This window comes from Manacus candei, unplaced genomic scaffold (genome assembly GCF_025592945.1).
Source record: "Manacus candei isolate 608988 ecotype Guabito, Panama unplaced genomic scaffold, ASM2559294v1 h1tg000060l, whole genome shotgun sequence".
NCBI classification, from domain to species: domain Eukaryota; kingdom Metazoa; phylum Chordata; class Aves; order Passeriformes; family Pipridae; genus Manacus; species Manacus candei.
Genome location: NW_026138108.1, coordinates 2,119,933 through 2,192,021, shown reverse-complemented (window position 1 = coordinate 2,192,021; position 72,089 = coordinate 2,119,933). Strand labels below are relative to the sequence as shown.

The 72,089-nt window shown below is 42.7% G+C and overlaps 1 protein-coding gene and 1 long non-coding RNA gene across 4 annotated transcripts; both read right to left on the bottom strand.

Annotated features, from left to right (window-relative positions):
- Nucleotides 1-21,066: 21,066 nt before the first annotated feature.
- On the bottom strand, nucleotides 21,067-44,441 carry CHKA (choline kinase alpha). 2 transcript variants are annotated; one of them, XM_051804175.1, is made up of 12 exons: nucleotides 44,151-44,441; nucleotides 39,393-39,504; nucleotides 32,507-32,560; nucleotides 29,033-29,146; nucleotides 28,271-28,404; nucleotides 27,978-28,082; nucleotides 27,547-27,605; nucleotides 25,291-25,378; nucleotides 24,261-24,369; nucleotides 23,674-23,780; nucleotides 23,257-23,338; nucleotides 21,067-22,458 (listed from the first exon to the last, which is right to left on the bottom strand). In XM_051804175.1, the coding sequence occupies exons 2-12, from the start codon at nucleotides 39,486-39,488 to the stop codon at nucleotides 22,399-22,401; spliced, it is 1,008 nt and encodes a 335-aa protein (XP_051660135.1). In that variant the 5' UTR covers nucleotides 39,489-39,504; nucleotides 44,151-44,441; the 3' UTR covers nucleotides 21,067-22,398. The 2 variants fall into 2 exon arrangements, with proteins under 2 accessions (XP_051660135.1, XP_051660134.1); XM_051804174.1 differs by lacking the exon at nucleotides 44,151-44,441 and adding an exon at nucleotides 43,206-43,610.
- Nucleotides 44,442-49,415: 4,974 nt separating this feature from the next.
- On the bottom strand, nucleotides 49,416-69,467 carry LOC127478470 (uncharacterized). Of its 2 annotated transcripts, XR_007907235.1 has the most exons (4): nucleotides 68,860-69,467; nucleotides 64,816-64,899; nucleotides 49,809-49,873; nucleotides 49,416-49,623 (listed from the first exon to the last, which is right to left on the bottom strand). It is a non-coding gene; the product is annotated as an uncharacterized LOC127478470 (long non-coding RNA). The 2 variants fall into 2 exon arrangements; XR_007907234.1 differs by having other exon boundaries at nucleotides 49,416-49,873.
- Nucleotides 69,468-72,089: the final 2,622 nt, after the last annotated feature.

The window sequence follows — 72,089 nt, the reverse complement described above, 5'->3', positions numbered from 1 at the left end:
GTAAGAAGAGTTTTGATCTACTTTACCCATTCCCCTCCTCACAGCTGAGCACGGACATCTTGCATTTCTCCTCCTGGGGTACAGCGCCACAGCCCTCTCCTTCCTCACGTCTCCCACTTGTCTGACACACCACAAACATTGGCCCGTCAAGTGCACTCCCTGGTTGGCAAGGACTCACAAATTGACAGCTTGATGAATGTGTGAGGTAAATCTTGCATCTCTCAGCTAGAGCCAGCTGCATCCACCACGAGGCGAAATGCGGCCCCCAGCAGGAGGAAGAAAGTGGGCTGGGTCAGATGAATGCACAGATGATAAGCCTTTCCAAGCTAGAGGGCAAATTGGAGGCACATGGGATGCAGAACCATGTAGCTGGGGGGATGGAAACTTTAACTGGCCAATATTCTGTCAAAGCCTATCTGGTTTGCAATTAGAGGCAGGTATGCAGTGGGAGAGGTGAATTGTTGGCAGTACCTCAAGCCCTTGAAGGTGTTCCAGCAGACCCTCAGAAAGTCCCAAGACAGGCTGTGCTGCCATCAGGCTGGCACATTGCAGCCCATAATATCCTCAGAGGGAAATAAGGTACCAGCACAGCTGTCATTTGCACAGGTACCCTACAAGCAACTCATGCAAATCCTCCAGTGCTGCTCACTGTTTCCTACCTCCCTGGTAATTATCACATCCTAAGAACCACAGTGTGCCATCGGGACAGTGAATAGACTCCGTGTACCCTGCACTGCCAGCACTTCCCACCCCAATGTCTTTATGCCCCAGGTATTGCTTTTGCCTTGTTCCACACTTCACTTCCACGCTTAGTTCAGACCCTAATCACGCTTTGCAGATGGTTAAAGCAACTCTGTTTCTGAATACAGAAGTACTCTGCAGGCCCTATTGTAGTTGTCTGGGAAACGCTGCCTGCCTCCGTGACTTGTAGGTGCAGCTTAGCTAATTGAGCTCCTGGTAGCTGGGTTACATGTGTCAGCTCATCTCTCCTATGCAGTAACCATAAACCAAGCCGTGAGGCTGCACTTGGAGATAATTAGAATACAAAGCACCAAAGAGTTTTCTCCATGGTACTTCCCACAAAAAGGGAAAATAAGACTCTTTCATTTCTCTCTGACTGCAGTGGGGAGCTGCTGCTTTCTTCTCCCAGGGGATCTCTTCCCAGCTCTGTGCCACAGGATGCAAAGCAAATATAGATTAGACATGCTACGTGGCATGCAGCCATGTCTGCTAACTACAGCAGGATCAAAGATAGCTATAATCCCAACAATGTGGCTTAGATTCAGCTAATGAATTCTCTGGGGAAGACATCTGGCCAGATTTGGATGACTTCATAAAGAGCAGATAGAGCTTCCAAGGCTGGAGAGACCAAATGGTACTGATTCGAGGCTTCTCAGGGAAATTCATCCAAGCCCAGGTGGGATAAGGAGTGAAAACCAGGTGAGGGAGAAAGGAAAGCACTGGAGGATGGCTCCTGTCTTGCTAAGCAGGGTGGTAACTTGTTTTTCTAGTACAGCAAACCAAGGTTTTACCACATCAGTGGCAGTGTGGCATGTGTATGATGATCTGCTTTTATACCATTTCTGAAGGCTTTTGTTTAAGTGCCCAATGTTGAGTTAGGCACGTGGGAGGAACTTTAAAGGGGATTCTCTTGGTTTTCCAGGGAAATACAATGATGTTCCCAGCATTCAGGTGCAGGTTCTTAAAAGTAACTTCTCTCGGGTGAATGACAACGAGTTAGTGAGTTTGAAAATGAGTGTGTCCACTGCCTATCAGTGATGGTTAACAATGTTTGGAGATTTTTCTAGGCTGAGCCAGTCAGTGCATGGGTCTCCTGTCCCTCCCTTGCTCACTCATGCTCTTAAGAGGGAGCAGGCAAGACTGCTCTGCCTTCATGATGTTATCACAGGAGGATTTCAGGGTCTATTGGTAACGTCAGGGTGTCTTTGAGTCACAAATTCTCTCCCCATCCTAATGAGAGCCCACTCTGCACCAGCAGAAATGTGCTATTCCCCTCACTGATGAGATGGTTCCCTCACTTGATTACTATTTCCCTTCCCCAAGACAGACATCCAATACTTTAGCCTCTCTGCGGTTGCGTGAGCTGAGAGCACACCCCTGGATCGCAGATAAAATGAAATGAAATAAAATAAAATAAGTTATCTCTTCCCACTTGCTTCTTACTCCTCTTCTTTCCTCAGCTGTGCAAGGTCACAAGCTGTGACCATGTCTCATCCCACCTCTTTTGTCCAGAGGCATCACGCCCAAGAGCATCTGAATACAGCTTGCCAGACTGCTCCAAGATGCATTTTTATTGTAAGCAGGTCACAAGGCTGTCTCAGAAAGTCTAAACCATATGGTATTCACACCAGGTGGTCAATTCCAGAACCTGCATGATGGCAATGTTAACACTGGACTCTTGGCAGGTCCCACTAACAAGGTCTTGCTGATGACAACAATGTCCCTGCAGCAAGAGAGCCTGAGCAAAAGCACAAGATCCACTGTCTTCCTACCCATGCCTCAGGTGCTGGGAGAAGAAACACTTCCCATTGAACTGGGATCTTTTCCAGCTGGACTAACCCAGGACATACCTGTGCACAAGCTAAAGCAAATGTGTCAGACCATGCAACAGCAATTTCTTCCTGCACTGCACTAATTTTTGTTTACCCTATCTAAACATTCTGCTTTTCAGAGACACGATCCTCAGGAGTTTTTAAACTCTGGCCTCTCTAAAGGCTTTCACAAGCTATCAGGTAAAAATCCCACTCCAAGACCCTCATAATCATATCCGAATGTCATCGTTTTCAGAAACCCCACAGAAACAAGCAATGGACTGAGTGACAGTCTGGTAGAAAAAAAAAAAAGACCCCCAAACCTGTGGCATGAATATATACAAAGAGCGAGACTCTCCATCTGAAAGGAATGGAGGGAGAAGCAAAGTAGAATAGAATAACCTAGAACAGAATAGAACAAAACATAACACAATATATTCTACATAAAATATGGCACTTCTGCTTATATCTATGTAATATAAAATGCTGCTCTTTCACTTAAACAGAAGCTCTTCCCATGTGTGCACCAGGGAGACACATCCCCTCATCCCTATTTTTGTGGCAGGACTAGACAGTCACAGAGACACACAGCGAGGAAGTGAGGACCAAAGTACTGACACATCAGGTCAGCAGCTGGCCCCACTGCAGTGCTTTTACGGGTACTGCAGCCCACCCACAGCACCTGTGCAAGCAGTTCCCATCCTACATTGCCCCCCAGCCTCCCAGAGGGTACTAGAAGTAGCCTGGGTAAGTTCTGGATGGCAAATACAGATTTTGACCTTTTACACATAGGGCTGCTGGGATGCTCCAGCTGTTCAGGCTGAAAAAAAAAAAAAAAAAAAAACGCAGCAGAGACATACCACAGTGTGTGTGACAGTGACCTTGGGTTTTGTTTCCTTGTGTGTTAAGGAGATCTGCAGACCTTGTGAAGTATGAAGCTGAGGGAAGTGAAAACACTGGCAGAGCATTTCCTGGGGAAACTGTTGCAAAAGCTCTCCTCTCACCTGATCAAAAGTTTGACTTCTACTTGCTTCTCTTTTGTCTGTCTCCTAAATTTTCACTGAAAAAGAAACAATCTCAAACCCTTCCTGTCCTTTCTCCTTCCCCTATGACTGACGAGATCAAGTTTCTTCTCCGCCTCCAGCCTGTGTCTCTCTGGATGTGGTTTCCAGTAAAATTAATTCCTCAAGTTCCTGGTGACCTTCCTGCAGCTGGCCCGGGCTCACTGGGGAGGAGGAAGCCCAGGCAGTGAGCTCTACAAAGGGGAAAGAGCCAGCTCAGCAACAGGAGAGAGGAGACAGTACCAAAATACCATCAGCAGCTGCTAAGTACAAACTGGTTATTAGAAGGTTGCAGCTGCTCCTCTCTAATTAAGAGAAGAGCCACTGCCAGAAAGAAAAATGTGGCAACAGGGAGATTAAAGTCTGAAAGAGCCCATCCTGCATGGCCAGGGGCGAGGGAAAGTGCGTGCTTGCTTTCCATGCTGCAGCTCAGCTGTTGGACTCTCAAGTGAGGCTAGGCTCTTTCCCCTCTTTCTTCCCACAGCCTGAACCATGACTAGATGCCCGTGCTATGCCAGGGAGCCAACCTGCCAGGGGTGCTGGCTGTACCACACAAGCCCTCACAAACTCCACTGGCTCTACTGCAAAGGCACCAGGTCTAAACACACCTTCTTCTCTTGCTACCATTGTAGGAACAGGAGGGAATGTCAGCACTACCAGACTATAAAAGACCCATACCTCTCTTCTTCTCTTTTTCAGTAGCCATAAAGAAGGGTGCCTCGGCCAGAGAAGAAATGTGTAATGGCTTCTGGAGATGTCTCCTTCTCTTACCCCTCCGAGGAACAGAATAGGACCACTCTCAGGGCCCTTTGCAACACAAATAAGACCAAGCTTGCCAGTTACCATCAGCAGCCAGAAGGGTCAGAAAGCCCAGAACCCTTAGAACTCTTTAGCTTTCAGATGGATGCCCTATTAATTTATTGGACATTTTATTTTTGGACTCTGCATTACTGATATGGGGGGACGGGGAGATTTAATTTCCCTATAATCTGTTTCCCAGTGCTCTGTAGTCTCCTGTCCCTTGCCACAGGCATTCCCTGCGGAAATGTGCTTGGATTCACAATGCTGCAACAGGATGCAGCATGGAAACTGCGTCCTGAGGTAAATGCATGGCACTGAGGTTAATGAGCTGAGGGATATCATACAGTGCAGAGAGAGCAGAGGTACCTCTAATGGAGATAACATGGTGAGCAGAAGCAGCCTAAAGCTACTGTTGGCCTCTTTTCCCTAAATTCTTGTTACTCACGTTTGGCTGCTTCTGACTTACCCCATTTAGAGCTAGTTTGGGTCTAGCTGCAGAAGTAACTCTGCAGATGTACCTGAGAATATCCAGGTTTTTAAATTTATACCATGCCTTGGCATCAGATAGCTGTGAGACATCTTCTAGATTGGGATGGATTTGAAATGTGTGCTGAAGGGACAGCAGAGAATACATCACTGGTGAAACCCACAGCAGATAGGTCATTGTCCAACCAACTATTCCCTGCAAATGATCTGCAGATGCCATGGGCCAGCAGTAAGAAAGCACATGAAGCTGAATTCTTTGTACTTTAAATCCCTTTACACATTACACCATTGTGCCCAGGAGCTCAGCTGGAGGCAGAGGGAAATGGATCATCCAGAAATCTGGAGTTGCACTAATAGCAGGATAAAGACAAACTGGTGCTCTAGAGCTGGTACAAACTCACAGGTCTCAAGGTGTTAGCTAAAGGTGTAACCAGCCAGGGACAGATGGCTTTCCCAGGACCACATAATCCTTTACTGATCTCTGGCGTGTTCTGCTCCTCCTAGGAGCAGCAAGCCATTGCTGCACCTAAAGGCATCTGTGGACTAGTAGGTCTGAATCTGAATGCTGATTCCCATGTGTTGCTACAGATCTCATGTTCCTTGACAAGCCTTCAGTTGCATGTTATTTCAAAGCCCCTTTGATTTGGCCACTAACTTTTCCAGGGGTAGCAAGCAGAGATCTGGGGAGCTTACACCAGTGTGGGAAATGGCCACATGCTGGAGAAACAGCTGTTGGAAGGGGGACACAAAGAGGGGACTGAAGCCATGTGTGAGCACCTGCAGTGACAACCCCAGACTGCCACGAGACAAGTGCGGGCAGCTGGTGGAGGACATGCCCTTGTACAAGGGGATTCCAGCACTCCTGCACCTCCAGCCATCCCTGGCAGGGAGCAAACCTTGCATGGAGGAAGGGCAGGACTCAGCAAGGTCAGAGGGGTCATGGCCTCCATGCAGCCTGTTGAAGCTGGTCTGAGAAAGGGGACAGGGCGAGGTAATGTTGCTTTGATGTTCCAGTAGGCAGATGTCCAAGAGCAGTAGGGTGGAAGCAGGGGTGGAAGCGTAGCAGAAGAGATTTTTCAGGTGATACCACTGAAAGAAAGCATATGAATTTTACTTCTTCATGTGGGCCACCTTTGCTATCATAAGAGCCCAGTCCTGACTCCCCCAAAAGCTCATGTCTGTACATGGAAACATGTGAAAAGAAGCCCTAACGACAGGTAACTCCTCTTGAATGAGATTCAGCTGTGGTCCATATGGATGCACAATTAGAAGATAGAAAAGCACTAAAAGGTTAATTGGTTTGTCTAAGCTCAAAGAAGAAATGTAGCTGGGAGTTTGAATTTGTATTGAGATCCTCTCCAGCATCTCAGAAAGCAATCAACATTTTTTTCCTAGTAGACTCCCAGGCCTGACTTACTAGGACTTCCAAATTTGTTACAGAAAGAGTGAAAGCAGAGGCTTTGGGGCTATTGGAGAGAAACTATCTTAGGGTGAGTGCTACTGTGCTTGCATGAGGCAGGTTGGTAATGGGAAAATATCACCCATCTCTGCTCTGAGATACCAGCCAGAGGCTTTCATTAGCGGTACAGCCATCCCCAAACTGAACACATGCACCTCTCCCCACACTGCAGGCACAAAGATCATGTCTCATCTCTGACTTCTGTGCAGAGGAAACTTCTTGTGATGTGTGGGAAGTGACATCTCTCTCCAGGGAAGGGTGCTGCTCCCAGCACCCAGGAGGGTTGCTGCTGCACCAGCAGGGCAAGAACCCAGCAGCACTAAGGTGACCATGGCTGTGGCACTCTGCTCCCTGTCCAAACATAGGGAACACCAGTGTGAGACACATCAGATGTCTGCCTAATCTCACATCATCCTGCTGCAGGAACCCACGATGGGTCTTCAAGGAGGCATGGAGCTGGATCTGCCTCCCCACCCTTCTTCTCCCCTCTCCAGCTGGATCTAATGGCTCAAATGTTTTCTGCACCCTGAAGCAGGGAGTTTAATCTACCAGCTGACATTTCTACTGTCATTAATTCTAATGAATCTAGATACTCTTGCTGTCCATATCTATTTAGTCTTTCTCTGAATCTTGATGTATTTTTGCCTTTGGGAATTTCTGAGCCAGGTTTATTGCATGTGGTAGGGGAAAATAAATGAAAGAAAAATAGATTTTCACAGCTTAAAATTTCCTTTCACCTGTTTCACTGTCCTGATGTGATAAGACAGACCAATTTATCATTTCCTATACTCCCAGTCTGCCTCGGGACTGATTTCCTAGGCTCTCAAATTGGCAAATTCCCTCATAAAAACCATCCTCTGATTTGCCTGCGGGCAGGTATGGGTTGGAACTCCAGTTTTCCTTTGGTTGACAGTTTTTCTTAGTAGCACTGCTTAAAAATTATACCACTCTGCCCCAGTCACAAGACATAAAAGGTCTCACCTGCCATAAAATCTGTTAAATGCATGGCTGGGTTTTGCAAAAATAAAAAAGCGATTAAGATCACAAAGGCTTATGTTGGTGTGGGAAGCAAGTGAAAGGAGGCCAGTAGAAAAGGGGAGGGAGGAAGAGGTGCTCTGTTGAAGTGGGTACTCCTACAGCCATCCCCGTCTTTGCACAGTTCCTCTCATGTTTGCTTATCATATGGAATGTCTTGGGTTGCACCACGGGTCTGGATCCCTGGTCCTGAGACAGCAGAAAGGAGGAAGTTTGGAGGAGGAAGACGGGAGAAATGCTACGGTGCACTGCAGACTGGTGGCAATGTGCAAGTTGGGATGAGGTGTCCAGCAGAGCCCAAAATTCAGCTGTCTGAGGTGAAAAGCCCAGGCAGGGAGATGGGAGCATGTGACAACTCAAGGGTGCTTGCAGGGTGTGGACACTATAGTGCTAGGTGATGGAAGCTCTCCAGGCAAACAGAATTGCAGAGCTGCAAGGACATAACAGAAAGGAATCCCTGTTTTTGTCATCCTCAGTCCTTCCCTCCCTGCAGAGGCCATGCACAGCTTGGTTGTCTTTGGGGTCTCCTTTCTTTTATTCATGACCACCTTCAGCCCTTCCAGGCTTCAATCTCCAAAGCTGTCCGAACACAGAAGCAGCAGCATTCCTTGATGCCTGTCAATTTGACTGGCACAGCACCTGAGGCAGAGGCTTTCTCTTGCCTCTTTGGGGATGTGCCACTTACCTGTGTCTTCTACAGCAGACAATTTTCCTCTCCCAAACCCATATATTGAATTTCAGTTGAAGTTGATCAGGTCCAATGGAGTGCTGCCCTCATGGGAGCACACATGGACAGCAGGTCTGACTCCAGATGCAGCCAAGTGATGCTGAGTTGAGGGTGAAAAAGGTGGCTTATAAATAAATACATTACATTTCTACAGAAATATGTATTATTATGTATCTGTAAAAAAAATTATATAAATAGGTACAGAAATAAAGACAGGTGGGCAAGTAGCTTTGCAAATACTGCAATAAAAATATCACTGGAACAAAGTGCTATCAAATCTTCATTTCTTTCTCATGCAGATTTTCCCACCTCAAGGCAAATATGTGGAGAAGTCAGATTCTGGCTTACAGGTGAACACACTGCTCAGGAGACTGTTATTCCACCCTCGATATAATGAGTCAGTGTGTTTGTGCAGTTAAACTATTAAGATAATTTTACTCCTCAAAGTCTCAGAGCTTCTATAATTAGTCTCTGGCAACTTTAGGTTTGGAGCTATTAACACAAATTGGAGGTTCATTCCTTTAAAATTGCCTGTCTTGGTTGTTGGCTGTGTTTGTCTAGTTTGGGGGTGCCTGGGATTGAATCCAAGGGAGGAGACTTCTGTCTGAGGTCTCTGCCCCCCCAAATCATCTCAAACTGAGACACCATGGCAGAACACAGTGCAAGTGGACTGGAAGCAACACATCCAGTTCAGACACACCTGGACACCAAAGTTCTCAGGTCACTTTTGTTCTACACTCATGTTAGATCTCCCTAGACTATGGCAGATCTGACATTCATATCTGGAGATAAATTTTGGGGTCCAACCAACTCAGCATTAAGTTTCAAGTCCCCTAAACTACAGTTTCCAATGCTGTTCTGCCATTCAGCTGGTGGGAAGAACTCTGAAGGTAGTCAAGCTGTGCCATTGAACACTTTGAGAGCTCTGACATCCAGGATTTGGTCCCAGCCAGGAGTATCTGCAACCAAGCTTAGCTGGTAGAAGTAAAAAGGAAGATGATCATGGATTTGCCCCATTGAACCGCACCTTCCTTCAGTTGCTGGCCAGGAAAATCATTTTAGAGGAGCTGGCAGCCGGCCTGGGCACATGTGTGCAGGATTGAGCAGCCTTTGATCAGCTCAGCTTGTTAATCTGCCCACATGTACCATGTGTCTCCTCCCCAGGAGCTCCCAGCTGCTTCGGTGCCTGGCAAACCTCCCAGGTCCACCCTTCCCTCCCTCCTCCTGTCTAAGCACCTGCTTTCTGTGGCAAGGGAGGGAGCAGACACCTGCCTCTCCTCTTCCCTGCCAACCCAATCATTCTGCAGTACAAGTCCTGCTCTGCAGACATGTCTCCTCAGTTAAAAGCAAGAGAAAAGGGAGCTGCCAGGAGCGTGCACTGTGCATCAAGCCCCAGCATCTTCCCTGTCATTTCCATGCTACTGGGCCTTTGGCAGCCCTCCCACCAAGACCCTAAAGTAATTATGCACTGTGCTCCTCATGCCCTACATGGGCCCTTTGGGTAAACAAAAGCCACCCAAAATCTCCCTGAATGTGGGTCCTCCCTCCCCTGTGTGCAGCAGCTGGCTGGTAGCAGTGTTCCCTGCCTGTGCCCCCCACCTGGCCCTCCTTGGGTCCCCTCCTCCTGGCCTGTGCAACTATGTCCTTGGGGACAGTGGCAGCTGCTGGGGCAGGGAGTGAGGATCTTTCAAAGTGCCAATTTGTGATGGGCTGTCATGGGAAGGAGCCAAAAATGCTGAGACTCATCCTGCTTGCCTGCCTCTGGACCCCCAGCTACCCTCCCTGGCAGGGTTGGGCATCTTCAGGAGCAGTTCAAACCTCCTGAGGGCTGAGCCAGACCTGTATAGTGCTTCTTCCTTGATGTTGACTTGAAAAATCCAGTCTAGGGTGATTCTAATCCTCGTGGACAAGTATCATTGTAAAGATGCTCTGGTACAGCCACGTTTGCTGGTGAGGTGTAACAGTCCACCCACCAGTCCCTATCCTTGCCTCCCATCCCTGCTGTTGGTAAAGCATGTGATTGTTCCTAATCTGACATGGCCAAAGCAGTTCTGATAAGAACAATCCCTCGTCAGGAATGTTCCTGATGCCTTTGGACAGAAGCTGCTGTCCCTACCAATCCTCCCCAGCAGCACCAATGGAGCCCCACTCCTTCTGAAATCCCAAGGATCTTACCCAAACCTTACCTTCAACACACAGGGCCTGATGCTGGGCAACAGCATCCCACCCAAACTGGAGTCCTGGAACAAGACTAAACCATCACATTCAATGGCAGGTCAAAAGCAGGGAGTCAGGAAGCACCCCTGGCTGTGCCTGCCCACACCCAGCTGTGTATCCCCAAACACCACTCACACACTCTGCATGGGGATATGATCCCCCTGGGAGATCTTCTGCATATTTTAGGATTTTTTTCTGCTTGCAAGGACAGAAGAAGTGTGTGTTTGGGACGGCTCCATGGCTGCTTTCTCATCTGATGGCACACCATTGCCATACGGTACTCATCCAGTTCCATCAGGTGGTGGCAGTCACGGCTCCCATTCTGTCAAGCAAAGCAGGGGGTTGTACCAACAGCCATCAATCAAAAATTGTGCTTCCTTCCCCCTGTATTTACCCCACGTAAACAAAATGCAAATATGTGTTTAAAAAAACAAACTGCACAGAGCTGGCAGGGGACTAGGTGTCATCTCTGTGTCACTGTGTCAGCTCTCACAGGGCCCACGGCAGCATCACCAAGACAACAGCCATTCAAAGGAGGAGCAGTCTGTTCCCCTGGAAAACACAACAGCATCAGCCTGACCTGTGAGCCTCCAAGGTCTGCTTGCATCTAGATAACCATCTGCTTCCCACACACCACTTATCTCCTTTTCCAAGGCTCTCATCACTGAAGCTAAGAGGCTTCATGACTGATTTAACTTTTCCAACAAACTAGCTGGGAGGTGAATATTATTTCATCCAAGAGATAAGGGCATTGACCGAACTCACATAGAAAGCCTGTTATAAAAGAAGGAAGAGAATTTAAACCTACAGAGCCCTGGTATTGCTCATTAATCACAGACAGAGGCTTTACTCCACATGGGAGTGCAGCTGAACTCCCTACAAGACAAGTTTCTCACCAAGGAGCTTGTTAGGAGACCATCTTATCTAACCACCCTGTGGTTGTAGCAGAAATGAGAAGATGAAAGTTGTTACCTGGTAGTAGCATAGTGTTTGCAATCCTGGGTTAAAAAGAGGGTTTTTTTAAAAAAAAACCAAACAGGAGCTTGGGAGAGTGAAGGGGGGATAAAACACAATTGCATCCTTTGGAGAAAGAGAAGTCTGAGTTCCTTATGCCTTTAGAATTTGGTGCAGGGACCAAAGGCAATGTATTTGGTCCACCTTGCTTTGTTTGTAGCCCTGTCTCCCTGCACCTGCATACCTGGCAGTGCAGAAGCTGATGAGAACTGAGGCTCAACTTTTCCCTGCTGAGAATCTGCTGGTGCCTCACAAGCATCCCTCAGTGAGCTGAGCCTGGTTTTCTGTCCCGACAAATACCGGGATCTCACACTGGCTCCCAGCAGCTTCCTTTTCCAGCTGATACTGGGGAAGCCCAGCACCCTGACTGCTGCCACCCCTCTAGACACCTCTGTGTGGCACTTTCTGGCTGCAGGGATCACGGTGGAGGTCAGACAACAAATGCAACATATCCTCTGGCCAGAGGGGAGGAATTCCTGAACCAAATGCACACACCCTTCAGCCTCTCACTTGAGCAATGTCTCCCTGTAGTCACGAATGGGATAACAACGTGGCAGGAAAAACTACACTAGAAACAAGATACATGTGTGAGGTCTGAGGCAGGGAGAGGAAGAAGCAGTATAAGCAAAAGGAGGAAATGTTGTTGCAAGCCAAGTGAGACTGCAGGGAGAGGTCTCCTTCGTGTACCAAGGATCTGGCCAAGGACAGACTTCACTTTGTTCTTTGAAGAGAGAGAAAGACACTGGTTCACTCAGCCCATGGCCCAAAGAACTTCAGGAATGAATCCTTCCCATTGCCCTCTCCTGAAGCCAGCCCCGGTCTACTGGAAGGTTTGCCATCCAAAGACAGCTGGGCAAGAGTGAGAGAAAAAAAATAAATCTTTTTGATGCTCCAGCAGTTGAAGACCCAATCTTAAAGGCACCCAATTTCCCTGAAGCCTCACTACAGCCTTGAAAACTCAAGCCTTGCCAGGGTGGCGTGTTTGGGCATCTGACTGCAATTTGAATTTCTCTCACTCAAAAGAAGCCTGCAAATGTTTCTTGGAGCCTTATATTTGAAGGCAGCAATCTAACACTTTTTGTTTTTCCTTTAGTTAAGCAAGACTAGCAGTTGGAAATGCTCACATTTCAGTGAACATTAAGAAGTATTGATAACAAAAGACCTGGAATGAATTCAGCTGATACAGACTGCAGTATGCCCTGTCTGTATACAGGGTTTAGAAACAGAAATTTTTAGAAATAACTGCTGCTGGGGCCCCAGATTGTTGCCCAATTCAGGTAATAGTTTCTCTTTGTTTATTTAAGATTAGGCCCTGTCATCCCAGTCTCCAGCTTGTTTAATATGGAAATGGTACCTTTTTGCCATTTTTTTTTAAGGCTTTCTGCATGGGGACTCAAGGGTGTTTGGGGCTGATGTTTTGGAGATGTCTCTCTCACCATCCTGGTCTTTTCCATAGCCCTGTGCTGTACTGAGCCATTTTCCTGTTTGTGAGAATTTGAGAAAGTGTCCTCAGCACACAGTCTGCAAATTTGCTGTTCTCACTCACTGGAAGTGAAACTGTTCCTCCTCTAAGAGAAGTAGAGATTTATGTTTTCAGGTCAAAACCACACTCAACCTGTGCCTTCTGGGGAATGTCCTTGACATCTGGTTTTAAATGTGTTAATGAACAAACCAATGCCTCCAAGCACTAAATATGTCATTTCCCTGCAGTTTAGAGAGCAGGGGTTTAGATGGAGGTATTGTTAAAGGCCATCGAGACGCATCACAGCTCCAGAGTGTCAGGGAGAGCAGTGAGCAGGGACCACTGACAGCTCATAGTGTATTGCTTCCATCTCCTGAAGATGTTCCCTCTGCCAGCTACTGCTCTGAAGCAAGGACAGACTGAACTCTGACTATATATCCCATGAGGACTTTAGCTGGGTCTCTTTACAACCTAAAAAGAGGTTTCTCACCTGGATTCCTCTTATGATCCCATTTTACTCAAAAGCGTCCAGAAATTGATGAGCAGTTCTCAAGTCCCGTTGGTTTTCAGATCTGCCCTCACCACGATTTTACATGCAAGAGGGAAGGTTCAGGTCAGCCCCAAAATGAGCAACTGGGCTTACAAAAACTCAGCAAGTTTTTAATCATGATATCCCCAATCTATTTTTTTTTTATTATTATTTTCTTTTTTTCTTCAGTTTGTTTGTTTGTTTGTTTTTGGTTTTGTTATGGGTTCAAACATTTAGATGGCCTTGTGCAAGTGCCGGACAGCTACGCTGTATTAAACATATGAAACCAAAATGTGACCTTGGAAGGCAGAGCTTGCTTTGATTTTCTTAAGGCTGAGGACAGGTGAACCAGTGAGAGCTGGAAGCACAGAAGTCATGCTGATGGTTTGCCTTGCAAGGACACTGCTCCAGGGGCTGATCATCTCCCATTGTCAGCCCAGCATCTTTATCAGTGGCCTCACAAACACTGACTCCAGTCAGTCATGCTCACTCCACAAACAAAATATTTGCTTTCAAAGACTGAAGCCAAAATCAGTTGCTGAGAAGGTCATCCAGGCCTGGAAAGAGAGGGGGTTTTTTTATGTCTCTGTATGTGTGTACACAGGATACATCAAGTCAGCTCTACAAAACAAACTGGTGCCATCAGCTGAAAGTTCCCAGGGTTTCCAGCAGTAGAAGGGGAAAATGGGCATCCAAAAAAAAAAAAAAAAGCAAAATCTGCAGCAAAGCCCATGGGATCTGAATGGAGAACAGATAGGGGTTACTGGGCCAAAAATATTCTCTGTCTTCTATTATCTATTTGCAGAGCTCGTGCAGTCCTTTCCCTACAACATTAATGCAACATCCAAATAATTTTCTTCTAGAAAGAAGAGGTAAGGATGAACAGCATTTCAGTAACTTGTCAGTGCCTGCAATCTTCATGGAAACCCTGATGTAATAAAAATATGGATACACTGGGGACAAGGACAGTGATCAAGCATATAGTCTTCTGCTTTGTATTGGTGGGAAGTAAAGATTAAACAAAGAAATCCGTAATTTAGCTAGGGCTTGAGGAGAAAGCACTATTAAAATAACTTTTCCCTTTCTAAGTGACATCCTTGCCTTCTGCGATGGGATTAGAAATCCTAGACAAAGGGCAGCTGGCCTTTACATGAACTGCCTACTCCTGTGGCTCAGGCCCTCATTCTTCAGGAAAAACCACTGAATTCACTCCCTGTGACCTGAAAGCAACTGTGAAGTGTAGGCAGAGCTTAAGCCCAAAGCTTCCCCTGAGGAATGATTAGTCAGGATAGGCAGTTATGTTGCAATTTCTGGGACAAAAGTGTGTAAATAAGCTATTGACCCACTGAACTCCAGCTCCAACAAGAGAATATACCAAGTAGGAACTTTGAGCTTCACTAGATCCTGAGTCCTGCTCTCTTAGGTCACATTCTGGTGGGCACCAGTTACAGCTAGTAAAATAGCTTTTTTAGGCATCATCATCCACTGCTGCTTCAACTGGAAGCACATCAAGATCCACAGGATTATCTTCAGATTGACACAGTGGAGATAGGCTTTTAGAGGCCATGATTCCTACACCTCCTGCCCAATACCTTTGCAACTTTACACGTGTCTTGAGCCAAACATATCAACACAATACACTTCTCAGAGGTCAGCAGGCTTGCTTGTACTCACAGAGCACTCCGTTTTGCCAGAGACTATACAGCGATGCAACACTAGCAACTTTCCAAAACAAAGGTTGTTCAACAGATGCATGATGCTGGGTTAACACTGTTCTACCACTCAAGTAATTCACCATGCACAAGTACACTGGACCTAAGGTTACTCCTAGAGCAAAATATTCAGTGAGAACAGAAAGTAATTACCTTATAGATTTGGTCAAATCCCTGCCAGGATTTCTGGCATATTTCACTGTTCAGACATGACTTAGATTCAACATGAGGAGTCCAAGACTTGACAGAAGAAGAATGTAAGGTCCTCAAGGTAAGGTGAACCTGCTTGTTATGCCAAAGGCAGGGGTGAGCTGGAGATTGGGAAGCCCCTTCCCTGGAAGATCCATGCTGCCACGTTGCCACCTGGCTCTGGTGCTGAGCATCAACCCATTGTGGCCCAGAGGGGCCATGGCAGAGCAAGGCTCTGAAGATGCACAGTCAGAACCAGCGACTTGCACAACAGGGGCATTTGCACAACTGCTATTTATAGTGTCTCTGCTTTTGTCTTTCTCTGCCATCGCTTCCTCTTTTTGTGTCTACTTTCTTGGGAAGTGAGAACACGAATTGTGACGAACTGTGGTTTCACATATAACACAGCTGAAACATGCAGCCAGGGAAACTGCTGCTCAGGTATAATTTAATAGTTCTTATTTTGTCTTCTTTCGGTTAAATTGAACAGTAGAAAGGATCATAACCATGACATTCACCTGCTCCTTATAAAACATCGTTACCAGTCAGTTACTCAGTACTTTGGCAGGTGTACAAATATTTATTTATGTAATATTTTATAAAAGCCTGCATAATTATAATTAAACCTCGCAAAAATATATAAAAAGTTAATCAAGTATATATATAAAAAATATCAGTTGGGACAGGTCATAAAGAAAAATAAATTAAGATATTAGGAAAAACATCCATTTTACTCTAGGTTGTTCACACTTTCAGACTGGAATGAGAAGACCTCAAAGAGAATTTCAAAAACCTGAAGTCTGAACCTTGAGCCTTCATCCAAAATGTAATTTAATGTAAATGAATAGTTTGATTAATTTTATTCCTAAAGAGAAGCCAGTATTTTTCCAAACAACTCTACTGAGAGATTTGAGAAATAACTATTTGTCTTTACAGCTGTAGCCTTCTAATTAGACTTTCATTCTAAGGTGAATTTTTAAGCCCTTCAGACTTGAGACATTACACACAATCCTCTATAATCTCTTCCTGAGGAAATTATTGTATTATTTAATATTCCTTGTGTTGGGTAATTACAGCAGTCTTCCTTCCTCCTTTCCATTCATTGTTCTCTTTATTTACTTTTTCAATAGGTTCATTCTCAGCTGACTTCCAGTGTATCATGCTTCAGTGAGGTACAGCAAGAGCATGGCCTTAGTGGGATTATTCAGGATGGAAGATTTGGGATTTTAACACAGAAACTGCTATACCCTTTCATTCAGTACACAGAGTCAAGACAAATACAGCATAGCAGCTGCCTCACAGGCTGTAGGAGGAACTGCAGTGACAGGGAGAAAAAAACACATGCAGAGGAAACTGAGAGTTTCCAGATGGCAAACACCAGAGCAGAGGTCAACAAATGTTTGAGATGATTGCAGGCAGTGATTTTTCTCTGCCCAGCAAGAGGCTATGTCCTCCTAGGTGGGGAGAGCTGTTTCAAGGCAGGACACAGGCAACTGGTAGCATTTCAACTCTGTTCAAGGCTGTGCCTTTTGACTGCTGTATTTCCGACTTGGTGGAAGCTGGGAGCTTCTCCTCGATGCCCTCACAGAGCTCTTTAGAGCAGATGCCAGCTCTGACTTTATGGGACCTTGAAAGTTGTGGGCTTTGAAAATTAGGAAGGATGGCTGATTGCCGAGTTGTATTTTATTTCCAAAAGAAGGGAACAGTGAATAAAAGTAACATTCCTTAGGACTGGCAGCAGAGGCAGCATTTGTAAGGCTTTCTGAGAAGATATTTAGTTCAATATACTGGAGTGGAATTCAAGTGCTGCACGCTGTTCCTGGCTCTGCCAGAGTTGCCTATGACCTGTAACAAATCCAATCTCCTCAGCTTGCTCTCCTGCCTTTTCTAGCACCATTCCTCAGACAAGCGCTTCGGTGCTACACCTGTTCATGTCTCAACCCGGCTCCTGGTCAGGATGCTTTCTCCTAAGGCAGGGCTCATTCATGAAAGGCAGACTAGACTGCAGTCAGACTTTATTGGCTAATCCCTATTTAAAGAGACTGGTAAGTACAAATCATATCATATTTGCACATTATAATACAATAAAATAGCACTTAATCCTGAGGCAATAGAAGATCTGCATACTTTGAAAATGAAATCCATAAAAAGTGAATCTTGCATTCAGAAAACACAAGTAGCCTATTTGCTAGTGATCAGCTTCGTTGCCTGGGTACCAAGTACAGAAGCTCCTTTTTGCTTCCTGGCAGGAGCCTGTGAGTGTATGCTGTATTTTATTTCAGTCCAGAGCCATTACGGCCATCTATTCATCTCCAGTGAAATGTTCCATTTGCTGCTTCATGCAGACCCAGGCTGGCATCAGAGACAATCCTGCCTGACTGTTGAGGGAACTCACCCAAGGCTGCCTCAAGAATCTCTCAAGGAAGGATTTGAATTCTTAAAAGCCTTATTGTCTTCCTAAGGCACAGCAAACAGTGTTTCCTCTACCTACCTGCTTTTCTGTAAGGCACTGAAAGAATGCAGGGCTGTGCTGCCCGGCAGCTGCAGGCGCCTCCCTGCACTGGCTGTCAGTGCGCTAGGATAGTTGAACTGTGGTGGAGAAACAGCAGCAGGTTCTCTTGACTGCTGGACTTGTGATTTTACTAACCCTGGAAAGCTTGATGACTTGCTGATGTGGTCTGTGGAGAAGACAAACTGGTATCTTGAGGCATCAAGCAGATTCAGTGTGATTTAACTTATCAGCTGAACCTCGGGAACCCACAGCAGTGCAGTTGTAAAGCAGAATACATAGGCTCTGAGGTGCTGGCACTTGGGCTAAGGACAATCATCTTTCTTCATCCTGGGAATGAATTTATTGGCTTTCTCATTTCCTATTACAAGTCAGAGAATGCATTCTTCAGTTCCCAGTCCTACAGATTTTTCATAGAATATACTGGGTTGGAAGGGACCCATCGGGATCGAGCCCAACTCTGGGCCCTGTGAAGGACACTCCAAGAGTCACACCATGTGCCTGAGAGCGTTGTTCAAATGCTTCTAGAACTCAGACATGCTTGGTGCTATGACCATTTCCCTGAGGAGCCTGTTCCAGCACCCAATCACCCTCTAGGTGAAGAACTTTTCCTGATATTCGATCTAAACCTCACGACACAGCTTCCTCAGCTGTTTCCTTGAAACCCATCACTAGTCACAAGAGTAAAGAGATCAGTCCTTGCCCCTCTGCTTCCACTCATGAGGAAGTTATAGACTGCAGTGAGGTTTCCCCTCAGTCTCCTCCAGGCTGAACAGACCAAGTGACCTCAGCCACTTCCTATGGCTTCTCTTCCTTCACCAGTCTCATGGCTCTCCTTTGGACACTCTCTAATAGCTTTTTAATGTTGTGGTGCCCAAAACTACACACAGGACTCAAGGTGGGGGCCACACTCTTGCAGAATTAAGCTAGGTTCCTTCCATCCTATCATCATGTCTAGTAAAATTGCATGACAAATTAGGTCCATGGACAACACAGCTGCAAGCCCAGTGCACCCTTGAGGGGGCATCCACAGCCATAATAACCTGGGATAAATAATTATATCAACCTGAAGGAGTGAAAGCCAGATTGTTCCATTTAAACCGTAGTGTGAACTCAGCCAAGTTAATATGAAGGAAAAAGCAGAAATTCTTATTGATATTAGGAAACTGAGAGAGAGAAAGGGAGCTGACTTGCAAAGTTATGTTTTCATGTAATTGCTTTTTAGAACGCTATCGCACCTCAAAGCCACTGCAAAGAATGCCCAACAGCCATGGTGAAATTTTCCCATTAGTGAACAGGATCTTCTGACCCATTATTGAAGAAGCCTAGCAGCGAAAAACAGCAGTTCTCAAAAAGTAACTAGTCAAAATAGTGGTAAATCCCAGTTTCTTCCCACACTGGCAAAACCCTGTACATTTGGTGGAAAAACCAAGAGTCACATTACACTGAGAGCAAAAGCTGCTCTTGCTTTTTGCCATTGTTTCACCTCACAGTGTGTTCCCTGAGGGTAAGGCTGGAAATAAACTTCCTCCCTAATCAATTCTCTAGAGAACAGCAACTCCAAAAATAGTGTTATTCTTTTAGTGGCATCACCACTATCAAAGATGTTTAATTTACTGATTGATTGTATCCAATTCAGCCCAGAAATATCTACTTCTTTTTGATTTCAGAGAAGGCCCTAAGACTGTGCAGGATGAATTTTACAGGGTAAGATCCTTAATGAGCTGTAGTGGGACACTTAGTCCAAGCATTTGGGCTTTTCTTACATAAATGGCCATGGGAGTGATATGGGTACACCCTAAGCTATACCAACTACCCACTGAATCACCTCAAAGGGGCAGCTGAGACCTTCCTTTAAAAGTAAAAGGAGTTTTTTGGGGGGGGTTTGTTCTTTTAACTCTTCTACAAAGCTACATTTTCACCCGTTAATAGCAGGTCCAGAGACAAGAATTCAGTGTGGAAATAAAACCCATCAGTTTCAAGAAAGAGTTCAAGCACAAGTTGTATTTACAAATCACCTGAATCAATCAGTAGTTTTAAAACTGCCTTTATGAAAAAAAAGATTAATTTCAAAATGGTTACAGTTAAAGAACTAAGAAATGCTTAACTACATTTGTCCCAAGTCTTATGAATATGGCTTCACAAGACCATTAGAAATGCCAATACACTTAAATAGCTGCTTCGTCAGCTTATAAATCCACTTCAACGTTCTATGACTATGAATAACAGAAGGCTGCACTCAGTTTGTGTTTGTCTACTGCAAGTTCTCCAAGAAGACTGAAGAACCTGCCTTTCATAGGCAAATATACAAAAAAAAAAACACCAAGGAGAAACTAAGTCTCTCTGCTCATTATTTTTTACTTACCAATGTCTCCTTCACTAAGTGTACCACACAACACTTGGGGGAATCTTATCCTCTTTAAAATGAATTTTCATTACAAAAGACAAGTTGGAGCATACTTCGCTTTCCTCCAGGGTCTTTCCTCACCCTCACCCTCAGAAACCTCAGTAGTAACACTGATGTACAACTGCAGTTCTGGGACCTACTTGAGGCATCTTACCAAAGAACTTCAGTTTTCTCTCCAAATTTGTTTAACAAGAGTCATCTTTACCCTAAGAAAGGGCTTTGCCTCTAATGAAGCCTTTTTTACAGTTTGTACTACCATGACCAAGTCTTTTTCCCTTTTTGATTCTAAGAAGCATGAAATGCAATGCATGAATCATTCTCCACAGCTTTCTCAGGAACTTGAACCTACCTTTGGAATAAAAAACAAGGCTTCCTACAGAATCAAGACACCTACTACATATCAGTTCTTTTCAACTAGCTGCAAAGCATCATTCTGAACTATTTGCTCCCACACCTTTCACTACCACTGCCATTTCCACTGGGTTTGTGTGCAACAGTACATTAAATGAAGCCTTCAGTGGCCTAGAGAAATTACTTGGCTAGTTATACTTGCACATCAGATTAAATATTTGCAGTAAAATTCAATGTGCTGGTAATTTTAACCTTCATTTTGAGGGTAGTTAACAGGGCAGATACAGTAAAATGCTTAAAACTAAAACTTTTCCCACCTCTACAGCTACAGACTTCTAAACTGTTGTTCAGCCTGCTTTTTGTCGCTTGCTTAAAACACCTTTGTTTCTATTAGTATTCAGTCAGACAATAAATGCTAGAGACACCTTTAAGTCTAAGATACATTCCACAGCACTGAGCCTGTATCTCAGTCTACCTTTGCAAGGAAGCACTTCCAGCATTAAGGCCAGAAACAGCACCTATTTTATCCCACAGCTATAACAAAGACAATAACAATGTTTTTAAGTGCTTTATATTTATTATAAAGTATTAATAATTGAACATATGGAAAATGACGCTCTATACAAGAGAATAAAATGACAGCTTTTACAAGTTATGCTATACAGTACATGAAATGCTGCACATTTTTCAGCTGCTTGCAACAGTATTTGCTATACAAGTCAAAAAGTGTAGACTTAGAAGTTTATTTATAATACAGTGTGTTAGAAAGCACAAACAAGTAACATTCAAAATAAACAAGCTCCCAAAAATCTAAAGAAATCTTTAGATGACATGTACATAGATTATACTCAAGTTTCAATATACATGTTATTGTTCCCCACAAGATGCTCCACTTTACTGAATCACTGGAACATGATGAGAATTGAAGGTGCAAGAGAAGCACCTCCCAAGCCACATAAGGACTGGATGGGCAGAACAATTTCCTGAAGTGTTCTCCAGTCTTTGGCTCTACTATTTCTGACAGCCAGATATTGTGGCAACACAAGAAGAGAGACAGGCTTCAGTTACCAGTATTGTCAATGCCAATCCAGTTATCTGGGGAGCTACTAGAGCAATTCAAGGCACTCTTCCTAGTGCTGCCAGTCCACAGAACCCCCTGTGCAGGACACAGCATTTTAAGAGACAACCAGGCTGGGCTAAAGCATGTTCTTGAAGGACACGGAATGAACAGTTCAAAACAAACTCCATCAGAATGCCCAGTTCAAAGCTCACTCATACTTCACTTCCCAGGCACACTAGCTTAAGAGAAACATTCATGTATGTGTCAGTAACACTTTAAAGCACTCTGCTTCAATGTGTTTAGTTGCTTCTGGTTAAAGTGGTGTAACTTAGCAGCAGCTTTGAAGATAGTGTTCATGGGGCATGTTGAACCTAACCTCACAGTAAGTTTTTAAGCCTACTTCACAGTTTAGCAGTTGTCTCCTTCGCTTTTCCTTCTCATGAAGAGGAATCAATCATCTTTTATAGCTGTTCTGCTTACAACACAAACCATAATGCCAACACCCCCCCAAAAGTACTCACAGTAGGTTTGCTCTGATGCATGTGGTATTGACACTTAATTGTAAGCTTCTCCCATAATATAGCTTCTAGGTTGAAAAGATTTAAAGATATTGCACTGTTGTATTTTACTTTTGCCCCCCAATCTCATTCCAAGTATTTACGAAACTGTAAACAAGTCATTTTTATAGTCTTCAGTACTGTACACCTGCATTCCCAGGAACTGGAATTCAGTGACACCTTCGTTAGAGATACAGTAGCCTAAGCACAGTGAAAGTTCTGTCCAGCTGCCCTCTTCATACAGTAACCAACAGGCCACTCCTCCCACATTCACACCTTCAGCTTCCTCTTCTGATCAAAGTAGGCATCGAATCTGGATAATGCATATTCCTGGAGAAATAAGGGACATTTAGTACTCAACAAACAGCTCAGTTTTCTTATTTGGGAAGGGGAAGCATAATGAAAGTATTAACTATGTTACTCTCATAATCCATCATCTCAATGCACTAATTAGCTCTATTTGGGAATGATAATCTCTCCAAAGGTGTTCTGGCCTCTTAAAATTTCCTCCAATCTTATTTAAACTCTAACACAATTAACTGCTGCCCAAACGTCAGAAAAAACAGGTACTGCAAAGGTCAGGACTTGACTGAAAAGGCTGGCTCCTGCAACAGTTCCTGCAAGATATTCCATGTACCTGACAGTCATATCAATTTTACAGTACACCGAGCACAGATCAAGAGTCAGACTGATCAGTCTCTCAAGTACAAGCAGCTACCTGGCATTGATATTGTTGCACACTAAACATCAATATGTTGTTTCATGTGCACTTTGAGTACTCAGTTTCAAAATTCACACTCATTGCATGTTAGCTTCCCTCTTGCACAGAATGCCTTATTGCAGAAGAATGCACCACTGCAAGGCATCGTCCCACTGCAAGACCTGACACATAAGTCTATAGACTCTAAACATACCAATGGGAAGAATTTAAGAAGTTTTTAAAATATTAGAAGTTTTTTACATTCTTAAGGAAAGAGCACAAACTAGTAACAAATGGATTTTAAAATCTTTACTCCACTTAAAAGATATTAGATGCTATGAGAGGCCATTTCATTTACTTTCTGATAATGTTCCACAGGTTTAGATTACACATTTTTAGTTGTGTGAAACTACAATTAAAGAACTTACCAGGTAACCAAACTCAATGGACGAGATCTTTGCTTGTATAATAGACCACAGACCCCAGAAGAAGTGTGATGCAAGGGCAAACCTGAAATTACAGGGCTATATTTATTGAGATACCCAGCTAAGTCACAACACCTTATTTCAATGTCCTGCTAGAACAGTATTCCCTAGTGTGGGCATGTCCACACCTTTTCTTCAAGTATGACAAAAATAATTCCATCAGCTTCCCCATGTAGTAGTATTTTGTCTATGCCAGTATTTGTGTATCACATAATACTGCAATAGACAGATTGTTCTTTACCACATATAAATAGCTTACAATCTCTCTTGGCTCAATTTTCTCCACCCAGTGAGGTAGTTGTAAGTATAGGATTCAAAGTGTACCTGTAACTTGAGATACAGTTGTACAAGACAAGTTACCTGTTAACTTCTACCAAAACTTCTTCTTCTAGTTTGGACTTTTCTTCATTGCTCAGGCTTTCAAAGCCATCATGGAATGCAGAGAGGTAACTGGAGATAAAATGAAGCTAGAAGGCAGGTAAACAACAGAGTTACAACTTTGCCTCTCAAGACATATTTGCTTCTTTCAGACGTAGGCAGACCTTCCAATATGCTGCCATTTATTTTTTTCCCAAATATGAATAGTGCTGGAGTTCACTTTAATATTAATGGTGGTTCTAATAACTGCTTGGAAGTCTGGTTTAAGAAGACATAATATTAGGACAGGCAACATTTTGCTACTGGAAATTCATTTCAGAGTTGCAGTCTGCAACTGGACTCTTTGTGGTGGATTGCTACATGGCACATAGTAAATAGTCTATCCTGAATAGCTATTAAGTTACTATTATTATTAAAGCAAAGGTAGCCAGGATTACAGGCAGTGTTACATCTAAGGAAGACATGGAGGAAAGTTCTTGGGACACAATAAGTCCAAAAGAGAATTGAAAAAGAGTTAAGATTTGAAAACTGGTCATTGGCATTTTATTAATTATGTTTTATGTGTCTACCTGTTGTTTCTTTGAAGGATATTTAAGAATACTAGCTTTGAAGAATGGGTATTTTTCATACGAGTAATCATACATCCATTCGCAGAAGTGATTCCCAATGTCAAATCCTCTGAAAAAGAAAAAGAACCTCAGTATTTGCAAACTAACAATCTGCTTTTGTTTAAGCAAACCTAAAATCAAGTTTAAAAGCACAAGCCTACTCAGAACTTACTTCAGTTTTGCTGAAGGAGGTAGAGAATTGATGACTAGAATAAAACTTCTTTGCAAATTATAAAAACCATTTAGTTAAGATGGACAGTTAAGAATGAAAACTACCATCTACATGAAAAACCTAAACTTTGCTACCAAATTCCATACCAATATAGACATTAAAAATACTTGAGTATGCAGTACATCTCAGCATGAAGTCAGACACATCTCTAACATTATCACAGGCAAAGAGATCATATTCAAAGTATTCAACATATCTACTTTTACATTATTGGAATTCGGTGTTTCATTATGTTCCAGCTATGGTAATGTTTAATGATCCCAATGACTTCACACACTTAGATCAACCTTAAAATACAGTTCACTACACGACTGAGGGAAGAACAAAAAGCATGTTGTGTAACCATGTAGTGAAAAACCTCGGATTACTCATCTGCATAAATGAGAAAGCCATTAGACAGGACAGAAAGAAAAACCACAAAAGCAAAGCTGCCCTATATGCATGCAAACACATACAATATACCCTTCCCAGCTTCCCACTAGAAAGAAATTTTGACATGCAAGCCAGAAGCCATTTGTGCATAAACAAGCCCTCTAGTCTGGACAACCAAGGAGCTCCAACAGCTTTGCCCCTGCTGTGTGCCTATACTCAACAGCATCAGGACCAGAGCTGTTTTGACTAGTTGTATTTGCTGACCACCACTAATGGTCCAGAACACAATTTAGAATGGACAGACAATCAATACTGCAGCACTTGGTCTCCCTGTAGCATGTAGAAAGTAATACATTTTCCTGCTGTATAGAAAATAAAATGATTTACCGGTAATTATAGCTGCTGTATTCAAAGTCAATGAGCATCAGTTTTTGGTCTTCTGAATTCTCTCTGCCTTCCAAAAGTAAGATATTACCTGAAAATTAAGATAATACTGCATGTTCAATAAGGTGCCAGGAAAATTAGAGAAAAACAATACTGTATATCTTAAGAAACATTGTTCAGCTAATCCCAGTTATCCCTTATACCTGCACAGAAGAATTATGGGTGTACTGGTTTTGGCTGGGGTTAATTTACTTCATAGTAGCTGGCATGGGGCCATGTTTGGATTTGTACCAGAAAGAGTATTGATAACACAGGGATGTTTTTGCTACTGCTGAGCAGTGCTTATGCAGAGGCCAAGTCTTTTCTGCTTCACACCCCACTCCAAAATGGGACTTGGGGGTGCACAAGGAGTTATGAGGGGGGACAGCCAGGACAGCTGACTCCAGCTGACCAAAGGGATATTCAAGACCACATGGCATCGTGCTCAGTATACAAAGTGGGAGGAAGAAGGAAGAGGGGGAACATTTGGAGCCAAGGCATTTGTCTTCCCAAGTCACCATTACACGTGATGGGGCCCAGCTCGCCTGGAGATGGCTGAACACCTGCCTGTCTATGGGAAGCAGTGAATGACTCCCTTGTTTTGCTTTGCTTGTGGGTATGGTTTTCATTTTCCCTATTAAACTGCCTTTATCTCAACTCATGAGCTCTCACTTTTACCCTTCCAATGCTCTCTTCCATCCCACTGCAGGAATCAAGTGAGAGGTTCTGCAGGGTTGAGTTGCCAGCTGGGTTTAGTTAAACCACAAACCAGAAAAGCCAAGTTGTAATGGCTGTTCACCAGCTCACTGGAAATTGAGATATATATGATAAACCTTGTAAAGCTGGAAGAAGAAAGTTTTCATCTCTACAGGCAGAGGTAGATTTGTTCTCCCAAGTATTCCTGTTTCTTAGAACTAACTCAGGTGGCACTGTCAGCCTTAGCAGTCCTTGTTGCATTGTTTCTTTCTACAGCTCGAGATCTATAGATTTTGCACCATCTCTCATATCTGTGTAGCACTATCATTGATCACACAACACTTGGGACAGAAATTGCTTTTCAGCAGCCTGAGAGCCACAGTCTGACCACTCTGGTGTTCTAATACGTGGCATCACCAATACCTACAGAAAACTCAGGACACTGCTTTATCTGTGTTTCAATTCACATAGTCACTGTAATTCATCTGAAAGACATCAAGTCTGCCTTTCTCAAGTGCCAGTTAGTAAACAAATTCAGAGTAAGGTCAATTTCTGCAATATTTTGACCCCTCTCTACAGATACATCTGTTCTCCATGCCATACCCTTGCACCAACATCATAGTATTTTACAGAACTACCACCCCCCAAATCCCCTGGAATTTTAGGCTCCACAGCTTGCCCTAGCCCTATTATGCTCTGACTCCTCTAGTACAGCACCTTGCCATATCAGCAATAAGACCTCAAACTCCACCACTACTGAGCTAGCTCTTCAGACTTCAACCAATTTCCCTTGTGCTGCCTATCCTTATGTGTCTCTTCCGCAGGGCAGTCCTCTTCCAGGCTAATTCCTCAGCCTTTGTTAACAAGGCTGGGACCCCTGAGAACAAAACAGCATATGGTCCCAGTACAGCATCCTTCCAGCTCAGCCCAGCTTACCCACTGTACAGGTGACAGGGAGCACACAGCATACCCAACACCTTCAGTCCTGCCTCCTCTTCATCTTTTTCAATAACCGACTCAGGAAAATTACTATTCCTTCCATGAGTCCCAGAGAGCACTTAAAAAAGGTGGATAAGGTTTTCCTAATGTTTCTTATCAGTACAAAATGAAAACTGCTCAGTCAAAATACCTTAGTCTCCATTTTCACCACTCACTTTACTTTCTCAGTATCTTTTAAAACAACTGAAGTATTATCTTACCCTGATCATGTATATTGCAGACAGCAAAGAAAGGCATGGTCTAAACAGAAACACCCAAGGCTCCCATCATCAACTGACCTGTACTAACAGAGCACTATACATGTTTGGCTTAACCCAGTTAGATACCAGAGTTCTCTTAAAAAGCCTCAAGGGTTGCTGAAGCCAATACCCTTTGTTTTGCTACTGCACCAGAGAGCACAGGTTGCTCTCCAGGGCAGCTGCCAGACCAGCATCTCCACAACGTGGCTGCCTGTCAGAGAACAAACAAGTAACCAGAAAAAGCTCAGTATTACATCATTGAACAAGACAAATATTGGCAGCTTACCTTCTTGACAGTCATTGTGGCAAAATACAACTGGTGATGAAGTAGCTTCAAGCATAGCTCTAAAAAGCAGCAATATAGGATCTTGTAAGTAACAAATCACTAAGTTCAGTTCCATTTCCAGGTGAAGATGAATTTTGTTATAAGAATTTGAAGTGCTATTCCTTCCCAGTAAGACCTTATTTTCTCAATTAGTAGTCAAACATCAGCACAATCAAGTTTAACTTCACTGATCAGAAAGTCAGATAAGCAATTTGATTGCATCAATTTGTGGTCATATGAGATTCAGGTTGGCTACAGAACCAAAAACAATCCCCAGCTTGTAAAGTAAAATGAATATAGGGTGTTATACTGTATAATATGTTTGAACAAATATACAAAAATCCATACAGAAACTGCAAATTGGAAGATAGCAATAAACAAAATAAGCCTACCTTAGACTTTTCATTTCTTCAGGGAGATTGTAACTGAGAAGTTTGTTCAGTTTTCTGGTTTTGGATTCACTGGTAAATTTAATTCTCAGCACTTGATTTAGATACCTGTTAAAAAAACAGACAATAATACAGCACTTGTGACAATGAGTATATTATTCTTCCCATACTACGTTACTTCATGTAACAGCTTCTAGGTACAGTGAGAGCTTGTGTTCTCAGAAATTCAGGAAGAATGATCTGCTTATCAACATTACAACAGGTCACCTTTTTTCTCGAAGTATTGCATAACTTACTTTTCCACTGTTCCAAAAAGCCACTTAGGTTCTTTATTAAATGGCATTTTCATGCCATGAAATCTAGCCATCTTCTCAGCTATTTCAGCAGATATGTCAGGTAAGCTTAGTTCTTCAGTCCTCAGTTTCCTGCTCTGTAATAAAACACAGTATTCTTAAAGTACAGTTAATTGATTAATTACAAAAGTGTGATTAATTACAAACACTAGCATTAGTCTCTATGTAATATAGTGTAAAATACTAGCACGGTACCCAAGAAATAGACTTTTTTCATCCCAGATGACCTTATAAAATTGTTGCCTTGGGAAAAGCTGAATTAGCCAGCCTAGCTTACTTATGACTTAATCAATTCTCATCTAGATCAAGACCTGGGGAGTATCACATCTCACACTAAGAATATCTTCAAAGCAGAATGAGTATAAATGTTCTTAAACATCAAAAGCATCTGCTCTTGTTGCTGTTAGAGGGAAGTGTGACTCCATAGCTTCCCATGCTATGTTTGGTATCTAACAAGCTTTTTATCTTCATTTATTAGCCTCTGCTACAGCTAAAGAGTTTTTAGATATCTCTCCCTGGCAAGAGCTATAACAGGGCTCTCCAACACCCACTATAACCGTATCAAATTTCAGCCAGCAATTACTACAAGCTGCCAAGTATTCTATTCCCACATCTCTGCTTTTCTGGGCAGTCCAGCGACCTTCTTGTCATGACTAATTAAAACAGCTACCAGCCACCCACTAACTAATTATGAACAGGACTTACAGGAATGAATTCCTCCAGTCGCCCTTGTGGAAAGATTCCATACAGCTTTGGGCCGAGCGCTCTCTCTGCAAGGATGGCAAACATAACACTTTCCAGAACCATGGTTTCTGCCCCCTATCAAAAAAATTAAAGCATTAGTTGGTGCTTGCATGGAAATTAACTTGGGTGTACACAACAGCTAAACTGCTACAAAGTGAGATGTTTTAGGGCTAGCTTTAAAAAGAAAACTTAACATTTTACTAGCCAAAGTTCCTTGACTAATAACTTTTAGTCAGTATGGGAGCAATACAAGTATTTTGCTTTCAAGTTTAAAGCTGGGGAGGAAAATCTGTACAGGTACTGTTGGTGGGTCAGGTCAAAGGAAAATGGCAAAAATCAAATATCCTCTCCTCTCTGACCTGTGGAATTCTGCAAATTCATTTCCTGAAGGAGTTTATCCTACTGAAGTACAGAAACTACAAATATTATCCTGCATTAACTATTTTAACACACTTCAGATCACAGCCTTACAACAGGACATTTTAACAACACAAGTGAATAGAGTGAATGCCTGAACTAAATTTTTCACTTTGAAGAATGACTTAGGATTCCATCAAGCACATTTTAGGTATTCCCTATTTTATTTTTTTTGAGAGAGTAATTGAAACTCCCAAGGACCACATTATTCCTTTTCTACTGCCAACATACCTAAGCTTCAATAACTTTTATCCAAGGTTTTCCTTATGTCAGTAAACTTGGTCCACATGTAAACAACCACATGCAGACAGCTTTTTAATATGAATGTTTAAAAATTAATATAAGTATGAAATGTCTCAAAATACAGTTTAAATCACTGAAGTATAACTTTCTTGATAGGCAAGATTATCTGTAAGTAAACACAGAACCCACATTATAAATCACTACTTCAAGCAATTATGTTAACCACAACCCAGCTGTACTCAAACCCTAGTGATCTGCTAAGCCTCTGCCTGTTTCTGAGCAACTCATCTCAAAAGTCTGACCCCTGACACTTAAAAGTATAAGAATTAAGAGTACAAATTTAAGAAAGCTCTCAGGTATTTCTGACTACAGAGCCTTTTGCATTATTGCAGTCAATGCAGTATCAGTCAGTAAATAAGTCTACAGAAGATCCACCCTGGAGTACTAAAGACAATTTCCATATGACTGTATTGCATCTGTTCTCCACCATTTTTTCATTTCAACTCCTCAAAGCAACAAATGCATTATCTACTAACACAATAAAATATGTTTTTAGTCATTTCACATGCCCCCACCACCAGATCTGAACTTTTCTGTTCAATTCTGAAACCTAATGCCAAGCACCAAAAAGCAAACTAGATACAAGTTACTGAATGTCCACTCCATTATTAACCAATACTGACTTTGTCTGTGCCTGGTTCAACGCCAGAGTGTTTTAAAAGTCTGTTCCCATTAACATGTCAGTTCCTTGTTTTCACATCTTACTGGAAAACCAAGTCATGGTTCTTGGATAACAGCAAGTACAAAAAATGTTATTCATTAAGATGTCCCTTCATTTATCAGAAGTGACAACCAGAAATACTGAAAGAGCTACTTCAATATTAAAAAATACAGGTAAATGTTATCTAAAAGCAGCAGTGTAAGAATATTCAAGCTTGAAAGCTCTGATACCTTAGCCTTAAAAGAAAAAAGTTTAGAGTACCAGAAGAACTTCCTCTACTGTAACAGGAGAATCACTTGAGAACAAGTCCTGTTAGAACTCTGCAATAATACTGTCCATGAAATCTCAGGCACAAAGGCTCCCGCTTTATAATACCTGATGGACCTTTTACCAAGTCTCCACTCCATACATTATTTGTCAAGCATAGGTGTGGAAATAAACTACTGAAGGACATAGAAAATTCTATAGCATACCTCATACAGACACTGAACAAATCTAAGAATCTGACTCCCCATCTAAATGTTCACCTGACAACTTTTTAAAAGATCAAGCACTGTAATCAAGTAAATGATGTACAAAATAGTCATATTCTGAGGAAAATTACCCCTAACTATAGCAAAACCAAGATAAAACTTAGATAATCCCTATTAAAAGACCTTATGAGCTGACAGAAGACTAGCCAACATCTACTCACACTAGTCACACACCAGGCAGCTCAGAATAGCTACAATTCTTTTGCTAGTGAACCCAGAGGATTTCATTCTCTCTAAAGGACATCCAAGCAGGATACAATTTTTACCTAGGCACAGGAAGATTAACAAGCCCACTCTGACAGTAATTCTTGAGAACACTGATTCAACAGTGAAATTTTAGCACTACAAAACTAACAGCAGAAAACAATAACCTACCAGCAGAGAATCACTATTTTTAGGCAACAGACGGTTCTGAAGTTCAAAACCTTGTTTCCCATACTGCAAAATTTCTATGAACCTCTGGCACCAGGGTGGGGCTTGTTTGGGTTTTTATTTTCTTTATAAAACTTAAAGAATTTTTTTTTTTTTTTTACAGAATCAGGGTAAAGGAGAAATCAAGCCACCTCCACTTTTCATCACTGAAGAAAACTGAGGCAGCAAAATAGTACATTTTTCAGTTCAGTCTTGGTTCAACTGATTGAAGCTGTTCCAGTAAACTAAACTGAAAGTTCAACAAAACTTCAAAAGCAGTCATTCAACAACAAAAAATTTAAAACCAGTTTCAACTCACTAGAAAAAAAAAATCCAAATGCTTAAACTGTTTCAGATGTATTTTTTGCCTTATGGGAATACCAAAGGGAGAAAAGCAGTACTCATCAATTGAGTAAAATGTACTTTTCCCTAGTCACTGCCAAAATCATTACAGAGCTGAAAACTGATAGTACATAAGCAAGGCATCTGGCTAACATGCTGCATCCCTTACTGAAAAAATACTGCCAGGGTAGAAATCTACATTACCAAATCCTATTAAGATGAGTTTATGAAAAGTTACGCTCAGCTAAACATTATGCTTCGTGAGCAGAAATGGTTCCAAATGCAAGAACTTTAAAGTTTGCAGAACACAGATGATCCAAGCACAGTGCTAATCAGAAACACTTCGTATCCAAGAGCAAGTTCTCTCCTGCTCCATTTAGTTTCCTCAGAGGAGTTCACCGATATATTAGAATATAAGGAATAGGTAAAGCAGAGTACTGATCTTCATCTACTAAAGAAGGAAGAGTCTAATACTAGAAATAGCAGTACTGATACCAATGTTTGAATTTAGGGTAGGATTGGGGGCTGTTTCTTCATGATGTGGAATGCTTAAATCTTTCCAAACTACGTCCAGACACTCACATTATAATATTACTTCTACGAGCGAATAAATGTCTTTATTACTTTTTACAGTTTCTAGAAACAGCCCAGAAACTTTTCATAGTTTCTACAACCAGGTAAAGTAACTACAGGTTTAAAACAAGCAGGATCACTACATTTCCCTATAACATATAAAATCCTGTAAAATAAGCAAATTTAACTACTCACTTGTAAGTCATTTTCCTTCTGAGACTGTACAGACTCTCCCTTATCACAGGACCTCTATGGATGAGAAAAAGCAAACACAATGAGAAGATGAAATTTAACATGATTAACCTGCAACCACCAGAACAAAGGGAGTAGAAGTGCCAGCTACAATTAACTAGAAGTCTCAACACTGTCATGGATCTGTGACATCTACAGTACTAGTATCCACCTGACCTCTGACCACCACACTATTTCAACAATTCCAAAACCTTTCAAAAGGATGTGCCACTGAGACCAAGCCACTTATAAATACCTGATTTTCAGGTAGGTTTTTATTGCTTCCCAGTTTACCAAAATGAGATTTCAATGTACCATAAGCTTAGAGAAACATTTTTAATTAAGAGAAAATTAAGTCCCTCTGCATGACATCTGGGATGATATTCTTCCAGCCAAAGCACTTGAGACACATTACAGAGATTACATACAAGCCTTAGCACTATTAAAAAGAGGCATGTTATGAAGGTTACAAAGCATTTACTTTTTCCTGTTGTCTTATTTTGCAAATTTCTTGTGACTAGAATTTCCTAATGAAGAGTACACTGTCTAGGCTATACGTCCAATGTACCACTGGCAGTGCAAATGCAAGATTTTTCTGCAAATGAATTGCCCATGTAAGCTAGAGGTGTCTCACTGAGAAGTGTAGTATACTAGCAAAACTTTAAACAAATTCCATGCATCAAGTACTGTGCTAGGGTTGTTAACAGTCATTATAAAGCAGTTTCAGGGTATTAAACCATACCATCAGCAACTGAATCCTCAATGGCACATGCTTTTAATAGAACTGCATATTTAAAATTCAAGATGTATTAAAAACATTGTCCTTTAAAGGGCTTGAAGGTAAGGAGAAGAGAAAGCAAATATCTGCTTAGAATTAGTGACAGTTTGTGGCTGCTATTTATGTCGCAATTCCACCATTGACTGTTTAAACCGGACTAGCTTTAGAGGCCCATAAAGGCAGCCTGCATCTCCACCTTCTGAACACAAACATTTCATTCACAGAACCATGTGCATACCTTTCTGTTCCAAAGCTCTAACATGTCCAAAACAAGGGTGGAAATATGAACTTAATAGAATACAGTTAAGCAACATCAGCTGCCTTAAGTACAATACAAGAAGCTAATGATTTATACAAGCTATGCAGTTACAGTATCTCAGAAGCTATAGAAGAAGGATAGTTAACATAAATCGATGGTCTTTCAGCAAGTACTTCCCATAACACTAATAAAATAAGTTTAAAACAAAACAATATGGAAACTACTATTACTTTATATTCCTTTCAAGGAAATTAATGAAGTCCAAACATATTCACTACAGCTAAATGTGTAAGTACTTAATAGCATTAAGTCATTTACAGAGGGCTTCTCTGAACAAGCATGTCCTACATCAATACCACTCACAGATTTTTCTTGAGCAGTCAGAAGGTTACTCACCATCCAGGAGTCTTTCCTGATAAATGGTGCTCTCAGAATGGTTCAGTTCATCAGAAGATAAGCAGTTTAGACTTTTCCCTAGAACCTGAACTGGCATCTGCTTTCCAGAAGTCATAGTGCATAAAGAGCTAGCCAGTTCCAAGAGTCCACCTCAAATTAGTGCTGGAGAGAGCCTAATGGCAGCTACTGTGCCATTGGAAAGAGACAGAGCTGTGTACTGCAGAGTCATCACAAGAGGAGACTTCTGCAGCACCCCTTCCTCTTTTCTGTTCCCTCAGCATGGAGCATTAGTGTCCAGAAGAGAATGAATATGAATTTGTAAATAACTTGCAAACATAAATGGGAGCTTGGAGAGGATCAGTCTTCACACATGGCCATGTAATCAGCCTAGAGTTAGGGAAGTCTTCAGTATGTATGGTCAAGGAGAATTAAGTAAGCAGGATGCAATTTTATGTAATAGAAGAGTTTGGTTAAACTAAGTTTAACAGATATTAAAGTAGCAGAATTTGATTGTTTCCTGATTGCACAATCACCTATGAGAACAGTAGTTCAAAGTAAAACACCTATTATGATGAGGCATTTGATCAACCTACTTAGCTCACTTGTTCTTGGCTAAACCAATGCAAACTTCAGCTTTTCCGTAAATTAGAAATGGACATGTGTTCTGTAGCTTTAAGATTTCTTTAAATATTTGTTCAGTGCTTCTTTTATTGTGGGAGTGTTTATTCTCAAAGTAGACCGAGAAAGCTAACTACACTTTCAGTAAGGGTGAACAACTATATGCAACAGAAGTTTTCAGAGTCTAATTTGTGATCATGTAAATTGATTTTAATGCAGGATACAAAATCAAAATCCTAGAGGACAGTGTACATTGATCTGTGATCAGAAGATGACCAGACAGTGTTTATGCATCTGGCAGTTTGACACAGAAAATTGAGTTCAACATGTTCTCCCTGAAGCCCCTAATTAATTTCTCTTGTAGCTGGAAGATGAGATCTGTATCAAAAATCCCAAATGGCGCTTGGCCAGAGAATTCAGTATAGAGAAGGAACTTGCATTTCTTTTTTTCCTCAAATAAATTTTAGCTCTGCTCACAAATTTAACGTTATAACTCACTTTTTCTGAGTTTACTCAGCTTTAATTTTCAGTATGTCAAAATACTACAATACCTTGATTTAGACAAATCCCTAGGAATTCAAATCTCCAGAAATTACGACATTACAAGGAACTGCCTCAGGGGTTAGAGGTGACCTGTGCAGGGAAAACTTTTCTAGAAGGTGTTAGAAGACATTAATTTGAATTTCAGTGTACAGAAACAAAACCAGCTTTAGATTCAGCAATAATTATTTCTCCTTTTAAGGATCTGCAGGTGATCAACTATCCCTGTCAGACCTGAAGGAACTGATAATAATTTGCTGAAGTCCTAAAATCTAGCATGTGAAGAATTCCCAGTTCAAGCTCTACAAAAGCCAAAGACATCTCTAATCCTCTTCATTTCAAGCCACCATTCTCTTATGAGGGAGCAGAGAAAAGGAAGTAGCAGTTTTTTGATATTCTGTTATTGCTGTAAACATTCAGATGCAGACAGTAGTAGCTGGTGCTACTTAAGGCTTATTTTTAAACAACGAAATCCAGTACTAAAGAAAATGAAAGCTGTAGAGAATGCTCCAACTTCAGAGATCTCATACTATACCGTGAATCGTGTCTGTCACCTGGAAACCAGAGTGCTCTAGGCACGATCGCATGGGCAAGCCTGCAGCAGAGAACACATGCATATACAACTAAAGTGGTACATTACCCCCAGAACACCCTTAACTCCACCCAACACAAATATATCCCCGTAAGAGGTGCTTGGTTTCTTTCAAGCCGTCTGCCAGTGCCAGGGATTTGTAGTTACTCCATGCTACAAACAGACATGGACACCAACAACCACAGAAGACGTTGATAATTACAGTTACACAGCAGTCTGCATTTTATTTAGTTACACAAAATAAAAGGCAGCAAGGCAGGTATGGAAAAGATTTACCACAGAACTGTGGCAACCATTTATACTTATTTTGCATCTGCTCACATAGAAATTGAGAGATCAGAGAGGAACATTAGGTATACTGGTTTTGTTTTTCTCATTTATATACAAGATTTTGTTCTGGCTGTTGCAAAGTAACAGAGCCCCAGTGAATCAGAGTTCAAGGTTCTTTTGACATGTGTAAAAGAATGGGAATCAATCCCCAAGTTACCTTTTGCTAGGTGAACTTTAAAAAAAATTCACCTTAGTTTGAGCTTTTTTTTGTTGTTGCTATCTTATGTTGAAATCCTATCAGCATTTCTAAGATGTTATTCTGAATTTAAGTAGAAACTCTAGTGATCTGCATATGAAGTCCAATTTTAAAGTCTGGACATTAAGTGGCATATTGATGGAGAACCTTTTGTTTCAGTTGTTAACACTAATACAACCAACAGAAAGACATTTTATCACAAGGAGTTTTACTTTCAATGCTCCCCTTTAAATTTAGTAACTAAGCTGGAGCAAGAATAAGTGAAGCAGAGTAAGACATTTCCCTTTTTCAATGTAGGACATATCTGCATTGTGCCTCAAACATTTGAGTTTTAATGTGGTTAGTACTTTAACCTGTCACAAGTATACAATACTTGTCTTAAGAAAGAAAAGTTCTGCTCAAGGATACACTCAAGAGAAGTCCTTGATTTATGAACGTCCATGCCAGTGCGACCATTCATAATAATGGCCAAGCCAGCTCAGTTCATCACCCCCCAACTCCCCCCAGAACAGTCATGCACACAAAAAATTGGTTTAAACATATCAGCTATGACAGAGGAAGGCACAAAGCCTTCCCTGTGTGGCAGCTTTGGCCAGCTGGCATGGTTTATATTGGATGAGTTTCATGTACTGACATTTGTGTCTTCCAAGAGTCATAATAAGCAAACTGGAGCTATTTTCAAACTGAAAAAAGGTTCCTTTAAAAGGTGGCTCAAAGAATTATGGTGCCAGTATCATTCATTCTAAAGTTAGTAATCAGGTATCCATTTTTCACTTGTATTCAAAATTTTAACTTAAACCTCTCTTCTGTACATACAAGAATTTGGTGTGGGTTGCTATAAATATACAGTATTTACAGTAAGGAATGAGAGCTGATATAACTGTTTTATGCTCCAATTTCAACAGAAAGTAAAGCGGACAAGAGTTAAAACATGCTACAAAGGCTCAAACAAACAAGTGGTAACTACTAATACCCAGTGGCAGTTACAATTAAGTCATCGAGAATTAAGTTGTGATTTTAGTATAAGGTCTCAAAACTCAACTTACTTAAGCAGTGCCCCTTAATTTCTATAGGGTTTTTAACTTAAGCAACTTTACTAAAAAATATCAAATCACTCCCTCTTAACAGGTTTGTCATAACATTCTGCTTATGCCACCCAGAAACTCATAGGAATCCTATGTGAGGTTTTCAAAATATCCCAATAAAACAGTTTGCTTATATTTTAACTTGCATTTAAGGTAGAGGGGCTGGAAGAGACAAATGTTTGTTGACAAAAATTGTGAACCTCAATGCAATCTGAAAGTTTTACCTTGGGACTTTCTCTGCTTACTTAACCTTTAGTGAACTGCACCAACAAGAGCAGTCATTTCACTGCCACTATGGAAATAAAGGAAGTTAGACATCTCAAAAGATCCTTCAACACCAAGAGTAGAAAGGTTAGAAAGTTATGAACACACTTTCAATTTTCAAACCAAATTAGTTCTGATTTTAGAGCCCAAAAATTAATTTTGATTTCTTCAGTGTATAGGGGCACAGAAAAGCCAAGTTAAACACCCTGAGAGAAGAGAACAATCAAATTCTAAAGTCCACTTTTCCTTTGAAATACAAGGGAAAGGCCACTTTTCTTCACAGTTCTTGGGCAACAGAAGCTCTACTACTACAAGTTTTACAGCCCATGTTCCTATTCAAGCATTCTACATATTAAGCCAGCATTACATTAAAAACATTAATAATCTTGAAAAAAACCCCCAACCTTAGTATTAATCCTAGAAATCGTTTAGAAAACAAAGTCTCTCACCACCATTTTTTTCACTCTGCTTTTGGTTTCTCTTAAACTAAAAAGTATTTAAGCTTGAATTCATTAACTTTTACACACTTTTCGAGTTTAACTTTCCCAACACACATACAGTGGTGTAGCCAAGCATTTCGTGCTATTTCAAACCACTGGAATATTTTACATATTTCTGGTAAAGTTTGCTACCACAGGAAAGTTAATAACTCACATAAATATAATAAAGGAAGACTTTAAAGTCAGTAAAGTGACACTATCCAATGAAACTTTTAATAAGTTTGGTCAAGACAGCAGAAGCAGGAAGAATGGGCTGAAATTTCAGGAACAGTCAATCTCCTGCAGATATTGGATCAGTTGTGCAATGTAAGTGACCAAGTACTGGAAAATATAAAATTAATGGATAATAAAACCAGACCCTCTAAGTCAAATAGAAACAATTGCTAACATACAAATGTCATGTTATGAAGCTGCAATTTTTCATAACATTAAACATTTACATTATGATTACTTATTTGCAATATAATCAAATGTCTAGCAGAGATAGGTAAGAAGATCTGCTGTACAGCCCTACAGTAACGGTCTGTAAGATTTAGAAGAGATCACCTTTACAAAATATTCTTGCTTTTAAACCTTAGCATTTGAAACAGATTTGCCAACCACTTCTCTTAAGGTTTGACAAATTTCAGTATTATTTACATTTTACTAACCAAATAAAAGTAACATTAGAAGAGTTCCACAAACATCTGTTTAAGCTTCTGTGTCAGCTATGAGGCATATCACACATTTAGGAAAGCATGTTTCGGAATGAGATGACTGTACAGTACTGATGATCGCTCTTCATTCTTATTCTAACACTATAGATCAAGTTTTCCAGCAACACAACTACCCATGAGATCTAATAAAATGCTTGAGCACTGTACAAGCTTGACAAAACCTGCAACTAATCTCCAAGATTCATAAGTGCTACCAAGATTAAAATTAAGCAGTTTAGTCTCTTGCAATCTTGCTAGTTATGTCAAAGTCCTACATTCTGTACAGAAGTAAACTTTTCTGAAACACGACAGTCCAAACTTAACAGCATAAACAAAACATTACTGCTCAAACAGACAGCAAATGAGCCTTCAGTTAACACTCGCCAGCCAGGACCTGTGTAGAAAGGAGTGTAAGTTCTAGACAATAACAAACCTTAAAGAAAATTGCTTTTAGCTAGCAATCTATGCCCCCCCCACCCAGTAAAACACATTCCCCAAAGGATAAAGTTGCACAGTGTGTCACAAATGTAGATCTCTAAAGATATTACAGTGAAGCTACAGAAACCCTCCCACTCCCAAAGCACTCTATGTACTCACCATCTGCAGGATTGCACCGTATAAGCGCAGGAGAACTTTCCGTGGTTCATCTGCAACTGTCTCAATGGTATCAGGTAGTGAGCACTGAAACAGCATGTTGCTGAGGCCACCTCTAAAAGGAGAAAAATACATTTATCAGGTAACTTGCATGAGCATACATGTTTCGTTTTCAACAAATTAGAGGTGCACATACCTTCTGGCACAATTAACCGGTCTACTCTAACAGGAAAACCAGTTTTCTAACAGTACCAATGACTCACAACATATAAGTTTTAGATAAAAAAATGGCAGCTTCATGCTTAACGTATAGTTCACCATCAAGGTCTATTGATCCAAATCACAGCTCAAGCTATGAATGAACTGATGTGAAAATGCAACTAAGATGTAGACTTCTGTAAATTATTTTCAGTGATGGAGTCTTGTCAAATATACTTGGCTGCACAAGCAAAACAATGTCAGAATAAATTTAAAACCATGCTGTGAATATAAAAGTTTGAATTAAGAGCTGGTATCACTGGGATGGCAGCTACAAAGTTCAGCTGTAAAGATTTAACCTGAATACCTGCACTACAGCATTGCTGATAAAAGTCTTATACTGTTGTTCTTAGGGACACATTTTCAATTTTAAAATTTACAAATAAAGTTCTTTATTTTAAACAAGTTGCTCTTATTTATTTGTCAAATCTGAAGTTACACGCATAATCTCATCAAGATAGACACAAACTAGGGAGATCTCTGCTTCAATCACCCAGTTGTTACACAAACATGCCAGCTTTTTATATAATTAGTTTTACAACAGCATTTTTAAAGAAAAAGCAACAGCATTTGTTCTCTATGGGTTTATCAGTCTAGACAGATACTAGATTGGAGCAACTAAGCTTCTTGATGTTTTAGTAGCTCACTAAGAACACCTATCTACTCAACCTGCATTTTCTTTACTGCATCGACTTTCCACGTTCTTTTCATTATCAGTATGTTCATTAATGAAGTTCTCAAATTTCTCTTCGGCAAGAGATTTTACCTATAACTTCTTCCTCTCCTGTAAGAGGAAAAAAGTACTGAAACTTCTGGTTTACTTGCAAAATAGAAATGCAAATCAGCTCTACTGAAAAGTCTTGTCCGTCTCGCCATTAAAGAAAAAGCTTTCAAAACCAGATACAATCCAAACAGAGTAGCTAGCAGTAAAGGGATGAGGTAGCACATAGTTTTAAAAGTAACTTTACTTACAGCATGCTACATAGTGTGCCGCTATGGATTCTACTCTAGAATTTGTCACCCGGTGACCTTCTTCACAACCTAATACAGTTTTTTCCTAATCACCCAAACCATAAGTATTTAGTATTACCTTGCAGTGTGCTTGGATTCCAAGAATCCACGGTAGATCCAAAATGCAGCGGCTAAAATGCAGTTCTTAATCCTAACCTGATATTCCTCTCAATGCTTTTTCAAATGTTCTTCTGTGTTCTCTTCCAGCACAATGGGCAAGTAGTAAAGACTCTCTGAAGAAAAAGGCTACCAAGGAGACAAGGGCTGGCCTACATATCCAAAATCAGTGATTGAGAAGGAAAAAAGAAATCTCAAGAAAACAGGGTAAAACAGCAGCTGCACAACATCCTTAAGAAAGGAGACAGAAGAGAACCAGGTGGCTTGGCAGGCATCCAAAAAAAAGGATGTTTAGAGACAAGAGATATGAAGTAACTTTGAACCATGAAGGTGAACAGCTAGAAAAAAACCCCATGAGACAGATGGAAAGGATACCAAACAAAGAGCAAAGCCAGCTATTCAGATGCAATCTGAACACTGGTTGGTTATACTAACTTCTGGCTTCATGTGAACAGTGCTAAACAGATTTTTTTGGAAAAACATTTGCCACCTTTTCTAAGACTGATGAAAACTTTGGTGAAAACATCAATACTTAAATAGAAAAACTAAACACACTGAAACCCACTTTAGAAAAAAATACTGGACTAAAGCTCAAAAACCTGCATAGTTACATTATTTAAACACATGCTCAGCCTGCACAGAGCACATGAAAGCCCATAAACTCTTTTTTTATACCAGACAAGACAAACAGGAGTGTCTTACTGAGGTTGAACTCCATTAAACAGAAGTTTCCCTATAGTTTTATGCACTTAAGACTTCAAAAGGTACCTCTGATCAAGGAAATCCATATGGGAGTGTAATAAAGGCATTGTTCTCCTGAAAGGTCAGTAGACGCAACAGCTTGTTTAAGGGTCAAAAGGGCACATCTCACTCACACAGATAAAGCTACCAGTTAGTTTACTGCTACAAATTACTCCAAAGGGAAGCCCTTCCAACAGGGTCACCTATATCCAAAGCTACCCCAAACCACAGACACAGCATTTAGATGTGCTTATGTATTTTCATTCTGTTTAGATGTGAATCTTTCTTTGCTCTCCAACAATACAAACTGCACCCCTTCATCCTATGATACCAAGTACCTGACAGCTGTTCATGAACGCGATTTTGCACTCAAGACAGCAATACTGATTGACACATTGGAAAATGCACACTTGACTTCAGTGAAACTAGAATCAGCAAACCAATATGATGCATTTTCTGCGGATGAAAGTGGTGGGAAGACTTTTGCCAAAAAAATGTAACTGCCAATTAGCATGGCAGTTTAAGTTTATGGTCTTAAGTTTCAGCCCACCTTCTCTTCCCAATGTGGAAACCATCAAGCCATTTTGAAGTGGTGTCTTAGAAGGGAAGTTCCCAAGAAATGCAAAGGTAACTGTGCTAAAACATGAGGCTTTAGAAAATAAATACCAAAGTCAGCAGTACACATTAATACAGATGAAAACTTAAGCCAATCAAACTACACATATATCAGACTAGTCTGTTCAGGAACTATATCAGTCTTCTAAAAATCCTCTCCTGTTGTAAACTCCTTATGATCACATCAAGAAGAAGTGATCTAGAAATACTAATACTACCTACACTGGCTTTCAATGAGTTGTCATTTTTAATAAGGTTTTTAAAACTCATTTAGAAATGAGCAGAATGGGATTTTGATCGTACTTTTATACATCAGGGGTCTGTCAAATGTTTATGATTCCTTAGCTAGCAAGGGTATATGTGTGTATATTTTGTATATGAACAAAAGTAGAAACACTAGGAAAGCAAACTCAGAGGGGAAGAAGGTAATACCCTTATCCTTTAAAACTGTACATGACTCGACATTTGATCAGGTAGAATGATCAATCACCAAGACGCTAGACAAGCGGTGCGCAAACAGGAAACTCTGAACTAACTCCGGTTTAGTTAAAATAAAATAAAGAGGCAAGAATCTCAAACACATTACATCATATGGCTTCTAGAACATCCCCTATTTACATATTTCTGCTGCCAACGTGCTGAGTCACGAGCACCCGCTACTATGTGCGCTAGAAGATGACTCACATCATCGATACATCGCGTTCACCTGCTGACTGCTCCATCCGGAGCAGCCGGGGCCGGGCCAGAGGGGCCCTTCTACCCCGGTAGGGCGCTGCGGTCGCGGTGCAGCGGTTCTTGCCGGCTCCATCCCTTCCACCGCCGCGGCCCGGGGCTCCTCCCCCGGCACGGGGTCGACACGGGGCTGTCGCGATGCAGCAGCCGCAGCAGCCGCCGCCTCCCCCGCACCGCCACCAGCTCCGGCACGGGGGTGCGGAAGCCAGCCCGCTGCCCTCCGCCCACAGAGCCGAATTCAGGAGGGATTTTAGGAAAGAAAACGAAATAAAAGTGAAAGCCCCTCGCCCCCCGCGCCGGAGGTGCTCCGCCCCCCGGTACCGCCCGCCCCCCCGCGCTGACCTGATGGGGCTGATGTGCAGCTGCTCCTCCCGGAGCCCTCGCCAGGCCCCCGGCAGGAACTCCTTGCACCACAGATACGCCCGGCGCTGCGTCTGGGGGTCGAGCGGCGGCGACTCCTCCTCGGGCGGCGGCGGCAGCGCCGGGGGCGGGGTCGAGGCGCCGCCGCTTCTGCCCGCCGCGGCGGGGTCCTTCCCCTCGGGGTCGGGATGAGCCAGCGGCGAGGGCGGCTGCCCGGCCGCGGCGGACCCGCGGCCGAGGAGGAGCCCGAGCGGGGACGGGTCGGCGTCGCCGTTGCAGAACTTGGTTTTCATGGCGCGGCGGCCGTTGGGGCGGCGGGTGGGGGCGGCAGCGGCTCGCGCGCGTCCCTCCACCGTCGGCGCCAACGGCGAGTGAGCCCCGCGCTCGTGCCCGGCCCCCTCTTTTATAGGGCGGCTCGGCACGCGGGCCCGCTCGCGGCTCACGCTCCCCTCCCGCTTGCCCCTGAGTGGCTGGAGCCGGCTCTCGGCTCCGCCCACCTAGCGGGGGGTGGGTGGGGAAAGGCGGGGGGGCGCGCGCGCGCCCGGCTCGCGGCTCCTCCGGGCGGCTGCGGTCGGTTGTGCGCGCGAGGGGAGCACGAGGCGCTCCCCCGCGGGGCGGGGGCCGAGCCCGAGGGCAGCGCTGAGGGGACGGGGGACGAGGGCAGAGGGAAGGGGCAGGTCGCGGTGCGCCGTGCGGTGGAGCTGAGCCGCTGTGCCTGCGGTGATGCCGTGCTGGATGCAGCCGGCTCCCCCGCAGCCAGGGCTCGCTGTGCCGAGCCTGCACAGCGTGCCAGCGCCGTTCGACCCGTGACGTGCCACCGAAATATGCGGGAAATCCCCTTGCGGTGCGAAGTGGATGGCGGCAATGAACGATATGCTTATTTAAAATCTGCTCCGTACCGAAAGTTACCCAGTCACTTTTAGTTACCGTGTGTGAGGGCTGGTTCATGCCCGCATGGTAAACTGGTCTCTCGTGGCTCGGGAGAAAATCCTGAACGAAAAGGTAAAGCGACAGGAACAAAAATAGCGTCCAGACGCAGTGCTTCCGAGCTGAGTTTCTTTGGTAGTTTTGGCACTGGAAAGAAGTGTTTTCCCGTTTTGGGAAACGCCAGCACCTGCCTTACGGTCCTTCCCCGGCGGCAGCCGAGGGTGGGAGCGGTGATGTCACTCCCAGCTGGAGCAGCCGCGGCGTTCTGCCCCTCTGGCCGGAGCGGGTGGGGTTGCTGCCCAACATCTTATACCACCTCGTCATAAATGAGCAGTAAAGCAATAAATCCCTTTAAGCCTTGAACTACCTTTGTACTTGTCTGATTTTTTCCCCCCTCCTTTGGCTGCTCGCCCTTGATGGTCTTTTACTGTATATGACGAAAAGCTCGTGGGCTCTTGTAATAATAGTTGCCATTTATTGTGGTGATCGTTGTTAAAGCTGGGGATTGCTGGGTTGCTAGGGACTTCCTGATATGCTTCTTCCCTCATCCCTCCCCTTCACTGCATGGGCTGCTCCCTCATTTTGTCTGTGTGCTTCGTTTTGGCGCTCTAGTGCTGGAAAACCCCCAAGTAACCCAAGGATTTTCTGAGAAGTGGCAGGAAAACTCCAGAACTGGCTTCAGAGCAGCCTTTGTGCTGGCAAAGCAGCTTCAGCACAAGTGAAGCTGTTTTGGCTGAGACATACCAGACTCTAGTTTAGAGGCGGAGCGGTATATGAATTAGGGTTACCAAACTGGGACAGAAGAGACACACATTTTCTTTTCTCCTTATGCTTCAGATCTTCATTTATTAAATAAAATCCCTTAACTCAGGCACAGATTAGGATGCTGGAGAGGACACAGGCAGTGACTGCTGGAGATGGTAACACAGGTTGCAGAGAAGCCCTTTCTTTTTCAGGTCCGTGCTGAAGTACTTGACAGCATCACTGATGTTGAATAGCTAAATACCAAAACACAGTTCTACAGATGGAAAGCTTCTTCTGCAACAAATGCTTATGTCTCTATGTGTGGGAAGAAGTGGTGAAAATACCAAAAAAGACTTGCCTTTCACACAGGCCTTTCTGTTTCCAAGTGCTTGAGCTTCACACTGCTTTGTCATGATAGCATGAGTAACAGGACTTTTAATTTTAGTTTTTTTCATAATTAGAGTTACTTAACTGATTTTTTTTTCTAGACTGCTATCAGTGTGGAAAGAGAAGGCAGTCAAGTCAGAGAAATTAAATATTTGTTTTTTGTGGGTATAGAGAATTCTATCAACTTTTACTATACAATAAAACTCTGACTCGTTGTTACTGGCCACTTCACTGATAGCTGTTCATATCAAGTTGCTTTGCTTCAAAACCTCCAGTAATCTCTTTCTAAGTATCAGGGAATTTAAAAGGAGATAGGAAAATTACGAACTATTTTTTTATATCCTTTTTATTACAACACACCCTTTCCTAGTGTGAGTTTAGCTTGGGTTTCAGTCCTTTAATGAGTTCCAGTTTGATAAGTATCCTAGATCCATATGAAGGCCACGTGTATATTTCCTCTAGACATTTGATCCTCTCATTACACCCTTTATTGTTTTAACACTTTATTAGCCATTGGCAACTCGTAATTTATTGCTGATTTTACAAAAAGGGTGTAACTCATTTGAAAACAGTTCACTGTGTTTTACAACAAACTGGTCTGTCTTCTGGGGAGCCACAAACATATAGAGCACACTAATGGCAAGAACAAAGTACTCATGGTAGAACTCATGATACACATATAGTGAGTAATCGTAAGGGCCTGCAGGTTTAGTTGATATGAAGGCAAATCGAAATGTTATTTGCCAAAATTATTTTTCTTTCATTATGCCCAAAAGTAAATGTTGGTTTGGGAATTCATTATTGCTTAAGATGACTCTCATGTTTACATTGTGGGTAGTAGTCCTTTCAGCCATGTTACCCCTGCCAGTGTGCATTTCAAGTGTGGTCAGTTTGAGCGGGCAGGAAGCAATGTGGCAGCAGTGGCACAAGCTTGCTCTTATTGAAAGCCTAGGCAGCAGTGCCAACAACGAATGGTCTGAAGGTATGATGGAAAACCCAGTAGAGCGTGTGGAAAGACAGCTAGTGATTTCACTAAACAGCAAAATAAACCATTTTCTGCTCTTATTCAAGAACTTCCCCAGTTTAGCTCAAAACATTCAGGAGGAGCAACGCATGAGAAATTTATATGCTCTTCTTCATGCAGTATGCATTAAATGGATAAACAGAGTGACAGGTTCTCCTTAGAGACTACTAAGATGTAATTGTCCTAAGTCCCCATTCAAATAAAACAATTAGGAAAAAAAGAAAATAAATGGATTTCTTCTACTTATATATGTAATATTTTTCTGCTCCTAAGGAGAAATCAATTACACTTAGGTAATTCATATACTCAAATCAACAGAAGTAAGGCTTCTGCTAACACTGGAATATATTGAAACTTAAAAGGCATCAGAAAAAAACTAAAAGAAGAGAATTAAGTGCTGAATTATTGGCTCAAAAGCTCCAAGACTGACTGATTAGTTAAAATACTGGACTCAGGTTTGAGAAGCCCGATTATGTTCTCAGCAGCAACTGATACTTGTTTCCATTTAGAACCACCTTGTTGTTAGGTACCAATGCAACAGCCTACCTCATGGATTATCAACCATGGTTGATCAACCAGCCATCTTCTTCAGTAATGGGAAAAGGCAAACGTGTCTTCATATTCCTTATGTCAAATTTTACACCATAGCAACCAAGCTGCACTAGCTCACTTTTTTTGTAGCTAGCAGACATGGGTTCTATATCTATGTTCAATTTCTGACTCCATCTAATAGGTTAATTTGCTGCAGCATCTAATAAATGAGACCAATTAAGGGAGTAATACTTCAGCTGCCTGTATCCCCTGGAAAACCTAGCTTTAAAGCCTGCAAAGGAAGTAACCGAGATAAGTAAGGTTAGATCACAAACAAACACATAGCGACTAATTCTGCTGTAAGCAAGGTAAAATCTGGACTAAGCTCCCCTCTTCTGGTGTGAGCAGAGCCTTGAGACTTTGTATGACCTCTGCTGTCAATACGGAGGGACACAAAACTACTCGTCGCAAAAATATCTTTCCCCTCAGACAATAAAAACTTTGCCCTCAGCTCTGTATCATGACCAGATAATCAATGGCTGAACAGAATATAATGGTCAGTGAGTCTGCTACTTCCTTTGAAGTAATTGAGACACTTCTGCAAGTCTTAAAAGAAATTTCTACTTTTCACTGTTCTGAATGCAATCTTAATCATATACTCAATCACGAAATAGTCAATCATTTCTCTTTTCTATGAGAGTATAACATGAACCTTTTCTTAATTTATTAATTTGTGTGTTTTAGTAAAGCTTATTGGAATTTTTTTTCCAGTTTTCTGTAATGTATATCTGCAGCAAGGGAATTGCAGCAGTTAGATTGATGATGATTTTGTTCACATCAGTTGCATTGTGGCAGCAGAAATTGCTTATTACTCACAAAAGAGCTAAGTCTAGAATTCTGACTTATAAAGCACTTAACTTTCTTTCACAAGTCTTTCTCACTATTATACCGAGTGGCAGCAGATTTTACTGGCCAGATCAAATGCCACCTAAGGCTGGATCTGCCACATGGCATAGAGAGAATGATAGGGCACAGATACTTATTTCAGCTGAAAAGCTTGCAGACGTCATAATCGCAGATGTTGATAAGCTGTTGATTCTTCATGAACCAGTAGCAGGTTGATGTTGAGTTTGTGAATCCCCTTTCTAAAACTAGTCTGGGGATGGAGACTTTGCTGTGGGAACTGTGCAGTTGTTGCAAGTGTGGGTGATAGTTCAGGGCTGTCCTTGAGTCCTTCAGAGCCTCTTGGCTCACCACCTCAGTGCACTGCTCACGGGGGAGCATTTTGCCATAGCAAAATACTCCCAGCCTAGTCCTGCATTCAAGTTGCACTTGGAGCGGGGAACCTGCTTTCGTTTTTTGACTCCTTGGTTCTACATCTGGTATGACTTTTGATATATTTTAAACAAATACGAAGGCTGCTGTTTCTTATTCCCTGCATCAGTGGCCAAAAAAATGCTACTCTGAAAGACAGGGATGAGGAAGGTTTGCAGTTGTGTTAGCCACCTAGGTGAGATGCAGCTGCAAGAGAGTCTGCACAGCTGTCCCCTCTTCCTCTTCCTCAGTGATAGGAAGGGTAGTGGGATCATGGCAGACAATGTTCTCCTGTATCAGTGTCTCCAGCAAAAATACTGCATGGAAAAATAGACAGTAAGCAGCCTAGGAAGAAGAGGGGGGCATAATATTTCACCCAAAGTCCCTTTTGCTCATCTGTTATCAAGACCATTTGCATCTTCTGTGCTTTGACATCGTGACAGAGAGAATTTCAGGACTAAATTCAAGATGATCACATGTTGTTTTATTTTCCTGCTGTATTTGGTTTCCAGCACCAAACATGAGGTGCAACTTTGGCCCTTGCAGTGTACCTACCAGAGCAGACAGGGTTAAGGAGGGTAAAAAAGGAGGGATTTACCCTAGGCACTGGTTGGTACTTGTGTCTCCTGTGAATGCAAGGGGTGTGTTACACCAGAAAGCAGCCCTACTGAAAGGATAATATGCTCATTCATTTGCTATGTTGGTCTAAGGTAACCACAAAGACCTAGAGCTTGTACAGTGCCAGGTACTCCAAGCAGTACACTAAGATAACATTACCTGGCCCTAGTCCCAGAGAATGACTTTTCCCAGAGTCAAACTGACCAAGCCTTTATTATATTACAAACTATTTAGTTTCTTACACTGCATCAATTTGGTCTTATTGAAGAAACCCATCTGGGAAACTTTCTTAGGACCTCAGATTCAAAAATCCAGTAGGAATTAGCTAATTATTCTCTTACGTCTTTTAAAAACTCCAGGCTTAAAACTCCTGGTTGTGTCAGGTACTGAGGTACAGCCCCAGCTTCAGGTGTAGCTGCAACCCACAGAACAATACACCACGATTTGAGTATCACTTTTAATACGGGCTCAGTTAGTTCATTATTCTCTCCCATGAGTTCAGCCACTTCAATCTCTGCTTTACGCTTGGATAAAGAGTCAAGCTCTTCTACAACCCTATCCCAGCTCCCCCCCCCCCCTTCCCGCGCCGATCCCCAGCAAGAGTTCAAGAGTGCAGCCATGCAGCCTTTGTCAAACAAGATTCCTGAAGCAACTTCCCCCTCCAGCCTGGGGACTGCACAGAAATCCCCTTGCAAGGGAGTCCTCCCAACCTATGCTCAAAGAAGAAAACAGTTGCTATAGTAACCAGTTCTTTACCTGCACTGAATTGGCTCTCTCTTCCCTCTTAATCTTTGGTTTTATTAGTTCTGGATGAGAAGCAGCTCGTCAGGTCAGGGCTGTGCTTGGTTCTGCAGGCTGGAGGAATGGGTGAAAGGCACTGGAGGGGGGTCCTCAACCATCAGGTCGTCGTTGCTTGCTCAGTTTGCACCACTGTCCTTTTGCGACAGTGCCACCCAAGCCACAGAGGGACAGACTCTTTGCTTCCCCTTCCTGCCCCAGCTTGTGTTGGTGCCCTACTGCTCTCCTGTCTAAGAGCTGACCTGCCACCTGCCATCTGTAGCTTTCCTTCCACATCCTTTGCAGCCTCACTGGGATATATTTCAGCCTGCCAGTAGAAAAAGAAACTGGATATAGTCTCTTTTCTTTGATAGCACGTTTTTGTAACTCTTCCTAAAAATGACCACAAAACCCACTGAAAACACTCAGGAAATTCTAAACTGTGATAATCTGTGTCTTTTCCAATATGCCTACTGTGGCCAGGTATTGGACTAACAGTTTTGTGCATTATGAATTCCACTGTGGAAGTGTATAGCTGAAAGCCAAACAAAACTGCTACAAGGAAGAACATGCCAGAGCCACTAGCTGTCTCAAGTTTGCAACGCAGACAAATTGCCTATACAAGGTGGGGCATGTCCCCCTGACAGCAAGTGGGCTGGCAATGAGGTAGGTATGATGTGGTGACTAGGGAGGGGGAAAAAAAGCCACAGAATTAATTACCATGGATGTAATAGTGGTCACCAATAAAAAGCTGCAGAGAATCATGTAGGACAAAGCAGGTAGTGCACCATAACCAGGCACCAGGCACTGTCACTGCTTGTGTTAATTGCTCAGAGCCTGTGTGCTGTGAAGAACCCAAGTGCATTCACTGGACACAAACAGAGCAGGAGCAAGCCAACTAGAAGACTTCCTTCTTATGTTCATGTGGCTTCCATTAACATGAAAGTAAATGCTCTATATTTAAGTATAACACAATAAAAAGATTCTAGAGTACACCTACATGAATATGTTGCTTGAACAATAGGCAGTATTACAGTAAAAATGTGCATACATTTCTAAAACATTTCAAAATGTATTATTTACCCAAATAATGAGGTAGGGCACAGACTAATCTTAAAATGTCCTGGACTTCTAAAATATCTTTTTCCCCCCTCTGTTTTTGCTTGTTACGCAGCAATTTGCTATGCTAAGCATGCTTAGCAATGGACTAACAGCAAGCTGAAGTGATTGATTTGTGATGGAACTTGCAACTCCAGTACTGCTGGTTATTCAAGCATGGTGCAGTTTTTTCCTGTGTTAAGATGTAAAAAAGTGGATTCCAGACATGGATTCCAGACACCATAGTCTTTACTTGGGTGCTGATTATACTTAAGCAGTTGGTATCGTTTCTATGCCATCCTGGCCGAGTTTCCCATTTCAGTCAAAGAATGGTTTCTAGCTGGTTATCTCCCCATGGGCCATTAAACCTCTATCATGGGTGCACTCAGAGTAAGGAGGTGGCAGAGAGAAGTTTTGGAATCTTTGAGGAGCCAAGCCTGCAGCAATGGCAGCAATGGAACTCTGCTGGCAGAGCCTGGGGCAAGATATATGTTTAGGCAAGAGCTTCAGCTATTCCCCTCACTCAGACACATTTGTTCCTTCTCAGTGATAACAAGGAGCAGCTTGAGGTTAAAGAAAGGTCATTAAGGTAGAAAATGTTTCCAAATATGCCACAGTGTGATCATTCATGGTGAACTGACTGCCAAAGAAGTGGTCACTGGACTTAGAGCACACACGTGGAGGGCAGACAGGGTAAATACAGGAGGATCATGAGAACAAAGAAGTTAGAACATTTCAGGGGCCGGCTGTGTTCTTACATACACACAGACACACACATTGATTTTTCAAGTGTTCTAGCCTGAGACCTAGAAAGCTATAGGTCTTGTCTGTTTTACACAGACACTGAGGATTTCTTAACCTATCTGAATAGATTTAAGTCACCATTGCTATTTGTAGGAAGAAATGCATTACTCTGAATTTCCCGGGCTCGTTTATTTTATATAAAAAAATATCTCTTCCAAAAGATCAAATAACATTTTCAAAGTAAGTCCTCTGACCTAGTATCTTTGATTAACAATAACTGCTTATTGTATAGGTCTTTAGATTCTTTCATTAATCTTTTTATTGCAATATTGGCATAAAATGAATGGAGTGGATTTTTGTATGAAACTCCTCATCATCCAGACAAATGGCCTTCCTTCAGAAACAATCACTGATAATGCCCGGGAGGTGAAGGTAACTTTACAAAGAGCCAGAGTGGTTTTGTGATATACCTAAACTTCACAACTGTGGGCTAGTTTTTGACCCCAGAATTAAGCTCACTGTTAATTGTTACCAGATTTAGTGCTGCACACTATAGAGTTTTTTAATGTGGGATTTTGTAAGTAATTAATTTAATCCTATTTTTTTTCCATTTTGACAAAGAGGAATAACACAATTACTTATGACAACTAGAAAATGGTCACCAAGAAATTAATCCAGATTAGAAACCCTCTGAAAACAGAATGAAACCTATTGCCCCTCTAACCAGAGCACGTAGTACTCAGTTACAGGTGTCTAACAGATTTATGAATTAAATACAACATGATATAATTAATTTCCCCTTTCCATTCTGATGATAGCGCGTGCCAACTGAATTTACAAATCTGGTTCGTTACATATTAACCAGTCATCTGGGAATCTGATTGAGTAACACACCAATTGTTGCAAAACCAAGACTCCCATATAAATCATGCCTGAGTCCTAAGTAAATATTGGTTCAAATATTGATTCATATGAGAGATAGGGCTGCAGTTTAAGAGGTTACAGGTGCCGACTGAACTACTTTAGAAAGGACCACTCCCTCCGTGTTCATTTGAAATTCACATCAAAGTGCTCATTTCACTTTGAATTCATGAGAACAGAGCACTTGCCTTCACTTTTGATACTGACACTCTCTATATCAGAACCTATTTTTGATGCACTAAAATCAAAGGTATCACATCGTGTATGAGTACTGAGTTATTCAGTTATTTACACTCCAGAGAGATGTAACATCTGGGAAGATGAGAGTGAGACACAAGAATTTATTTTTAGGGAGCATTAAAAGCAAGAGGAGAGGGGAGACATGCAATCTTTTTCCTGTTTATAGATGCTATAACAACTGCTACACAAATAAGCAAGCAAACAAATGGAAAAAAAGAATGTGAAGTGAAGGAAACATCCAACAACAAAATGAAAAACTATCTTTGACACTTTTGAAAATTGAAGGAATCTCTCATCAGTTGAAGGAAGCTCAAGAGAAAAGGAAGCCCCATCCCATTTGTTTTTACACTAACAAGATGTATAGGGACATGCATGTACACTAGCAATCTCCTCTTCCATTGCAATATAGCTATCTCCTTCACTTAGCCTTGAATCCCAATTGTTCTTCTGAGTAGGGCAAGTACAGATCGATCCTTCTGGAAACATTTCGGTTAGAGATCTAACCAAGAATGAGTTCCCCCAAAGTCTCCTGGGCCCTTCTGTCTTAGCAAGTCCTAAGCCAGCATCCAGAGAAAAGAGTGAGTATGCTCCATTCCAACCAGTCTGAACAAGTGGATTGTGAATAACACAAGCCAGCTGCTATAAATCTGCAAGTCTTTTAGATACTCACTTTTAAGAGTGGTTCTGTAATTGCTATGTTGACTAAATGAATTGTTAAGAAAATGGTTTACACCACAGAAATGAAGTTTCTGTTTTGAGCAATTTAAGATAAGTACATTTACATAAAAAGATCTCAACCTGGCATACCTTTATCGCTTAGAATAGCTCATTGCTCTTATTTTTTAAAGGCACAGAAAATAAATCTATGCATTGTTTTACTTTCAGAATGACACAGTTTTCTTAATAATATTTGTAACAACTGTTGGAATCAAAGCTTAGTCACACCACATGAAACACGATATAAATCATAATAGTTTGGAAGTGAATAATGAACACCTAACTAGTCACTGAATTCAGAACAATTAGAATCATAGAATATTCTGAGCTGGAAGGAACCCATGAGGATCCAGGTAAACCATCTGAGAGCATTGTTCAAACGCTTCTTGAGCAGTGACGGGTTTGGTGCCATGACCACTTCCCTGGGGAGCTTGTTCCAGTGCTTGACCACCCTTTCAGTGAAGAACTTTTTCCTAATATTCAATTATGCCAACAAAACCTTCTGTGGGTGACATCTTTACTGTGATATGTTTTCCACAATGTCATGCAGAAAGTTGTTCTTTGAACTCTGTGCAGACTCTCCTTGCCGTGGACTCATCCCATGCATGCTCAACTGAATACTTTTGGCCTGCAGTATCTGCTGTGGTTGAACCTCCCTGTGCTCCATGGAACGAAGAACAGAGCAAATGCAGTTATCTCTCCATTCCTTCTAATTGCCAGTGGCCATGAGACAAAATCCCCACACGTATCATTCCTCAGCACGTTGTGCAATTTTAAACCCTTTCCTTACAAATGTATTAGCATATTCCTCTGAATTGTGCAAGAAATTCTTTTGTCCACTAGTTGTTAAGAATATTTTTTGCTATTGCAGTCTAGCAGCTGCAGCTGAAACAAACTTCTAGTGGTTTCTAGTTGGTCTGTAGCCATATTTTTTTACCCTACAGAAGCTGCCTTTTCTGTCACAGGAATTCAGTTTGCCAGTTCTCTTCAGAATGAGCCTTCTTTTTGAGACAGGATTTGGCCAGACAGAGTTCTGCCTCAGCTTCTCTGAAGACCCTGACATGGATAGTGGGAAAATGCACCCACCCAGAAAGAGCACAGGATCTCCAGCAGCAGCATATGGGACCTCTCTAATGTGACTTCCCGTAGGATATCAGGGATATCAGCTATGCACCTCATCAAAACATATCATGCCTCACAGCCAGATGTCAGATAATATACACATTGCTGCATCTGTGCAGGAGGATGAGAGTGGCCTTTCCTCACTCATTCTTCCACATATTACTGTGGGATCTGCATCCCAACCACCTGGGAAAGCTTGTGCTGCCATTTGGAGAAATGCCAGCAGCAAATTCAGCAGCAGTCAACATTAGCCTGGGGAACCAAAGCTTGGTGGCACCCAGTAGAATCATGGCTACATTAGACATACGCTGAAGCAACTAATTTAGGAACTAACTCCAAGAAGTGCTGCTCTGGACCCAATGTGCTCCTTTTCTGTTCAGATAAAAACATCTCAGCCACTTTGCAGTTCTCAATGCAACACTGGAGCAGAGAAAGTACTGTAATCAAGGTGTGATTGATTATTGTAGCATTCCCTCCCAGCCCTTCTCTAGTGCTGGGTTCAGGGAAAGGGGGCTATTTTGTACCAGTGTCACAGCCATTACTATATTTAGAGGATTTTCTCCCAGCTCCTAAACAACAGCATAAAAGAGTTAAGATATGTTCTTTCTGGGCATGCTTGAGATGGAAAAGTGTCAAAATATATCTCTATTTCAGCAATTGGCTCTGCTATGAGAAATAATTCTAGCTCACCAACCATGTAACTCAAATATTATTGTAATTACAGGGCTCCACAAGAACAGGAAAATATCTAACTTGATTTTGACTCCAAGCACAATATCTGCAAGATTACTGCCCCTCTGAGGTTTCAGGAGACTGTCTTACACAGCATTCAAACAAGAATAAGCTCTTCCAAACACAAGTCCCTAATTTGTTTTCTTACTCCTGCATCATAGATTTTGCCAGACATTGTTTAGCAAGGCTCTTTGAAAACAGCATTTATGCTAAGTGAGGAGCTAGATTTTTTTCCTTTGGGAATAGATGAAAAAGCCTACTTAAACCTTTGTAAGAGGTTTCCTTCTTTCATATGTGCATGCCAAGGCTATGGCTGCCAAGGCTATTGCTAAAAAAGGTTTCATTCATGGATGGATAACTTGCTTAGCACACTGACAGAGTGTGCAAGATCTCAGGAAGGTGTTCCCCATGCAGAAGGTCTGAAGTGAGCAGCTATCCTCTTGTCTTGAGACTTACCATTCCCTCCTCCTGGAGATGCACTGTGGAGGACATGACAGGTAAACCCACAGACACGTAGTGTTTCAACAGAAGAGCAGAACCAGCCCTGTGATTAGCCTGTTTGGCTTAGGACTTCGTGCATTTGTCTTTAGAGGACAGCAGAGTCCCCTCACCTGTCTGGCAGTTGGTGTTCCCTGGCACAGCCCCAGCAGTCCTGTTATCCCAAGTAGATGGGAGGCAGAGGCCTGGCAGTGATGGCCCCAACCTGGGTCAGGCCATTCTAGCACTGTACATGACCAGCCTGTCAGTGCAGCCTGAGGGACGCTGCCAATCCTGCCTCTTACTGCCCTTCAAAATCCCTCCTCATGGCTGCATGGCTGCACGCCACAGAAAGATGCTGCTCAGTTAAAGTTCAAACCAAATTTGTAGCCAAAACCAACAACTCCCAGCCCTTTCCAATCCTGAATTAGAATGACTTCAAAACAAATAGAGTGACCTCAAAAAACCAAAAATAGAAGTGCTACTCAGTCACCACCTGCCTTCCTAGAAAATCCTATTTCCGTCCTTTGCACCTACTGACAAGCCCCACGGGACCTTTCCGTTGGTGTCCTAAGGATACACAGTCTAGCAAGTTAGCCCTGAAATGAATGACTTGCTGTCTGTAGTGTTTTTTCCCCCATACTGAAGTCTACAGGGGTCTGTTGCACCTGTTTTTCCCTATTCAAAAACCATCCATCTTTGTGTTAACTTGGTAGAGTCACAACATTAATAGAACTTTCTTGTTCCTAATAGATTATTATTTCACAGTCTTCCTGTGTTCCACATCTTCCTTTCACAGTGCAGAATGACTTGGGTCCCAGGATGTCCTCCAGGATTTTATTACACCCTGGTTGGGATTTCACCACAGACGTCTGCATCTCAGCCCAGACCAAACTTCTGTCAACAGCACCAAGGGCAAGGTTCACTTAACCCTGAAAATTCTTCAAACAACTGCCAATTTCTTTCCTTTGACTATTAAAGGAACCCAGACTTGGCAGCTTGGGTGTACACACCTACTTTGCAGATATCTAGAATGAAGATGAACACCATCCAAAGTTATAACTGAGTTATGCCTGAATAGGATTTACCTCCCGATTATTTTCCCACTGCTCACACAAATGAAGGGAAAGCTAAGCTGTGCACCAACAGCATGCAAGAAGCATGCCCTTTTATCCAGTAGGAGGGCCAGACTTCCTTTGGGTTTGTAACTTTTGCAGCAGAATCTCTTTCCTTCAAAGTACACCATGAACAAATGAGATTAGATTCACCTAAATTCTGTGTAGTCCTTAACACCTTGGGTTAAACAGTCTCTATTATTTCCTTAAAAAGCATCTCCACTCCAGAAAGATGCAAAGTCCCTGCACAAGAATCAGTCCATGCATTTTCCCAGTTCTGGCCCTTATGGGGGCATTTTGGTCAGACACACATCATTTGTCTTCCGTGGTTTTGAACACGGCAACTTTGTGATAGGGCCCCCTTGAAAAAACAGAAGACTGCCATGAACATACAGAGGAAGAAGAGGTAGCAACTGCTAGAAGCAGCAACAGGGAGCTGTGAAAAAACCCACCATGTCTTAATGGCAAAAGAGAGCTTGGACAGAAGGGAGGTGGTGTAGATTTGCACTGGGAGGGTGGGAGAGTGTTGGCCTGCTGGGGATAGGGCAGGGAGCCTGTTCTTAGATGGTGGCCAGGATTAGGTAGACGAGGACGGGATGAAGGTCTCTGTGTCCCCTTGTCTCTTCAGGAAAGATCTACAGAAGCAGAAGATTCAGCACACATACTGCAAAGGCAGAAGGGATGATAGTTTCTGGTTTAGCCTAGCTGTTGCTTTTGGCTGATAACCAGTAAAAATAAAGCTTTACTGTTATTATTACCACATTTGAGAGATCAGTGTGAAGGACAACCCTGCCATCAGACAGAGAGTAACACGGGGAGGATCTAATAGCTCCCTCCTATCCTTTTCTCTTAGACTGTGCTAAAATGATAACGCTTGCCTTATCTGCAAACAGCATAGGAAAGTTAAACAAGCCTTGAGTCAAGGGGATGTAGACATTGCCCCTATGCACTGACCACATACTCTTCTAGAGGAAAAAAAAAAAGACCAACCTGCAAAAAGAACAAGTTTTGAGGTGTTGCTGACCTAAAACTATAGTCCTATGGTTCATCATGTTCCACCTACAAATATCTCCCCCAGGTCCAGATCACAGAGTAGCAAGATCACAGATATGGAGGTTTTTGCCTGTAGATCAGAATGTAGCCCCCATCAATGCAGATAATGCTCTAACAGTGGATTTCATCCATGCAACAACAGAAATAGGAAAGAAACTCTGCCATGGAGACAGTCATCAATAGACAGGCACTGCGTGGTGTCTGATCTAACGTGCCTCCAGGAACTGTACTGCTATGGAAAGGTTTGCAGCATGTGGCAGGGAAGAATTAAATTGGGACATTTCTGCTCTTTTCTTTGTGTTCAGAATCAGGTTGTTTGCAGCTGAATGGTAAATTCTCTTGTACAGTGCTTGTAAAGACAAAAATGCAGTTTGGAGCATGTAGTTTCCTTGCTAGAGCTGCATTAACTCTGGATAACTGCTGCACTGCATCATGCTAAGCAGAATATGATCCCTCTACTTCTTATAAAGTTTGTGTGCTACTAGTCATTGAAATCCCAGGCAACATACTTTGCATGGTACTTGTATGATTTTCCTCCTATGCTACATCAATTTAATTAAAATATGACAGACTTCTAAGAAGGGCTTTGTTAGTTCCAAGATGTATTTTTTTAATGTTCTTAGCTTTCCTCTCAGTAAGGAGTGTTCTTCCACACCCACCCTTCGGCCTTGAGAAGGCCAATCCCTAAACAAACCACTCCATGCTCTGTTTGTTTTAGTAATTCTTACCCAAGGTCTTTATCTCAGAATCCTGTTTGTGCAGCTTTGGACAAGATTCAGTACTTGGTGGGGAGGGTGAGTGAGGTGGGAAGGATTTCTCAGTGCCTTTAGTTTTTAATACGTTATCTTACCTGTGACTATTAAGTAGATGATTTACAAGCTTCTTGACACTGATATGGTGTGAATTTCTGCCCCTCACGGTACGTGCAAACACAACTTGACACAGCAGCTATAGGAGGGGTAAGGGCTGCATAGAACTAGAGTTTCTGGACTGCGCACAAAGTGCCCAGGAAACCTTCGTGGTGGGTAGCCCACTGCAAGCCCTACCACCTGCTTCTGGCAGGTCTGTTCACAACACCACCACACTAAAATCATATCCATTTTCTCTTGCAGCTGCAGCTGCAAATTCACAGCTTGCAGTGCTACTCCATGTAGTAAATTTGCTAATGGGAGCAGTGTGTCTGAGAGTCCCTGACCAAGAGACACTTGGCAAGGACAGGCTGCTGCAGCCTGAGCAGCATGAGCTGCTGCTATGTGAGCTCAGCAGCACGGCACAGGAATGCCTGGAATGTTTCAGTCAGCAGGTACTTCAGAGATCCTGTTCTAGTAAATGTCTGCATTTCTCAAAGAAATAGTCCCCCTGCCTGCTGCCCCTCTGATACAATGACGGTGATCTCTATCTTCTGCCCTCCAAGCCCCACACAAATCAAAATCTCTCCAGTTCCAGTCTTACTGTGAGGTAAAATCATTGTGGGAAATGAAAATTCCACAAATCAGCAACATACCAGTGTCTTTCCAAACATGCTGTGTGTCTGGATATGACCTTGGAAGGCAGGCTGCTTTTAGAGGATGGTCCCCTCCATAGCACTGGGGCCAAATGCCTGCAGCCCATCAATTCAACAGCTTCCAACAGCCTGGAAAACAAGCTGCTGATCTGCCTGTTAGAGGCAAGTGGAGCTATCATAGTTTTAAAGACTATCTCCTTTTTTAATAATCTTCCATATGCTGTCCTCACCTTCCTCCACCTCTCCAACACGAACACCGTGCAGACTTTATGAGTAAAATTTTCAGGCAAGGGCTTCTCTGGTGTCTTTTAAACTTCTCACCTCTGCAAATCAGTGCTTGGTAAAATAAATTTGTCCCTACCACACTAATCACCAGCCCAAGTCCCTACCACACGAATCACCCATACCAAAGACTTATTCTTCAGTGTCTAGAGCTGTTCTGGGAAAAGATGAGACACAGTATGGAGCCCTCTTTAATATATCCTAAAAACACTTCATTGCAAGATTCTCAAACTATTCTAAGTGTGAAAAACCTCCGTCCATTGGATTAATTCTTATCACTTCTGGACAGATAAAGTGACTGTCAAGAAACATCTCTGGCTCATTTATAATCCATTAAGAAACTTCACTTCTGGGAGGGAAGAATATAAATCACTGTAGCTGGCACTTCAGTTGATTTGAAGGGTAGATGTGCCAGTGTGAGCGGAAATGAAAGCAGGGCTTGTTGCCAACTTGGCAGTGTAAACTTCTGGAAAGACACCAGTCAATAACATCTCCTTTCTTGTCTCCAAGTTCACTTGTGTTACTTGAAACAAGATGCCATCAACCAAGCCAAAAACTTCCAAGTTCTATACTCACGGCCCACTCCATTCATGAGATTTGTGTTAGGAGCACAGTACCAGGGACAACAGAACCAGCTATTCCAAAGTACTTCATAGTCACGCCATGCAAATAGAAGTTTCCTAAGCTATAGGTACATATCTGGTACACAGGCAGGATAAGCAGAACTTTCTGAAAGAAAGCAAGTTTCTTGCACAGTGACAAGCACAGTTAATTGACTTTCTGAATATAAAATATTAATTCAACATATAAATATGAGAAGAAGGAAGAAATAAATTCACTTAATACAAATTTTCTCTGCGTTGGTAACCTACTAAAATCCAATCACATCAGTGGTCAAAGGAGAGATTCCTCCGATGTTCAACCCATTCATCCTCACTGTTGATCTAGGGCACTGGCAGTAGACAGCTCAATCCATCACAGGTGTGTAGAGCACAGAAAGTCTTGTTGGGTAGGATTCCTCCACTTCAGTATCATGAAACCCATCCTAAGACAAGCTGCTGCTGCTTGGGACTCAGCAGGAACGGGTGTCTGACAAAGTGGTTGTGTTAGGGATCTTCCAGTGTGGCAGTGTTAGTCACACAGACAAAGCTGCAGTCTTGATCCAAGGAGCCTGTGTACTAAAGATGCAGCCCAGCAACAGTGAGAGAACGGATGTTACTTCCAGCTGGAACATCTAGGACTGTAGCATGCCAGGCAAACTACCTTGGCCAGGTTTCTCAAATGCTGTGTACCCAAGCTTTTAGTAGTGTTCTCTACATAGAGAACACTACAGTTGAGCAGCAGCTATTCCTCTGGGACTCAATGTCACACACAAATCCTCAGCAAGTGGAGAAATTCATCTGCCAAGGACACATCCAGAGAAACTTTGAACTAGTGCAGGATGGGCAGCATCCAGTCCAGGTGCTTCATGCTCCTTTTGTACTCCTGTAGGCAAGATAATCCATCCTCAGCTTCTCCCTGAAACAAAGCTGAGTAATGGGGTCCTTCCTAGATTGCTAAAGGGAAAATAGGGTCTGTCTTCTACGTGCACTGCAGTGAACTTTAAGAAAATTGTAAGAAACAGCCACCTGAGCTCTTGTATACTTCTTATATACTTCTAGGACCCAAGACAGAGTTACATCAGCAAAATTAAGGCAGCTTCAAGGTTTTATTAACTCAACGGTGCAGTGACATCCACCCCATAGTCTTCTGTGAACCTGCTGAGAGTGTGGTAGAGTTGGCAGGACAGATTTCACTCAGTCCTTTAGTGGGTCTGATCTGCCACTGACTGGAACTTCAAAGCAGATGAGAAATGTGACTTGCTCAGACTAGCTTTCATGGATGGTGACACAAGCTTCAGGGGAGAGGTGAATTTGGCATGTCTTAACTTGTATAGAGAGAGGAATTTCCTTTAAATTATTATTGCTCTACCAGCCATAAAGCCTCAGATTTCTGTTTGTACACGACACTTCTCCAAACAAAGGCATTATACTGCATGTGTAAAAATCCACCCACTGGGGAACTGCAAAACTGAACACGCCTTCTGGAGAAGTAGCTTCTAGGAAAAAAGTCAACAACTCTAGAAAAAGGACAACAATTTTCATAAAATTGAGAGAGAAAACAGAAAAATCCCTTACGCTTGTATTTCTGCTTTCTAACACATGGTGCATATGTTTATGTCTTTCACTGCATGAGAAAATGGCTGCACAGCTGCCTGGAAATATCAGTGCAAGGTCCCTCCTCCTCAGTACAGCTTAGTCTCGTTAATCTTTCCAAGGTCTCCCCTTTCCACTGTCTATTGCACTTCCATCTTCTGGGCCATCACTGTTATTTTCTTCTGTCAAGGTCACTCTTACTTTTGTTCTTGTCCCATTTTTATTACCTCCCCCCTTCTTCTGTTACCATCTTTCATGCAAGTGCCACTCAGCATCTCTGTTGTCTCTCTTGCTAACTCTCTTGATGAGCAGAGCAGCTGAAAGGCAGGAAATTTTTAGAAATAGGAGAAACCACAGTTTTCAAACCTGGCTACAGGACCAATGTTTCTGCTGTCCCTTATAAGCAGAAGTCACTGCAAAGAGAGTCTGTGCCCTCTGCTCTGGGTGAAGATGCTGTGTTCTCACATAGTGTCTCAGTTTATAACAAAAAGGCTTCTGCATGCTGACTAAAATAGCAGAGGAGAGACAGAGCAGAAAGGGTTGGGAGGTGGTGTTCAGCTGGAACAAATAGTGCTTCCAACTGAGTATCAGGGTAGTCTATAGTGTCAGCTGCTCTCTTTCTGATTCACAGCTCAAGAGACCTGTGTTTTCCACAGCCCTGTGTTCAGCAGGTAGTGTGGCACATGCACTTCTGCAAATTCCAAAGCAGATAGGTGATGCTCACTCCTGGCAGTGATCTGGCCATTGACATTCCTCAATTAGGCATTCAGCTCCATCCCTGCACCCCGAGTCCAGCAGCTTAAAGCACTACCACCACCCTTGCTGCATAGTTTGCTCTCAGAGCATGAGTGACAGAGGGTGTCCTCTCAGTGCCCCAGAAGCAGGACAATAGCACAGGATTCACAGAGCCTGAGGGAATGATTTGCTGGAGCACACAGTGTTGGCCTAGTGCCACTACCATGGAGGTCAGGGACAAATCAGCCATTGGCTTATGAAGCAGCTGGTACTATTGAAAAATGCCACCCTTGGGCTCTGTGAACTTGGGCTGTGTTCCCTATCCCACAGTAGAACTGAAAACATTTTTCATCCACAGTCCCATGGAGAGGATGGGCAGTAGAGAAGAGCTATGCAGACAAATGTCCCTTTCTTCCTAACACCACTTTGAGATCTGTCCTTTAACCAGACTCCTCCACAAACTGACAAAATCACAATCCTTTAAATAGGAACTTCTTGTTTTTTTCATACACAAATTTGTATGCAAGTAGAAGTGAGAGAGCCCATGAGTTGTCAGAACCCACCTAAGGCCACATCCAAAACTTCAGCTGAATTTAGCTTCTTTCAACAGCTGATTCTGTTTGGTAGTTTTTCTCCCCTTTTAAACAGATGCCCAGAAGCAAGCAAACAGCAACAAATTAAATATCCTGGGAGACCTGCTATGCATGACTGTCATAGTTTAAGCATCACTGTTGAGCTTTCAGATACAGTCATATCCAGGCAGTGCAGTGCCAGCAAGTAGAAGGACCATCTGAAAACAATTTTAAAACTTAAGGTACACAATTGAAGTAATGAAACATGGAAGCAATGACTTATAAAGACACTAAAATGAAGCTAAAGAGACTTGCCAGTGTCAATAGACAAAATCTGCTGCACACCCAGCCTTAACAGGAAGCAGGAATTCCTTGCCTAGAGATGTCTTCTGAACAAAAAGTTGTGGAAATTATAAACTCTCTAAGAGCACTGTCCCTTGGATGGCACCAGCCCACAGGTCTATGGTGAGATGGCAAAGTGCATTCCTCTGAAGTAATACATGCGGTTATCTCAGAGCACATTACAAAACTGAGGTGGAGATGGCATTTATATTGAGGTTCAAGTCATGCTTTTTTTATAATGGAAATGTAATTCTGTGGCCCTTTAGTGATTCTTCAACTGTGAAGGTCCAGAGTCTAAGGTCTGGCCTTCATAAATGGCAATTTGCTCATGCTCAGTTGACTCTGATGTTGCCCTTTGAATGGACACATCAACAATATGAGTTAAATTGCCTCACCCATTTCCACTAAAGCAGTTCCTTTTTTATACCATTTTATCAATGCAAACTGGAAGCAGAGATGACAACTCAGACCTGCAAGAGTGAACTTTGGCTGCCGTGTGAACTGTTTACCCTGACCACTGCGTAGTGTCACCCACTAGGCTCCAAAATCAACATGAACTACATGATCTGATGGGCTTAGATAACATTCACCAACAGCAGATAGAGAAGCACTGGAGAAGTAAACTGTCATACTCCAACTACTGCCTCGTGAATTGCAACACTGCTCAGGTGTAATATACACCTCCAGCCAAAGAAAGGACACACACAGCTTATAGATCAAATCCCACTTTGCTCACCTACACAAAAGAGGACTTAAGCATGGGCCTAGATACTGTTAAATTGTAGTATAGGGGGCTGCTCATAACACAAACTTTTGCAGGCACTTCGTCATGCCTGCTTGTACTAACTTAAAAGCAGCTACACACTTAAAAGTTTACCCCCTTTCAGGATATGGCTCTAGCACAGTAGTCTCCTAGGAATGCTGCAAGCACTGATACCTTGCACTGTCCTCAATCTGTCTTTCAGAACTCTGCCCGATGCTCGCTGGAAAATTTCCCAGAGTGGTTCAGCTGACAGTAGCATTAAAAATCACAGCATGTGTCGATAGGGTTCTTTGTATCAGACATTCAGAGATAGCACACTGCAAAGATGCAATTGTTGCAGCTATGTGCTCTTAAAAGACTGCTTCTGTCTCAGGGAATGTCTTTACCAGAGATGACCATCTCCAAGAAGACAGCTGCAGATCTCAGCCAGTGAAAATAGTTTATTCCCTAGCAGCTGTATAACTTCAAAGCTGTATAACTTTGCTGCAAAATTCACCACCCAAGTTTTGCCCTTAATTTGAGGGTCATCCATACACAAAACCTCTTAAATCTTTCCACTGGCACACTAAATTAACAGTAACACTATTATTCATGCCAGTCACTGCTACGGCAGCTTCCCTGCCACGTTAGTTTCCCAGGACTACTGTTGAACAGATACCTTGTGCTGTCCTCATCTTGTCCTTGAGAATTCCTCCCATTATTCCTTGGAAATTTTCCCAGAGTGGTTCAGCTTACAGCAGCACTAAGAATCACAATCACATGTCAGCAGATGGTTTTGTATCAGATGTACTAGGATATAATGCAGTATCCAGATACAATTATCACAAAGTTAGCTTAGTTATATCTCCTCTTGGTTTTTTAAAAAACAAAGAAAGAGAGAAAGAAAGGAAGGAATAAATAGCAAAGTAAGTCAACAAGAAACCACAATCCCTTCCCTAAGCAGTAACCAGGCTACTGTGCTTTGGAACTTTTCCTAATATAACAAAAGACACCATGAAGACAGGAACTTTGGCAGCAGTGGTTTTGAACTCCACAACCTCCTCTGGTTTTTTACGCATATGTCACCGGAAATATAATGGACTGCTAGGAAAGCAGTCAACCTCCAAATGGATATCTCAGCAGCAGCAAGCCTCTGGAAGTTACTATTGCTGGAATTGAAAAGAGATTTCCAGCGAAGCAGCCCCAAATTCCTGTGTTAACCGATGTCCTGTTTTGCCTGACCACTGTCACCATAGTGACTGCTGGAGCTGCCGCCGAGCCACTGCCCTGCGGCTGGGGCCGGAGGCGAGCTGGGCGCTGTGCTGGGAATGAGGTGATTTAGGGCCCGGTGATGGAGATGTGGGCCGTGGAACAGGGCGCTGAAAGCAACCTTGGGGTGCACTGTGGTGGGAAAAACAGCTTAAAATGCAAAGAGGTGCAAGTACCTTCCCTGAACGCCAGCCTCGAAGAGCCAGCACCGCCACAGCTGTTGCAATGCTACGAGAGGAGTCAGAAGATGAAGGAAAAGGATGAGGAGCATGAGGAAAGAAGGCATGCACAGCAACGCAGCAAACACGGTTTAGCGGAAGCTGGAACAAGCTGTTTCATTCCCCTCGACATCATTTGTGTGGACTGCTCCCTCTCCTGGGGAAAACTTGCCAAAAAGAAAAATCACAACCTAAACCGTTTCTTCAAGCAAACGATGCACCCACAGAGCTCACAGGCAGACAGTTCCCATGCTTCCAGGTCCAGGAGAGTAGGGTGCAAGACCCCCGTGCTGCCCTTCCCAGTATGTGGGTCTGCCCTGGCTAGAGGAGTCCCGGGTGGCCAAACCAGCTGTAACCTCCAGCCCCCGGTGCACAGCTAAGCACCGCTCCCACCTGTACAAACAGTATTATTGTCTCCTCCCCGCTGTGGTGCTGCTGCCAAGCACCACCCAGACCATCCTCCGCCCTCAAACCAGTGGAGCTACCCGGTGGCGCAACAGGCGAGGATCCAGGAAACAGTGCTTGCAAGTACTTTTCGGAGTGAATGCTGGAGTACAAATTCCCCTTTGCTGGGAATTGTACAGAAATCATCAGTTCCAGTAAGGTGGAACTTTAGTGCTGACAATTTTAGCCACAGAAATAAATTTCGGAGTCTGTGAGCAAGAAAAAGGAAGGACAATCTTGAAATACTCTTGTGGTGAGAAATATCACTTGGTGTGTGCAGCCTGGAGGAGTCTGAGGGGAGACATCATTGCAGTCTCCAACTTCCTCATAAGGGGAAGAGGAGGGGCAGGCACTAATCTCTTCTCTGTGGTGATCAGCGACAGGATCTGAGGGAATGGCCTGAAGTTTAGGTTTAGGTTGGATATTAGAAACAGTTTTTTCACTCATAGGGTGGTTGAGCAGTGGAACAAGTTCCCCAGGGAAGCAGTCACAGCACCAAGCCTGACAGAGCTCAAGAAGTGTTGGAATGATACTCTCAGGCACATGGTGTGACTCTTGGGGATGGTCCTGTGCAGGGCCAGGAGTTGGACTTGATGATCCTTGTGGGTCCCTTCCAACTCAGCATATTCTGTCATTCTGTACCTAATCTTTACTCCTTTAGGATTCCAAAGTGCAGTTAAAATCTTTGCAATGAAGCTAGCTCAGAAGACCTTGCAATAAGATTAGAACCAGCTGGTGAAAAATGGCACGTTACAGCAGCCAGTAAATATCCACATGAACCAGCCCTGGAGAGGTGAAAGGCTCTGCTGAGCTTAACAGCTCATGAGCATATACCATATTATCTGATACTGGTGTATGACTAACCTTCTTCCTTCTAAATCCTTGACCATTTGATGATCTATGGTGTAGGAAAGATATCATTTAAATGGAGAAAATTAAAAATGAGGAAAGAATTATTTCAATTTTACAGGGGGAAGAAAGTGGGATAGGTTTGCCTGTAAGTAGGAAGCAGTGGCAGGGCTGTAAAAAACCCAAAGTAGTTCATTCCAAATCCCTGAATTCGACCAAAGTCATCCACCTTGTACACTACCAAGTGCTATGACAGCTTTCTGGAAGCTTTCATCCTGGTGATGCAAGGACAAAAAAAAGCCCTGCTTGATTCTTAATAGTCCAGGAGAGTCATCATATGATACCACGTCAGGCAATCATGCAATCAGCAAAGGTCACAAGACACAGAGCCATTCCTTTTGGCTTTACAGCTGCTTTCCACAGCCAAGACTCCTCCTTCTTACACCATTTTACAGTGAAGTGCAGCAGCCCTTGTGCCTGCCAAGCACTGCGAAGCCCTACCATAAGTCAGGTCCTGTTAGAGGCACATAATTTTTTAGTGTCTACAGGTGCCAACAAGAGAACCATAATGGATTTTCAGCATCTAATTAGTCTAAATAGATTCTTACTGACTGCAACTGCAGCTGCCTGGCAACATAAATGGGGTGCAAGTCTCACCTGTGCAGATATGCTAGGCTGGGGTTGAGGAGGGAAGCTTTTCCAAAAGATAGAAAGGAATGTAGAAAAGTCACTGTTGTCCTACATCTTCTACAAGCTAAAAGAGGAAAGAGGTCTTCCAATAATTTTACTGTTCTAACTGTGAGTTACAGCTACCTAATTCGAGACTCATACTACATACGTAAAAGTTTGCATGACGAGGAAAGGTCCTTCTCCTGAGGAACTTTTAGCTTTATTAGACTTACAGGCTTTCTTAGGTCACAGGTAGTACCATCTCTGTTTTGCAGACAGAACACAGATCAGGAGCCAGACTTCAAGTGCTTCAGTGATGTGTAAGGCAAGTCTAGTAAAGGCAAGCCAGAAGGATACACAGGAACAGGAGAAGTAAATAAATATAAATATGGAAGAGTTCAGGACTTTAAAAAATAATATCCATTACAACCTTGCCTGGGCAATGCAGCCAACCAGTCTGATTCCCAGGCACTCAAACAAACTGCTCTTCTCCCACAGAAACTGCCCCTCTGCTGCTGGAGCTGTAGCATGGTATGGCAGTCATTGCCTCAGACTCCAGAGTGTGCTTATCCAGACTCCTGTGCTTGTCACCAGCCCACCTCTATCCCAGATCATGGGTGCAAACTATAGTGTGTGTGTGTGTGTAGTTCCCTTCTGCCTCCCTTAGCTTGCTACTTCTGGCAGATGCATTTGTCAGTAAGCTGTGGAAAAGCTCAGTTCTCAGGGCCCTTAACCCACTGATAACCATGACTACTCACCCACTAATTAAAAAGTTCAAGGGCACACAAACAGCTTGTAACAGACAACCAAGATTTCCTGCATCTCTGACCTCTGTCATCCCACCAGACACTGGACATCCCTGTTGGTGTCAGGGAATTCTTAAACCTGCCCAGAAGGTGATGCATCAAGTCTTTTCTCTGCACTTTAACTAGTGTTTAGGAGATCAGTGCTATTTCAGAGTCTGTCACTTCTGTCACTGCTGAGTTCCCTTAAGAAAGCCAGTTCGGTTTTTTGTGCCCCAGTATCTCCATCACTTCTTGGTAATTCTTGATCCAAAGAAGGCATGGGCAAAAGTAAGAGTCCAGAGACTAAACTGCCTGGTTTCTGTGAGAGCAGCAAGACAGGTTACACAACAAAGAAAAAGGGCCACATAGCCTGGATTGAAGGAAGGCCAGGTACTGTTCAGCTACATTTTTCGCTATTTGTATTCATCCCTAATTTTCATTAAGACTTCATAGAAATTGATTGACCATGTCTGTTTAGATAATAAATACCTTACAGTGTGGGGGAGAACAGCAAGTAAACCAAACATAAGAGTTCAGTATTCTAGAAAGAGATGTTGCCTAGATGGCCAGGATATTCCTACTACTGATGGCACATAGCACGGAGGTGTGACCCCACAGCAAATATTAAATTAAAAGTACTGCATAGCAACAGGAGAGGCAGCAGCCAACTTGTTCTCACTTGATTTTGGGAGCTGTAAGACCAGCCAACCACCCCTCCCCCTCAAGAATGCATACAACATTCCCAAAGCAAGTGTTAATGCTGGATCTCAACCAAGAAAGAATTCCTATAGACCCAGGGGATGAGAGGAGGATGTTACACTGCTTGCTTCTTTCCCCTTTCCCCCTCATGCCCCATTCATCCTGTACTTGTACTGCCCCTTGCATAAGGGCCTTTAACACAGTGGCCAGCGGCTCCCAGCAGGATGTGAGGCACAGCAGCACACACTGCCTGCCTACCCTTGGCAGGAGTTGTTCTGACTAATGGAAACAGCAGAAACTCGAGAGACAGGCATGGATAAGTCTGGAAAGTGCTGAAGGGGGAAACTCCAGGTGGAATGCAAAAGGATTAAAACCAGCAAGAGCACAGCAGCATTCAGCATCAAGTTATTTCCCAGTTGCCCTTGCCGAGCATGGCTGGTTGTTTTCTTCCCCCAGGTAACACTCTGATGGGCTCCTGGGATACCTCACAGTACAAAACAATAAATGGCCGAGTAGCTTGTAACTAATCTCTTAAGTGGAAGTGGGGCTGCAGGGCCAAGCAATCCCTCTCTTGGAAACTGAGTGCCACCTTGTGCTGGGAATGGTAACAGTCAATGGATAAAACCCAGCTTGTCCAGAAAAGCAAGGGAGAGAAAGGGGACTAGAAGCCGTCGATGGAGTAAAGCTGCTTTAGGCGTTTTGGCTTTTGGAGATCTCTCCCTGGTACCAACCAGCATCACTCCCAATATCCCACTGTAGGGCAGAGTCTGCTTTTTGAAGGGACAGGTGGGCCCTAGCGAGCAGCTCTTTGCAGGTATGCTGTGACCCCAAACAGCAGCACAAGTCAGACCTCAGCTGTAACCGTGCACACCCCTGGAGGTGTCAGCTCTGTCCTTGGCACAGGCAAGTTCAGGGAGAAACATGGTGTCACCTCAGACTGTAAAGTTTTGCTGAGTGTCACTGACATTCCCACTGGAGCCTGGTTTGCAACAGGTAAACCTGTGAGTAGTGCAGGTGTGGAAGATGAACCAGCAAAATGCAACAAGAATTTTACAGAGCAATTTCCAAATGCAAAATACTGCTAACTGAAACCCAAGTGCAGGTGAGGGAAGGCAGCTGGCTTGCTTGGGGAAGGTAATAGCAGGGTTTGAGTTTCTTATTTGTTTCTTCTAAAATTCAAGGCTTTTTTCTAAAGATGAGTTAAATTCCATCTGGTCAAATTATATGCTGAAAATGAACTTCTGGAAACGGCTGCTTCTCTACACTGATTAGCATAGTCAGCCTCATGGAAATGTTTTATTTGTTAGTTTGTTCAAAAATGAGAGGTTGTTACTGTGTGCAAATGTATTTCAAAGTCAGCCTAAAAGACTTTGCACTGCTGTGGGCCACTTTAGGTTTAGTCTTTTTACAACTTGGAACATTTTCACAAGCTGGCTATAGGATTGGAGACACTAGTAGTTTGAGTTTTATTTATCTCAAGGTTCCTTCACAAACTTAAGTGGGGGAAAAAAAGCAGCATCTGGAATATAGTTCAGTAGCAAGGGAGGAATTCCCTTGCAAGCACCTTGGAAAGGAACAGGGTGTGAGTATCCTTTCATGAAAACTGCTCACAATCAGGATTCAGTGACATGAATTTTAAAGGCAAGACTACAGCTAGGTACTCCTAAGGATTAAAACGTCACAAGGACAACACTGTTTTCTCTTAGAACAAGAATGGTAAACCTAGGAAATTCAGAATTCAAGTTATTTTCAAAAGAAATCTGACTGTGCCACAGAAATGCACAGCTCTTATCCCTAAGGGTCTTACACAAAGCACAATTCCAAAGCTACACATCTAAGCAGTGCCTCTGTCCCCAGCAAGATCACAGATGTGGATAAAGGCTACCTCTAGGGACATACAAGGCGCAGTCAGACAGATCATTCTTACCATCAGTGATTAATCACTCTTAGTTTGAAGCCATTCTCCCTTGTCCTATCACTGCATGCCCTTGTGAAAAGTCCCTCTCAAGCCTTCCTGTAGGCCTCCCTTTCAGTGCTGGAAGGTGCTCCAATGTCTCCCTGGAGCCTTCTCTTCTCCAGGTCAAACGAATCCAGCTCTCTCAGCCTCCAACCTCAAGGGGCATGGGGTGTTCCAGCCCTCTGATCATCTTTGTGCCCTCCTCTGGACCAGCTCCAGAGATCTCTCTCTGTCCCAGCTCCATGTCTTTCCTGTGCTGAGCACTCTAGAGCTGGATAAAGCATTCCAGGAGGGGTCTCATGAGAGTAGAGGGGGAGAATCATCTCCCTTGACCTACTGACTACACATCTTTTGATTTACCTGTTTACCACCAATTCTGTTGTAAAATGTCGCAGCCAAACACAGTAATTACACAGAATCACAGAATATTCTGAGTTGGAAGGGACCCACAAGGATCATTGAATCCAACTCTTAAGTGAATGGGGACTGAAGCAAAAAAGACTGCAAATCTGTTTATGAAATAGAACTGACTTCTGGTGAGCATCATAAAGCATCAGTGGAAAAATCTATGGTTTGTTGGAGCCATTGATAGCTCCACACTTGACTGAAACTCACTACCACAACCAGAAATCTTTGCTAATTAAGCTAAAACGATTCCTGGGCAACATTGTTTTTCTGGCCCTGTACCTATTTCATCACTGAGTTACCTGTACCTGTAACAAGGAGTCCTCCAACACCTCAGTTTGTTTCTGTGGCAGGAACTGCTCTGATCAAATTTCATGCAAGGATGAATCCAAATAAAATTACAGTTAAATCAAATGGAAAGAAGTCATAGATTTCCTTTGTCTGTGGGGAGAAGGAAACAACCCGTATAACTTGCAATAACAAAAATATTTTTAAAATATTTGTAAATAAAGTATGTAAACTCAAGCACGACTGCCACAGAAGTTCCTTTGGTGGGCAAAAAAGGAGCTATAACAGGCAAAAAAAGAGCAAATACATAGTTACTGTTGCTGCCAGGAAGTGATGCTGAAGAACAACATTCCACCATAACCTTGTTACC

Bases quoted from the DNA above. Each gene is read 5' to 3' on its own strand.
- CHKA (XM_051804174.1), bottom strand. From the start codon at position 43,516: ATGAAAACCAAGTTCTGCAACGGCGACGCCGACCCGTCCCCGCTCGGG. The intron at 24,370-25,290 runs GTAAATCATTTT...TTTCTTTTTCAG, and splicing joins TACAGCAGCTATAATTACCG to AGGATTTGACATTGGGAATC. The intron at 22,459-23,256 runs GTAAGTTCTTTA...TTATTTCTCCAG, and splicing joins CCATTGAGTTTGGTTACCTG to GAATATGCATTATCCAGATT.